This window comes from Puma concolor, chromosome D1 (genome assembly GCF_028749965.1).
Source record: "Puma concolor isolate L17-30 chromosome D1, mPumCon1.1.hap2, whole genome shotgun sequence".
In the NCBI taxonomy this organism is placed as follows: domain Eukaryota; kingdom Metazoa; phylum Chordata; class Mammalia; order Carnivora; family Felidae; genus Puma; species Puma concolor.
The window spans coordinates 73,851,061-73,923,149 of NC_141676.1; the positions used below are offsets into that span (position 1 = coordinate 73,851,061).

The 72,089-nt window shown below is 35.4% G+C and overlaps 1 long non-coding RNA gene across 2 annotated transcripts; it reads left to right on the forward strand.

Annotated features, from left to right (window-relative positions):
* The first annotated feature begins 17,834 nt into the window (after nucleotides 1–17,834).
* On the forward strand, nucleotides 17,835–33,460 carry LOC147576817 (uncharacterized). Of its 2 annotated transcripts, none has more exons than XR_015241464.1 (2): nucleotides 17,835–18,087; nucleotides 31,874–33,460. It is a non-coding gene; the product is annotated as an uncharacterized LOC147576817 (long non-coding RNA). The 2 variants fall into 2 exon arrangements; XR_015241463.1 differs by having other exon boundaries at nucleotides 17,835–17,943.
* The last annotated feature ends 38,629 nt before the right edge of the window (nucleotides 33,461–72,089 follow it).

The window sequence follows — 72,089 nt, forward strand, 5'->3', positions numbered from 1 at the left end:
CTACTGATTCAAATTGTGATCAGTGGATTTCAGCCTAAAAAAAAGCAAGTTTGTACCATACTTCTGGACAGACCCAGATACTCACAGATACATTTTAGAAATCAGTATTTATAGAAATGAGTCATTTGTCATTCAAGGAAGAGAGCACTTTTGATCCTTTGGAGTGACCTTATGTCACTCTATTTGTCTTCAATAGGGCCTGAGACTTTAGGAGCACCCAGAGCTTCCTTCATGTGTCCCTGGTCTCTTCAGTCTACAATATTCAACTCCACCCTATGCCCGCCCCCCAACTTCTGTCTCCCTCCATCTCCCACACCATTTTATCTCCTACCTCAAACAGAAAATGCAACTAACTTCTCTTCCCTTTACTAATCCTCTTATACCCAAGCTTCTGTGCAAACACCCTTTCTTGCTTTCTTCCTTCTAGTCCTATGACTAAAGGACCTCTATTCTTTTTTAAGACTCAGCTAGGGAATTGTTGAATTAACCTCAATATCCTCGGACATGTGACATTAAAAATTTTTTTTTAGGGGCGCCTGGGTGGCGCAGTCGGTTAAGCGTCCAACTTCAGCCAGGTCACGATCTCGCGTTCCGTGAGTTCGAGCCCCGCGTCGGGCTCTGGGCTGATGGCTCAGAGCCTGGAGCCTGTTTCCGATTCTGTGTCTCCCTCTCTCTCTGCCCCTCGCCCATTCATGCTCTGTCTCTCTCTGTCCCAAAAATAAATAAACGTTGAAAAAAAAAAAAATTAAAAAAAAAATTTTTTTTTAATGTGTACTATTTTTGAGAGAGAGAGAGAGAGAGACATAGACAGAGCATGAGTGGGAGAAGGGCAGAGAAAGGGAGACACAGAACCCCAGAATCTGAAGCAGGCTCCAGGCTCTGAGCTATCAGCACCAGAACCCGATAGGGGGCTGGAACTCACGAACAGTGAGATTATGACCTGAGCTGAAGTCAGATGCTTAACCAGCCACCCAGGTGCCCCAGGCATGTGACATTTTAAATCGTTTCCTTCCCTGCGGGATTCTCTTCTTGTTTTCTCAACACTATTCCCACATAGTTTTACTCCCAGTTCTCGGATTGCTCTTTCTAATGAGAAAAGGGGGATCTTTACAGGCATGCCATTCTCCATTTAGATACTGTTTTAACTAAGCGTTCTCAGCTAGGTTCTTTTCAAGTCCCTGTCTGCTAAAATCAGATGCTGCCACACTTTTAATTCCTTTCAGTCCTTTTTGTTTTGAAACTCATATAATCAGCACCCTGTGCATTCAACAAGCAGGATACTAAAACCATCTATCTCTGTGTCTCGATTCCTTTACTAGCTTGCTAAATTAAATCAAGTGTACCTCAATAAACATAAGTATACAAATAAGAAACTTGGAAGTCAGTCCCCATAGCCAAAGGCTTAAGGCCTATCAAACCTGTACTTCTCATTTCTACATTTCTTTTTAATACTCCTCTATCTTCACCTTTCAACCATCCATTTGCAGGGCAGTATATATTCAAAAACTGTGCAAGACACAGTATTGCATTTTTCTGCTATTCTAGACCCGGTTGTCATTATGTCTCATTATTTCTGGCTTCCTATATCATAATCGCTATAAAAATGTCACTCCTGTAATTAATCCTTTGATAAATCTTTGCGCCTACATGTTAAAGTTCTAGCTCAAGTGCAAGATCCTTCTTGATTCATCTCCTCTTTATCGCTGTTGAATCCTCACTAGATTTTCTCCACATGTGCTCTGTTCTCTCAGGCCTTTCTAGCTGCCCATTCTGCTTCCTCTCTTTACAATTATTCCATCCCTCATTTATACCTCATTAAATTCTGTAACAGTTTCAAGGTTAGTCACTTCTCCCTTAGTCTTGGAAAAACTTTCCACATGCATCTGCCAACAACACATTAAACACTTGACTTTTATTAGAACACTTAGCATACAGTCTTGTATCACTTAGTCTATACTTTTTCACTGGACTGTGAATTTCCTCAAAAAAGGGAATGTGTCTGTCATCTCTGTGTCTCCAGTATCTAATTTCTCCAGGCATGCTGCTCCGTATGTTTTTCAGTGTAGAAATGAGAAAAGGTGATTGAAAGTATTTCCTATAGGAAACTTAGCTTAAAGCCACTTTAATTTCCCTACTTAGAACTGATTTTTATGAGTTATTCATTTTGGGGGTCCTCTACCAAATTTATCTATCTATGACCACTCAGGCTTTTAGAGAAAATACTATGGTAGGGGAAGATTTTTTCATTGGTAGAGCACTGAGTACTACCCAATTTAGCAAACGTATGCAACAAAGGAAACACTTAGTTGTAACACCAGCAATCAAAACAAACAAAACAAAAAAACATATCCCTGGTGGTTTGGCTCCAATATTACATAGGATATTCTTAATATATATATAATATATATAACATATATATAATATATATATAACATATATAACATATATGTTATATGTATGTTATACATATATACATATACATATATGTTATACATATATGTTATATATGTATATATATATAATATATATTATATATATAATATATATATATATACAATTATGTGTTGTGTTGATTTTTGTGATCACAACAAAGTTTAGTAAATCCAAGTAATAAAAAAGAACTGTGGAAACTAGCAGAATTCTCTTTTTTCCATCTAAAGAGTATTTTTTTTTTTTGTTTTTTCTTCACAATTGGCTGCTGTTTGGTGGCGGAGAGGGGTTAATATTATGCTATTTTAACAAATTAAATAAAATATTAGAAAATAAGTAATTTTAAAGGGGCTTCCACAACCTGAAGAAATTGAAAGAAAAAAACCTCTAATTCAATCTAATATTTCCAATTTTTGCTATCTTGTTTCTATGGGATCACTAGCTTTAAGATAGTGATTACCTGCACTCAGGGTTATTGTTTATAACATTATTTGGCTATCATCCTCTGTCAATCCCCATAAAATTAAAAATACTCTAAAAAGTCACATTTCAATTACTTCAATATATATTTATTGAGGATGTATTATGCACCAAACTCTTCTAGTTTCTGAGAGCTAAAAAATATGTAATAAAAAAAGTCTATGCTTAAGGTGCTCTTGGATGCAAATCTGGGCGAAGGGAGCAGTTGGCCAAGAACCAGTAAGGAGAATACAGTGGGATTTCTATCATTATGGAACTAGCATAGGATTTTATCAGAGCCAAGATGGAGGAGCTAGTGAGATAAAGAAAGGAAATACAATTATCAAGGTAATTTAGGCTCTTAAACCACACTTTCAATTACAATGAACTGAAGCACTCCATAATTGGTTCATTCTCTATTGTGTGTTGCATACATAGCCCTAATTTTGAAGCATCATTATCCTTTCTTTTGGAGGCCAAATATGCAGATGCTAGTGTAAGCCCCAGACTGTGACATCCTTAGACCCCCACCCCCACCCTACGCCATTGCACAAAGCCAGGACGCACAGAAGGGTGGCAGCAGTGCTTTTCTTTCCCTTAGCCCAGATATTATGGCACATCAGCAAAGTGGGTACAAAACTGGCATCCAGGTGTTGAGAAAAAAAGAGAAACAAAATTACACTGAATGGGCAGGCTCAACTGAAATTGTGCTGTCCAGAAACCATTCTTGTTCCACCTGCCCTTGAGACTGTCTGGAAGGATCACAACAGAGCAGGGGCAAAGTACAAAGGAAAGTTAAAATAATGCTTTTTAAAAAGAAAAGATTTTTAAAATGCTAGCACAATTAGCTAACTTGGATATAAAGGGAATATGGAGGGTCTTTTAATTAGTATTATAAAAATACGATAACATTTTATAACACTGGAAAGATGGTGATATATATCATAACCATAGTATAATTTTTTTAAAAAATTACAATTTTTGTCCTCCTATTGTCTCCATACATTATACTCATCATGTAATTCCTGGATTGGTTATTTTGCCCTATAGTATTTGCCTGCTTCCCTTTCCTTCTTTTCTTCCTACTATAGTCTCTCCTCCCTCCCATCCTCACCCTCCTTCTTCCTCCCTCCATTCTTTTTTCTCTCTAGTCACCCCCTCTGTTTTCACTCTTAACTTCTTTTTTTTTTTTATTTTTTTTTGTAATGTTTATTTATTTTTGAGAGAGAGACAGACAGAGTTCGAGTTGGGGAGGGGCAGAGAGAGAGGGAGACACAGAATCCGAAGCAGGCTCCAGGCTCTGAGCTGTCAGCACAGAACCCAACGTGGGGCTCAAACCCACAACAGTGAGATTATGACCTGAGCCCAAGTCGGATGCTCAACTGACTGAGCCACCCAGGCTCCCCGACTCCTAGCTTGTTTTTAAGCCTACACAATCTGATATGCCTAGAAGTAACAGTTGCAATCATAGTATAAGTACCATAGACTACTATCATTAAAGCTGCTCAACTTCTGGAGCCTCAATTTCCTCATCTGCATAATGGGTACAGCTTGCTTCCTCAGCTAGCTCTTATGCTAATTACAGGAGATCATATCCTTAATATATTTGACATATAATAGATTCAGTCATTTAAACAACTGTCATTATATAGTTTTCAAGCTTTTTCCTTGCTTTGAATGTTTTTCCTTGAGATAAATTATTATAACAAAGGTTTTAAAATGGGTTAGTGCATTTTTTTAAAGCTTGTTTATTTATTTTGAGACAGAAGCAGTGTGAAAGAGGGAGAGATAGAGAGACGGAGAGAAAGAATCCCAAGCAGGCTCCATGCTGTCAGTGAAGAGCCTGACACAGGGTTCGAACTGACAAACCATGAAATCATGACCTGAGCCCAAACCTAGAGTTGAATGGTTAACAGACTGAGCTATCCAGGTGATCCTGTTTAGTGCATTTTTAAGTATTGTCAAACTGCATTATAAAAGATCCATGTAAATTTGGTTTAACATTTTGATAAAGAATAGAAAAAAAAACAGTCCTATTTCATCCCTTACACTAAAATGCTAATTACACTATTTAAAGAGTAAATGAAATCAAAATGTCTTACAAGAAAACAAAGGCAGTAATTTGCATAGCTTTTAGTATAAAAGAAGCTTCTAAAACCACAGAAATACAGAAAGGAGAAAGCTTGTGATTTCACTGATTTTGCTACAATTAAAACAGCACCAACATCAAAAGAGAAGTCACTCTATATGGAAAACCCAAAAGATCCATCAAAAAACTGCTGGAATTGATCCATGAATTCAGCAAAGTTGCAGGATATAAAATCAATGCACAGAAATCAGTGGCATTCCTATACACCAACAATGAAGCAACAAAAAGAGAAATCAAGGAATCAATCCCATTTACAATAGCACCAAAACCCATAAAATACCTAGGAATAAATCTAACCAAAGAGGTGAAAATTCTATGCACTGAAAACTATAGAAAGCTTATGAAAGAAGTCAAAGGAGATGCCAAAAAATGGAAAAATATTTCATGCTCACAGATACGAAGAAGAAATATTATTAAAATGTCAATACCGGGGCACCTGGGTGGCGCAGTCGGTTGGGCATCCGACTTCAGCCAGGTCACGATCTCGCGGTCCGGGAGTTCGAGCCCCGCGTCAGGCTCTGGGCTGATGGCTCAGAGCCTGGAGCCTGTTTCAGATTCTGTGTCTCCCTCTCTCTCTGCTCCTCCCCCGTTCATGCTCTGTCTCTCTCTGTCCCAAAAATAAATAAACGTTGGAAAAAAAAAATTAAAAAAAAAATGTCAATACTACCCAAGGCAATCTACATATTCAATGCAATCCCTATCAAAGTAACACAAGCATTTTTCACAGAGCTAGAGCAAACATGCATACGGAATGTATGCATACGGAACTAGAAAAGACCCTGAAGAGCCAAAGCAATCTTGAAAAAGAAAACCAAAGTAGGAGGCATCACAATCCCAGACTTCAAGCTACATTACAAAGCTGTAATTATCAAGACAGTATGGTACTAGCACAAAAACAGACACTCAGATCAATTGAACAGAATAGAGAACCCAGAAATGGACCCACAAACATATGACCAACTAACCTTTCACAAAGCAGGAAAGAATATCCAATAGAATAAAGACAGTCTTTTCAGTAAGTGGTGCTGGAAAAACTGGACGGCGACATGCATAAAAATGAACCTGGACCAGTTTCTTACATCATACACAACAATAAACTCAACATGGATGAAAGACCTAAATGTAAGACAGGAAGCCATCAAAATCCTTGAGGAGAAAGCAGACAAAAACCTCTTTGATCTTGGCTGCAACAACTTCTTACTCAACACAGGCAAGGGAAACAAAAGCAAAAATGAACTATTGGGACCTCATCAACATAAAAAGCTTCTGCACAGTGAAGGAAACATTCAGCCAAACTAAAAGGCCACCAATGGAATGGGAGAAGATATTTGCAAATGATATCTAAGATAAAGGGTTAGTATCCAAAATCTATAAAGAACTTACCAAATTCAACAACCCTCCCCCCAAAAAAAAACAAAAAGAAAAAAAACCCCCAAATAATCCAGCGGAGAAATAGGCAAAAGTCATGAATACACACTTCTTCAAAGACGACATCCAGATGGCTAACAGACACATGAAAAAATGCTCAGCATCACTCATCGTCAGGGAAATACAAATCAAAACCACAATGAGATATCACCTCACACCTGTCAGAATGGCTAACATTGACAACTCAGGGAACAACATGTTGGCGATGATGCGGAGACAGAGGATCTCTTTTGCACTGCTGGTGGGAATGCAAACTGGTGCATCCCCTCTCGAAAACAGTATGGAGGTTCTTCAAAAAATTGAAAACAGTAATACCCTACAACCCAGCAATTGCACTCCTAGGTATTTATCCAAGGAATACAGGTATGCTGTTTTGAAGGGGCACATGCACCCCAATGTTTATAGCAGCACCATCAACAATAGCCAAAGTATGGAAAGAGCCCAAATGTCCATCGATGGACGAATGGATAAAGATGATGTGGTAATTATATATGTATGTATGCGCACACACACACAATGGAATATTACTTGGCAATCAAAAAGAATGAAATCTTGCCATTTGTAACTACATGGGTGGAACTAGAGAGTATTATGCTAAGCAGAATTAGACAAAGACAAAAATCATATGACTTCACTCATATGAGGACTTTAAGATATAAAACAGATGAACATAAGGGAAGGGAAGCAAAAATAATATAAAAACATGGAGGGGGGCAAAACATAAGCAACTCTTAAATATGGAGAACAAACAGAGGGTTGCTGGAGGGGTTGTGGGAGGGGGGATGGGCTAAATGGATAAGGGACATTAAGGAATCTACTCCTGAAATCATTGTTGCACTATATGCTAATTTGGATATAAAATAAAAAAATAAATTAAATTAAAAACCAAAAGGAGAAGTCACAAATCAAAATTTAAAAAAAACTAACAAATCTGGGATAACACTGGCAAATATTTTATTGGAAAAGAAAATTCTTGCCCTAATATACAGACTTCTTACAAATCAACAATTATGGATAGAAAAACATAAAAGGGACATGAAAAAGACATCCACAAATGCAGTACCATTGCTAATAATCATTTTTAAGCATACTTAATCTTACTAGCTATAAAATAATTACAACTTAAATATTATATCATTTTCTACATCATATGGCAATTATGTGAATTCTATGTATCCTTATGATAGAATAGTATAAAATCATTCAATTGATTTGGCAGACTAATATTTAATCACAAAGACAAAATACATGAGAATATTGTTAAATACAAAAAAATAAGTTATACTATATCCAAAATTTAAATATATAATATGCATAACCATATGTATATATATACCCACATCATTAATATTAGTCCTATATGTATATGTTGTTTATATACATACATAAATCTACGTATAAATGTGTATGTATGTATATATACTGTATGTACATAGATGTATGTAACACACATATATTTCTTTATATATAAATCTATGTATTTACATATAAACATGCATATTTGTTTGGGGGGAAGTGTCAGAAATGGTATTTATCCCTGAAATTAATTGATGATATTTGGATATTTGTAATATGGCTTAAATTTTATGTTTTTGGTTTCTTCATATATTCTCGATTGCCATCAACAGACATACCTTTTATATTAAGAAAACTAATACAACTATCTTTAAAATAAATGTTTCATTGAAATTAGCAATGAATGAATGTTTTATTGTGGTTGCACTAATGTGATGTGCCTATTAAAGAAGTTTTTTCTCATATTGGTAAAATTAGATAAAAGAAATAATTTATAATGCATTTATTTGATTATTAATGTGGTAGAACTTTTTTACATGTGGTTAATTGCATTTCTTTTCTGTAACTTGAGTGTTAAACTCTTTTTTTCCTTATAGGTACTTCACATTAAAAAATATTGCAAATATGATAGTTACTAATCTTTATCCTATTGGTTACTTGCAGTTTTCTAGCTTTTTGTAATGTTTAACTTTATAATTTTTTTTAAATTTATATATATATTTTTAGCTGTGGTATTATCAAACCTGAAATCATTTTTAGCTCTATACTTTAAGACCTGAATTACTCATTAATATTATCTGGTAAAGCATATAGATTTCATAACACAATACCTTCAGTACATTTGTGGTGATTTTATGCAGCAACCTATCAATTTATCCAGGATCAACAACAAAGCAAAGAGAGCTGGAATCCCACTGAAATGTAGCCTTTTGTACACGTTGGATTTTGTACACATGGATTGAGCTATGCAGATCTCCTGTTCCTGTTCAGATGTCATTTCATCTTTTTTTTTCTTTAATTTATTCCAAAATCTCAGACAATCTCTAGAAAAATCATTATGATGTTTAAAAAAATGACTACAAGGTCTAAAACTCTATTTGGATCATATAACAATGTGCTAACAAGTTGAAAACTGAGCTAAGTAATTACAGATATACAAATGCTAACCACTGAGTTTGGTTTTCTTCTTTTCACTACTTTGACCTGTTATTGGAGTCTCAAAAAAAAAAAAAAAATCAAGTTGTGTTCTATAGAAACAAACATTGATGCATCACAATTTGTAGAAGAGAGCAGTGACAAGTTTTCTGTTGCTAGAGTGAAGAAAGGGGTGTCAAGAGGTCAACGTAAGTGGTAAAATTAAGCTGGGTGCTGAGGATCCTTTCAGAACAGTTAAAAGAGTTGTAGCTTTATCCTAGAGGTAACATGTGCAAGAGTTTCAGGCAAAGGTGTTACAAAGTAAGTTCTTTTATTTAGAACCTTCTAAATGGCAGACATGGCAATGGGTACTGGAGATTCACAGACTGAATAAATTCAACCTGCCTTCACTAACAAGAAACACAAATAATGATGGGGAAAAATGGGTTTTGGATCACAAATGTGGCACTCTAGCTTACTCAAGGAGATGAACATCACTGAGGTAGTCACTAAGTATAAACGATAGGTAATTAATCATTGAAAGCCTTTTTTTTTTTAACACACATAATTTTTTTTTTGTTGTTAAAGTAAATTCTACACCCAACATGGGCTTCAAACTCACAATCCTGAGATCAAGAGTCACATGCTCTACTAACTGAGCCAGACAGGGGCCCCAAAAGCCTTTTTTAAACAAGGATACTTCTTATAAAGACAGGTCCTTTTCTCATTGAATACAAGTATGTATTGTTCAAGTTAAATATGGTAACACATGTAAAATAGCCTAGAACACTAGCATAGGTCTCAAAAAATTAAATCTTTGTACTTATAAGTATTGGACCCAAATGTCATTCTCAGTTTGTTCTTTCTTAAATATTGTCTTGATTAGAATCAGGCCTCATAATCTGAACAGTACACAGGAGAAACACTTTCCTCAGTGGACACTGAAAGCTAGTGTTTTCCTTTATTTCCTTCTCAAATTTCACTATTTAAATGTATCTCTCACATTACTGAAAATCTCCACATCTGACACCAAAAGCACCCAGATGGAGGTGCATCCCCAATCAAAACTGAATATATTCTTGTTTTCTGCACACGGTCTTTCATTAATTTATTCAGTTTTTTTGTAAGAATGAGGCATACATTGTATTTTATCGATGTGACCTAAAAGCAAAATGCACCTTAAATCAAAGAAGAGAGTCCTTTTCAAAAGACAAGTTCTTGTTCTTGTCTAAAATGTTAAGATTTTGTGGTCACAGTCAGACTTGAAGGGAAGTCTCTGAAACTACTCCATATAGAAGTCAATAATAGAGAAGTTTATGGGACTCCTGGGTGGCTCAGTTGGTTGAGTGCCCAACTTTGGCTCAGGTCATGATCCTGCAGATCACGAGTTCAAGCCCTGCATCAGGTTCTGTGCTGACAGCTCAGAACCTGGAGCCTGCTTCGGATTCTGTGTCTCAGTCTCTCTCTGCCCTCCCCTGCTCGTGCTCTCTCTCAAAAATAAAGACATTTTTAAAAAATAATTAAAAAAGAGAAGTTTGATTTATAGAAAAAAGAGGGGCCGTTTCAAATGATTACATTGTGACACTCCTAATGACATGGACTGGAAACTGCTCTTCTAAAATATGTATTTTACATTTGACGTAGAAGGTCATAATTTACAAAGTTTACATATATTTACATCAATTTAACATTACAGTATCCTATGGAGTATGTTAGACAAGTATTAACATTGTTTTGTAAATCACTGAACTAACATCAGTAATCAGCACCATCAGGTACCAGGGAGGCTGTTCAGCAGTTACAACCTTGGGCACTGGAGTGCAACAGACCCAGGTTTAAATTCTGACAGTATTACTGGATGTGTGAGTACTGACTAACTGTAAATTGAATACTGGATAGAGTTTCTTGGGCTATTCTGAGGAGCATTCTGGAGTGTAATACTCTGTGAGATTCTCTGAATACTCTTTCTCCTTGCTTGTTCATTGGATAGTTTAGACAGAGGACTTAGAGAAGGTCCTAGGGCATGACAAGAACCCCCTAGAGAGAGGCAGCCTGCACCCTTCAGTCACCGCTTGGAAGGAGACCTGCCTCACAGCTTCTTGGTATGTGATAGGAGAGAGAAAGGAACTTCTATTGTGCTAAACTCCTAATAATTTAGGATTGTATTCTATAACTGCTCATGTTAATTATCCTCTTCACATACAGATACCTACTTATATGGTTTCTTTTGTCTAGTTTCCTCTTCCTTTATGGATCCCTGATATTGAGCCTCAGTTTCTAACAATGGCGAAGTAATCAAATTTTCCCCTCTTTCTTCATTGCACCCATTTGATCTCACTGACGTTTTCTCACTTACTTTATACTGTATCTGGTTGTCTGTAAATTTCATTCTTTATGTCAGTAATAATGGTTCCATTTTGGTGTTCAGCTTAATGTACTTTTGTTCTTCTAACCCATAGCCAGATATACTCCAACTGCTCTGAGTTTTATCAGATGGTGAGAATCATCACTGTGAGTGTTCAGAGCAAGTAAAGCCATTAACATCCAGAGGAGGACAGATAAACTCCCATGGTCTTAAAGCTCTTTCATTCCATAGCACTGTACTTTAGAAAAAAAAATGCCCCAAGTTCTCAGGAATTTGAATTATCTATGACTGTTGATATTCTCAAAACACATAAATTTCCCTATCTGGGATTGTTTATTGTCCTCAATAAGTTCATCACTTGTTTGGGGGGATTACCTTTGTGGCACTTTCTAGGTAGAAAACCTCATTACTGTAGTGTGTTACACTATAGAATAGTACTAAATAAGGACATCAACTTTGGGGCCATTAACACCTGAATTCTAATCCTATCAGGTACTTAATACATCTGAGAAAACTCCTCAGTTATGATCTTGTTTTCTTCTTTAGGGAGATCACTGCTGGGAAGATTTCTTAAATATACACACCATGCCAATGATTCTGCCCAGCAAAGGCTTCTGAACCTTCACCCTGACCTCAGGTACTTCTGATGGCATTCTAAATATGAATTGAAGAGATGTGACAGCCTAGGAAATCTATACAGACTCAGATATAACTATCTCCACAGAAAAATATCCTAGATTCCCACTGTGACCTAGGATTTACTTGAGACATTCAGATACAATTCGTATTATTCTTCAAATAGGTAAATCCGAGATGCCTGTAGTGCACTCTTTCTCTCTATATATATTTTTTGCCTCAGTTACCATATTATAGTTGGATAACAGCATCTTCTAAAGATTTGACATATAACCCACAAGTCAGATCTGAAAGGACTTAGAATCTCTTGTCTCATGGCAAGCCTACCATGGACTAACTCTGATATATTGTAGATATTTGGATATGATCTGGATGGCTGAATGAGAAAAGGATAGCTGTCAACAAATTACAGTCGGGTACATATGAAATGCCTGCCTTCTATCCAGAAGAGGGTAATGTTGTGATGGATGTGATGATGAAACAATTTTGAATAAGATGGAGAAAATGATGCTTATACAGAGGGAGGAAATGGATGATTACTGCTAAATTGTATTGATGCCCTATAGGGGGAAAATGATAACCAAATGCTGATAATGGCTAAGTAGTAACTAGAGAGTTATGTGGTAAATTATAAAGAAGCCCTCATCAACTATAGTGGAGGATGGATTCAGTTGAGTGGTAGACTGAAAACCTAACTGCCAGGAGTCACAAAGCAGCAAAACCATTTGAATGTTCAGTCAAGGCAGGTCTATTATGCAAAGATGAGGGCCCTGGTAGGAAAAGCTATGATCCTCAAAACTCAGAAAAGGACATATGGTGGATGCCTCTACAACCATATATAGATGTTACAACCATCTACCCTCATCTAGACCTGCTGTGCTTGTGGTAGTAGCCAACACTTCTCTCGGAAGGGTCAGACAGTTTGTTGAACTGGAATATATTTCAGAATCATTTTTTTCAGAAGGTAGTATGTGGCCTATTTAGGGCCATGTCCCTTCACCTTTCCGAGCTCCCAGGCTAAAAATTAGGGTTAAATCCTAGTATAACTCAGTTCTGCCTGCACTGATTCCGATAATTGAGGAAAAAGGCTAGACATGTGTATAATTTTACGAAATTATTGCATTATACCTAAAAGAACTAGAAAAAGAAGAATAAAACCAAAAGTTAGAAGGAAGGAAGGAAATAATAGAGATCAAAAGGAAAAAAAGATGAAATACAGACTAAAAATAATCATAGAAAAGACCAATGAAACTAAGAGCTGGTACTTTGAAAATATAAAATTGATAAACCTTTAGCCAGACTTATCAAGAAAAAAAGAGAGGACTCAAAATCAGAAATGAAAGAAAAGTTACAACCAACACCACAAAAATATAAAGTATTTTGAGACTACTTTAAAAATTATATGCCAACAAATTAGACAATCTATAACAAATGGATAAATTTCTAGGATCATACAGTCTTCCAAAACTAAATCAGGGAGAAATAGAAAATCTGAACAGACCAATTACTTGTAATGAAATTGATAATCAAAACTCCCAATAAACAAAAGCCCAGGACTAGATGTCATCACAGAATAATTCTACTAAACATTTAAAGAAGGGTTAATACCAGTCTTTCTTAAACTATTACTGAAAACAGAATAGAAATAAATGCTTCCAAATTCATTCTATGAGCCAGCATTACCTTGATACCTACACCAGACAAAAACACTGAAAAAAAATACAGACCAATATCCCTGATGAATATGCAAAAATCCTCAAAAACATATTAGTAAACCACATTCAACAATACATTAAAAATATCATTCACCATGATTAGGTGGGATTTAGTTTAAGAATGCAAGGATGGTTCAACATCCCCAAATCAGTCAACATGATAGACTACACCAACAAAATGAAGGATAAAAACTCTTTGATCATATCAATAGATGCAGAAAAAGCATTTGACAAAGTTCAACCTCCAGTCATGATAAAACTTCTCAACAAAGCATGTATAGAGGGGAAAATACCTTAACATAATAAAGGCCACATGTGAAAAACCCACAGCTAACATCATACTCAATGGTGAAAACCTGAAAGTTTTTCCTCTAGGATCAGGAACAAGAGAAGAATGTTTACTCTCACCACTTTTATTCATCATCATACTGGAAGTTATAGCCACAGTAATCAGACAAGCAAAAGAAATAAAAAGCATCCAAACTAAGGAAGAAGTAAAATTTTCACTATTTGTGGACTACATGAGACTATATATAGAAAACTCCAAAGACTCCATCAAAAAACTATGGGAATTAATCATCTCAGTAAAGTTGCAAGATACAAAATATACACAAATATGTTGTATTTCTATATGCTAATAACAAAATAGAAAAGAAAACAATCCCATTTATAATTACATCAAAAAGAATAAAATACATAGGAACAAACTAAACCAAAGAAATGTAGGACCTATACTCTCAAAGTCATTAAGGCATTGACGGAAGAAATTGAAGACAACACAAATCAATGGAAATACATACCATGCTTGTGGATTCGAAGAAATGAAAATGTTAAAATGTCCCAACTGTCCAAAGCAATCTAGAGATTCAACGTAATCCCTATCAAACTGCCAATAGTATTTTTTCATAGAACTAGAGTAATCGTAAAATTTGTATGGAACCACAAGAGACCCCACATAGCCAAAGCAATCTTGAGAAAGAAGAACAAAGCTGAGGGTATCAAATCCCAAATTGTAAACTATACCATGAAACTACAGCAATCAAAACAGTATGATACTGACACAAAAATAGACACATAGATCAATGGAACTCAACAGAGGGCCCAGAAATAAACCCACACTCGTGACCAATTAATATATGGCAACAGATGTAAGAATATACAAAGGTAAAAGGACCATTTTTTCAATAAATGATGAGAAAGCTGGAGAGTTACATGCAAAAGAATAAAACTGGACTTTCTTACACACAAAAATTAACTGAAAATGAATTAAAGACTTGAATGTAAGACTTGAAACCATAAAACTCCTACAACACAAGCAGTATTATTGATACTGTCTTTGCAATATTTTCCCAGAACTGTCTCCCTGAGCAAGTGAAACAAACAAACAACAAACAAAAAACCAATTGGGATTACATTAAACTAAAAAGCTTTGGCACAGTGAAGGAAATCATCAACAAAAAGAAAAGGCAGTCATCCAAATAGGAGAGAAGACATCTCCAAATGATATATCTATAAAGGAGTTAATATGGTTAATATCCAAAATATATAAAGAACTCATACAACTAAGCCTCAAAAATAATAATAATCCAATTGAAAATTGTTAGAGGATCTGAACAGACATTTATCCAAAGAAGACTTACACATGAAAAGATGCTCAATATCACTAATCATCAGAGAAAAGCAAATCAAAACCACAATGAAATATCACCTCACACCAATCAAAATGGTATTTCTCTGTATTTATGAGAATAAACTGGAAGTTACCAGAGGGAGGTGAGTGGTGGGATAGCAAAATAAACTAAGGGAATTAAGAGGTACAAACTTTAATTGATACAATAAAGAAGTCATGGGGATGAGAAGGACAGTTAGGAAATACAATCAATATTGTAATATTTTTGCATGGTAAGAGATGGTAACTTGGTGAGCATTTTGTAACCTTTAAAAAAAAAGCTAGTTTGCATGTAACAGTTGGAGCTAGGGGGAATATTTGTAACATTGGATTTTTAGGATTCTTGATCAACAGGACTAGAGTTTAAGACCGGATACTAAAAACTTTATTGTGCAAGTGATACTTTCCTGAGGTATGGGACTTAACACACTAGCAATGACCTGAAATGACAGGGAAAATTCACTGTGTGTATAGCTCTCATAAGCCTGGGGGAAAAAAAAACAAAAAACAAAACACAAAACAAACAAAAACACCCTATACTCAATATAGTAGAAATATCTAAGTTGTCCTGACACATGGTAGAGGAAGAAATAAAGAGGCTAAGGGACGTAAACATGTTGGGAGATATATATGCCGTAAAGCTAGAAGATCTGCTGGTGAGTTATCTTCCTTAAGAAGGCTCAGGATACCTATCACTGATCAAGGACATTAGGAATACACTGGAGAAATAATGCCAATATTACTAAAAAATTCTGTGATGATTATGCTCTGCAAATCAGAGCTGGCTGTGGAAGGCAGTCACATAGCCTTATCATAAACATACATGGAGATGATGAGGTCCTAAGATAATGGGCCAATTGGTCCCACTTTAAACACAAGATACCAGGAATCTTCATTGTCATAACAACTTACAAAAGAGTGGGGAAGGACATTTTATCTGTGGGCAGTTGAAATGGTTAATGTAGTATGTGTCCATAAAGGTAAAATAGAGAACAAGAATGCCATTCAATACCTCTTACTAAAAAAAAAAATCAAGAACCAAAGAAAGGATGCAGGAAGACATTTGTTTCCAGGGGGAAAGAAGGTTATTATCCCTTGCACAGTTGTAAGACCTGAACTGATTTGCAGATCCAGAATCCACTGATTAAAAAGGGTACTGAGTCCCTTGGAAGAAAACCCTGCAGTACCAAAGGGAAAATACACTGTGAAGATTTCCCAGTCTTTCCCCATGGATACCTATGGCCAATCACTCAAGTGACTGTATCTGAGAAAATGGGGAATGACAAGACATTCTGACAACTGTCGAATATGGGAACTGAATTGAAACCCACAGCTGGAGACCCAAAGGACCATGATGGCCCCATTATAACTGGAGTGTACCAGATTCTGATAATTTTCAAATGGAATCTTGTTAAAATTTAGTTAACAGTAAGTACACTTTGTCCACAAACCCATCCAGTATGCCAGAGTGTGTATGTGTGTGTTTTTTTTCTTCCCGGAGACTCTGAGTGCATTGTTGGAATTCATTCATTTGATGGTTGGAGTAACTCTAATTTCATGTTTTCAGATGTCGGGTTTATGGATTAAGAACTATCATTATAAGGAATGACAAATGAAAAACTCTATATGTCTTTACTCAACATGCACAGACATCACATAGGCCAGAATGGCAGAGATTAATGCTACCATTAAAAGACCTAAAGAAATCATATTTGCTGGAGCCTGTAGTAAATCCATTTAACATGCCATCCTGGCTCTTGGAAACCAGATGGATCCTGGAGAAGGATCATAGACTATCACTGACTTAACCAAATAGAAGCCCTGATCACAACTGTTTTGTTGTGTGTACTGTAATTTTTAGAGCAGATACCGCAGCCCAGGGTATGTGGCTATTAATTTAGTCAATATGCTATTTTCTATTACAATCAAAAAGATGTTCAGAAATGGTTTGCATTCACACAGAATGGAAAATATTCATTTATAGTTTTGTCTCAGGGCTATGTTTGTACCTCTACCCTGTTATTATATAATCTGAAGAGATCTGGATCTTTTCAATCTACTGTGTATGGGATCAAAGAAACCACACTTATCTATTACATTGACAACAGTGTGCAGATTGAAAAGAGAAATCAAGGTGGCTAGAACAATGGAAGACTTAGTAAGACTTATAGAGTGGGAGAGAAATCCTATCAAGATTCATGAACAGGCCATCAATTTTTATGGGTGCAGTGGTCACAATACCCTCTTCAAAGTAAAGACCAATTACTATATCTTGCATTCCTCATTAGGGAGAAATAACATGTTGTATGGTAGCTTCCTTTGTATTCTGGAGGCAATGCAATCCTAGGAATATTGGCACAGAAGGCTTCCAGCTTTGAGTGGAGCTTGGAGAAAGGCACTATAGTAGGTTAGGGCACAATGCAATCAGCCCTTCTGGAGATATTATTCACAGAACCTAGAATGTTAGAAAGGTCAGTGGTAGATAGGGATGCAATATGGAACTCATAGAAAGTTCTAGAGGGTGGTGTAGTCACAATGTAGAATCCTGGGACTTCAGATAAGTCTATGCTCTCTGTACCAGGGTGTTTTACAGTCTTCCATAAACAGACCTTGTGTTACCAGATCATAGCAAAGAAAGAACACTTGGCCATGGGACACCAGGGTGAGTAGGCACCAAGTGAGCTATCTATGAATAGCTCAATTTTGTCATACTTGTCAAGTGATAAAATCAGATGTTCTCAGCAGTCCACAGTAAAACGGAGATGGTACATCTGAGACAGATTTCAAGCAGGACCAGTGAGTTCAGGTAAGTTCTGTGTGCAGTAGCCAAGACACCTCAATTAACAGTTAGATTTTGATGCTGAAAGTTGCTAAATTTGTCTTCATCTTTGCTTCCCAGTGTCATTGTAAACTCAAAATATTGGTAACACCAGTATATTAAAATATTTTTCATAGATCAACATTTATAAAGTATCGTCTTTATTTCAATAATTTCCCTTCCAACCTTTTTCCTTTTGACCATTTTCAGGACTACTTCTGTTAGTAACTCATTCCTTTATGTGCAAATTATGTATGAATAAAAATTGATAACAATGAATATAAATTCCCATGAAATTCTGTGTAAAATCATCATGGATAATTTTTACAAAATAAAGATCAATTTTTAAGTCAAGTTTTTTTTTTTTTCAATGTTTATTTATTTTTGGGACAGAGAGAGACAGAGCATGAACGGGGGAGGGGCAGAGAGAGAGGGAGACAGAGAATCGGAAACAGGCTCCAGGCTCTGAGCCATCAGCCCAGAGCCTGACGCGGGGCTCGAACTCACGGACCGCGAGATCGTGACCTGGCTGAAGTCGGACGCTTAACCGACTGCGCCACCCAGGCGCCCCTTAAGTCAAGTTTTAAAGAATTCAAGTAATGTTTACATCAGGATACAGAAAAATAAGAGAGAAATAGGTGAATAATGTATAATGTATTTGTATAATTGACATCCATGGTGAAAGCAAAATTTTAAATCAAAGCACATCTAAACCAAATTCCATTTTTATCTAATTTTCAAATAAATGACTAGGAAATTCAGTTGGCTGAACCCTCACATCTGGGTTAAATCACTGGAATCTTTAGGTGTCTTATACAATATCACTAACGCAGCTCAATTAAATAATAAAATTCAGAAACACAGCAGCACAGTCTATGCCACATGGATGGAAAACACATGAAGACACATGCATTTTTCTGAGCATTATCAATTCAACACCCCTCATCCCTCATGGTCTGCATCCTGTATTTGCTAAGAAATAAAAGTAAACCCTGAATTAAACAACTGCTTTCAATTGTGTACTTTTATAACTTCTATAAGCTACTGTCAAGTATCTCAGTATCTCTTCTGGTCCAGACACTGAGTGTGCTTCAAAGGTATTATTTGCTATCTTCTTAGGTTTACAGAGAAAATGCTAAAAGCAGACAATGACATGTTTTGAAGTTAAAACTCTCATGCAAATGAAGGTTCTGACTTCTTAGCTAAATAGGTAAAGGGAACATTAAAGGCTGGATTCTGAAGATGCAGCCTGCCTCTACAGAGTCTAATTAGCAGGAAACCTTCAGGAAGGTTGGACAAAAGTATGGGAGATTTTGCCTAGTGTACATTAATGGGATACATTAGATATACTCAGGAGTCCAATCATATGCCAAGTGGTTGCCATAATTGATTATGTTATTGATAGTCAGCCTTGGTTCATCTTTCTTTCAACAACTGAAGAAAACTGAAATTACTGGGAGAAAAATGTGCCAAAGGATCACAATTGTAGTGTTTTTCATTGACACAGTAGTCCTCTATTGCCTAGTAGATAATTGATTCACATTCGAATTTGGTGAGCCTCTGTGAACACTCTTGGCCACTGATGTTACTCATGATCATAAATGCAGGCAATTCCTCTTCAAATTTTGCCACACACTCTTTCGCAGTTACCTTATATATCAGACCACTTGTACTGCTTTTTTGTTCATTAAAAATTTACACTTTCCTAGGGATCTCTAGTTAATCTTAGTTCTTTTATTTTAAGAGATCACAGAATCAGGAATTACTATGTTCTCAGTATCATAGATAACATTTCAAAAGATAAAATATTTATGTTATGAAATGTGTGTGTTTAGAGGTATAGGTAACTATGAAAAAAGAGGAGGATTATTTTTCATTAAGTATAGGTGCAGTTAATCATTGGACCTTAACTCTGGTTTTTGACAATACTAGTATTTAAATAGAAGTCTCAGTGGACTATTTACTTTTATATTAATTTATGCCTAAATCAAAATGGTAGATGTAGTTTGCTAAACATAACATGTTTCCATCATTGTACTTTATCACTTCATGGTGACATCTTTCTTGAGTTCTGATAATACAATTAACATTTCAAAAATAAATCAATAGAAGCAGTACCCAAAGATTTTTAACTGAGTTCTTAAAAATAAATATATTTTGTTCTATTATGTTCTTTCTACATAAAAGAACTTATATGGGTGTATCATAAAAATTAATTTTAAGGCAAATTATGTTATTAAGGATAAGTCATTTCATAGTTAAAAACTGAAATTCAATAAATGGTATAATAATTCAAATGTTTATCTAATATCTTAGCATATAAATACATCAAGCAAAAAACAGCAAGTCATACATAAAAATATGGTCAAATCCTTAATATATTTGGAGAGTTTAAAATCTGTTTCTCATTTCGAGGAGCTAGGAGGTGGGGTAATTTGGTAAACACTTTAAGAGTACAAACTTGGAACTGGATATGGAAGTAGTGGAAATCTAATAGATAAAATAGAAATAATAGTCAATACTTTATTATAAACTTTAAAGTTCCTAAGACACTAGATCTCAATAGAGGTGTTAGCTAACACTAAAGTGGTACTCCTACTGCAATATATAAATGTATCATATGAATAATTTATATACCTTAAACTTGCAAAAGGTGATATGTCAATTATGTCTCAAGTAAAAAAGAAAATGTAGACCAAATCTATAGGGAAATAGACAATATCAATAGTATTTAGTCATTAGATGATAGATGGTTAAAGAATAACTATAAAACTCTAAATTACACATTCTCTTAAAGTATAAATAGCACATTTTAAAAATGGACTATAACCTTGGTTTAAAGCAAATTTCAACAAATGTGAAATGATTGATATGGTCAGATTATTTTATCTGACCACAATACTACTAAAATACAAATCCACAACAAAACTATAGGTAGAAATACCTGATATTTTTACAACTTACAAAAAAAAAATTCTAATTCAAGGCTCAATTATGCAACCACATGGAAATCATGAAATAGTTTGAATAAAGTTATTTACACAATAGAATTATATACAACAATTAAAAAAAAAAACTGGAGAGACAACACATGAATAATCTCCCAGACATAATGTTGAATGAAATAAGCCTGGTTAAAAAAATCTATATTATTTCACTTATATGAATTTCAAAATTCATCAAAACTAATCTATAAAGATGGAAATTTGATGGGCATCACTCACTTCTGAAGGGGCCCTAGAAAACCCATTGGTGTACCACATTTTCTTTTTTTTTTTTTAATTTCAAAAAAAGCATTTGCTTTTTATCTTGATCAGGTGGTAATTATATGGACATGCACATAAATAAAAATTCATCATGTATACTTTTGTGTACCTTATAAAATATAGAACTCAAAAAATAAGAAAATATTCACATATTTATGTCAACAAATTTGAAAATGTACATATTCCTAGCAAAATATAGCTCAACAAAACGGATTCCAGAAGAAACTAACATCCCATTATCTATCTTGTAACCACTAAATAACTGCAATATCAAATACACCTCCCTCCCACCACACGTGCACCTGCACACTTATGCACACACAACCACAGCACCAAAACAAATGGTATTGGTAAGTTCTATTAGAACCCACAGTAAGGTAATTGGTAAAGAGCCAAATGATGACAAAAGGGAAATGGAGGAGCTAACAAAATTGAGACAGATTGAAAAATAAAATAAAGGACCACTAAAAATCACTGGTGTTGAACACCCCAAGTGGTATAAGAATTTGTCCCACTAACATCATTTGTTACATATTTGTCTCTAAAATCTTCCATAATGCATACTAGTTTATGAATATTTTCTTTAAATTATGCCATAAGGATATACTGTATACATAATGTTTAGAAGGAGATAAATTTGACCTCTAGTGTTAATATCCGCAATTCTAGGAAGTCAACAGTGTAAGTCCTAAGAAATGTTCAGGGGGCTTTAAAGGTTCTTGTTTTCTGCCATTTATACTTCTGTGTGGGGGGTGGGGAGGGGAGCGTGTAGATGAAGGGAGAAGCAGGAGGGCTCATTTACTTAAGATAGACAGCGGCTAAGAACAACCAGATGACATCCGAGCACCACAATGATAGACATTCTTTCAGCTTCATAATGCAAATGACAGTTGTGTGTAAATAAGCACATGTAAAAAGAGGTGAGGGTCCATCACAGATGGGAAAATAGACTAAAGAATTAATTATGTCATTATCTCCTTTTTATGTATCATAAGCAAGTCTACTAGGCTATGAGTTCCACATGGGTAGGGAATGTGTTGGTCACATTTGCATATGTTCATCCTTAGGGATCTATTATAATACAAACATTCCATTTTTGCATTGCATTTGGATGAGGCCATAGAAATTAGAAATCTCCATTGAAACACATTTATGTTGTTGTCATGACTAAAAAATGTGCATGAAATTCAATGTGATGTGGTTATGTTACACTTATTTTTATATATTTTGAATTCAGAATAGGTAATGCTTAGTTCTGAAACCATATTTCCAGAAATTTTATTGGGTATTTTTTAGCCATTAGAGTCTTAACAATCTCCTCTAGTGGGTCCTAGGAATACTTCAGAGTTCTGACTCAGACTATTCTAAAGATATTAGCCATGTTTAAACAACTTTTGTTGTATTAATTTTATGAAATTATATCATGTTTGAATGGCTCTCTTGAAGGGAAGATTTTGTAATTATTTGTCACTAACTCTAGGACTACTCAGTGTGGTTAAGATCTGGAGATTGCTGTAGGTTTAGTAGTTAAGCCATGTAGCTGGGCTTTCTTTAAATCAGTGCATTTTAAGTATGAGGCATATGATCTTTAATTCCAAAACAGCCAATACAATAATAGGGCTTTAATCAAACTGGATGAGAGAAGGGAGAGCTGTTGATTAAGGCATAATTCAATTCTAGTGGCTCTGGGATATTGATTGTTTTTATGAGCTCTGCTTTTATAGTGATGCTGGACTAGATATGTGTATTTGTATTCTTATCACCTAAGCCTTTGGCTTCACACTTTATTCTTTCTTCCTTTTCAATTATATTTTCCTATTTTGCCTTGGCTATGAGTTCCATATAAGGTGCAATTTTCTTGACATATTTGAGTAAACTCCAACCCTCCCTTCTCTTCATTTCATCACAGATCTTTTCATGTATCATTCCAGAGATCCACTCAGTGTATTATAGAGTAATTTGGGGTGGAAAGCTGATGATTATTTTAGGAAGCTGTGAAAAAAACAAAGGCTGTCATAAAGTAACAATTTCCGGAGCTCAGATATCAGAGTTCCTAAGGCATACTTAATTGAGAGAGGAATTTTCAGGTTTGTTCCTGAAATACCTGTCTTCCACTGCCTTTCCACCTTTTCTTTCAGGAAAGAAAGGGAAGAAATATATTAAAGACTAGTTTACATGGTTGTATTCTGGGTTGGGACCAGGTAATCCTGTCCTCAAAGGAAACAGGATCAATTCTCTCTTTCCAGAATTCTCCAGAGCCAGAAAGAAAGAACTTCTTACGCTCAAATGCTCTTTCTCCCAACTCATTTTTTCCTTCCCCTGACTCTAAACTCTCTTTATAAGACTTAAATGGAAAAATAGGTACCTTTAAATAGGTATTAAAAGACTGTATAATTTGAAATCTCTGGAATAGATCACTGAAATGCACTTTCTCAAATCAATAGCTTGGCCATGATTCCAAATTTTATTTTGGAATGTCAACAGCTAAGTATTATTTCTCTCTTTTCATTACTTCTGCAACAAAATTTAATCCACACTTCAGGAAGAGGCAGTATATATCAACTGAAACATAGGTCATGTACTCAGGATGGATAAAAATAGAAGTGCTTATTATTAGCTTATTTAAAAATTGTCTCCATTTCACTAAGACTGGAAATGAAACAGCCCATGAAGCTTGTCTATTTTATAATCCACCAATATGTTCACACTACAGTGTAAGCCAAATATGCATATCTTTTGAAACATGCTGAATTTGTCCAATGAAAACATAGCCCAAGAAAGGTATCTTGAGACTCTTTTTTTTACTGCATATTCATGGATCGAAAACTTAAAAATGGATTCACCAAGCTGTACTTCATTGGCAGTCAGTGTAATGGACTTATATAGCTACATAAGTAACAACTTGTATATAGCTCCTGCATTTATAGTTAAAACAAACATCTCAAATATCTCTGAAATAACAGTGGCTTAGACTCAAATTTTTCAAGACTTTCCCTAGGGCTTTTATTGTATATTTGTCAATAAAGGCCTTTTGCTACTGGATATATAAAATTAATGTATATAAATTAGCAAGACTTTTCTATAAAAATTCACAAAATACAAAAATATATTTGATATTTCTGAGTCAAGACTCAATAAAAAAAACAGATTTGGAAACATCCTCATGTTTCTTCTTAATACTGAATCTATTATAAATGACTTTACATACATCTGCCTACGTTTGCATTTTTCTTATAATCTACCCTTAATGTCAGACAAATGTGTAGTTATTCAAGTAAAGCAGGATGTGCAAATTTCATGCCTATGTACTATATTCAAGAATATATACATATATGTTGTATACGTAATCCACAGTGAGGAGGGTGCAACTTTTATTATTTTTGCCACATGTATCTGAATACTTTGGGAATTATAAATATGTCTTGTACGTTACAGGAAATTTAAGAAATCTATGTAGGAGGCAAAGAGGAAGCAGATGAGGGAAGGAAAGAACAAGAAAAAGGATGTGATTTATACATTAAAAGAAGAAGAGAGAAAAAGAAAAGGGATATAAGAAATATTCAGAGAAGATGTCACTCCTTTTGAGCATTGGCCTATATGGAAATTGAATCTATGCCTTGGGCTTAATTAGCTGAAGCAATTCAGCAAATATTCCTCAAGCAATTCAGTAAATGTGCACTTACACTGTATGAATTAAACAGAAGGTGTACTTAGAGTGAGGTACTCTAGATGCTGAACTTGAGATGTTGAACCGTATGTATATAAATATGCATACCTAAAATATTTTTCTTGATTAAAAGTATTCTGTGAATTTTTAAAAGTTTCTTAGAGAAAATTCACATAGTTTCATAATTCATGAAAAAGAATTGATGAAAAAGCAATATGTCAAGCAAGATGGCTGAAGATGTCTTTCAACATACCCCCTACTCAACAATGACAAGTAAATGTGGCATCCTTCCATGGACAAAAGTGCTTTTGTGGGAGCTGTGGGAACCAGCACCATACACCAAGGGACACAGAAAGCATCTTGCCCATCCATGCAATGAATAATAGAGCTTGGTACCAGCTGCAGACTGTGAGGTGGCCTATGAACCCGCTCCACTCCTCCTGTCTATAGTCTGGAAGCCCCTTGAGAACAGGGATTTAGACAATCACTCATGTACAAGAGAACCTTTGTAGAAGTCCAGGATCTGGTGAAGGTCCAAGACACCAATGAAACAAAAAGATCTGAGATTGGATGCATTTGAGAGAGTAAGATCAACAGTCTGACTTTAACTTTATCAACCCTCCCCAAATACAGCACAAGAGCAATAGGGAATGAAGGAGTGAGCATATGTAGGTCTGAGTGCTACGCTTTCCTACATGTTTGGCATGCTGCCAAAGAGGCCAATTTCCCTCTCCCCATCCAGAGTACTGAATTGTAAGTTACCTGAAGGTGGTGAAGGTTGAGGAGTGGGGATGTGAATGGTGGGGAGAATAGCAGTGCCCTGGAATGCATCAAAGGGATGCAGATTTTACTAAGTGTATTGTAAACTCCATCAGGAGACCCACACACTAGCCACAAGGGTGCCCTGCCCACTGATTCCCCAAACTGGCCTCCATCCAGTGCTTGAGATGCCTAATCCACATACCTTTCTACCCCATGGCTGGCTCCTCGTGCAGACTCCTGACTGCAACGAGAGTGAACTTTGGCAGACAGTGAGCATGTTTAGAAAACCTGCTTGAATCTGTGAACCAGTAAGAACCACAAACTTAAACTTTAGCACAGCCCTTGGGAAAGCAAAGGGGAAGCTGTCAGCAAATGGGTCTGGAAGCAAAACATCAAAACCTATAGGACGCTGAACAAGCAGTTTTAAGGAGAAAGTGTATAGCAGTAAAAGCCTACATCAAGAAAAAAAAAACAAAAAAAATGTTTATTATTTTTGAGAGAGAGAGAGAAAGAGAGAGAGAGAATATGAATGAATGAATGAATATTGGAGAGAAGCAGATGGAAAGGGAGACACAGAATCTGAAGCAGGCTCCAGGCTCTGAGCTGTCAGCACAGAGTCCAACGGGCCAACCGCAGGATCATGACCTGAGACAAAGTTGGAGGCTTAACCAACTAAGCCACGCAGGTGCCCCAAAACAAAAATCTTAAGTAAACCACTAACTTTATATCTCAAAGAACTTTATACACACACACACACACACACACACACACATATATATGTATATATACACACACATACATATATACACATGTATATACATACATATATGTATATATGTACATATATATATACAAATATATCTATATATGTGTATATGTATCTATATATGTGTGTGTGTGTATATATGTAAAAGCCCAATGTTAGCAGAAGGAAGGAAAAAACAATGACTGTAATGGAAATAAATGAAACAGAAAAGACAAAAGATCAGCTTTTGTTGTTTTTTTTTGAAAAGATAAAATTGACAAATCTTTAATGAGACTAAGAAAAAGACTAAAATCAGAAATGAAAGGCTACCTTACAGCTGATGCCACAGAAACCAAAGATCATAGAAGACTAATATGAACAACTAAGTATCAACTAATCAAGAAATAAACTGCTAGAAATATATATCTTACCAACACTGAATCATGAAGAAAAAGAAAATCTGAAGAGACCAATAATAAGTAATGAGACAGAATCAGGAATCAAAAGCCTTCCACCAAAGAAAAGCCCAGGATCAGATGATTTCACTGGTGAATCCTATCAAAGGAAAAAGTGATGCCAATTTTTAAACACTTCCAAAAAAAAAACTAAAGAGGAGTACTCCCGAACTCATTTTTAAGACCAGCATTACCTTGATACCAAAGCAAGATAGGGACACTACAGGAAAACTACGGGCCAATATCACTGATGAGCACAGATGAAAAATTCTGACATTAGCAAAACAAATACAATAGCATATTAAAAGAATAATATATTAGCATCAAGAGCAATGTATCCCTGGGATGTGATGAAGGTTCAACATATGCAAATCAGTAAATGTGATACATCAAAGTAATAGAATGATAAAAATCATAGTTATTTTGATAAATGCAATATATAATTTGACAGCATATAAATCCTTTCATGATAAAAAAAAAAAAAACTTTTAATAAAGTGGGTAAAGAATGTACCTGAATATAATAAAGGCCATATATGATAAGCTCTCAACTAACAACATAGTAAAAGCTAAAAAACTAAAAGTTTTTTTTTTCTCTAAAATTAGGAACAGATCAAGGATGTCCATTCTCACCATTCTTATTCAATGTAGTAATGGAAATCCTAGCCAGAGAAATCAGTCAAGAAAAATAAAGACTTCCAAAATAATTAACAAATTAAGTAAAGTTGAAGAATGCAGGTCAATATACACTAATTAGTTTTGTTTCTATACACTAAAAATGGAGTATCTGAAAAAGAAATAAGAAAACAGTCCTATTTGCAATAGCATCAAAAAAAAAATAAAATGGTTTGGAATAAATCCAACCAGGAAGTGAAAGATCTATACACTGAAAACTCTAAAATGTTACTGAAATAAATGGAAGAATACACAAATAAATGGAAATCTTATATAGGCATCCTGAAAAATTATTATTATTACAATGATTATACCCACAGCCATCTACAGATGCAACAAAACTCCTGTCAAAATTCCAAAGTCATTTTTTCAAAGATATAGAAAACACAATCTTAAAATTCATATTGAACCACAAAAGATCTTAAATAGTAAATGAAGTGCTGAGAAAGAAAAACAAAGCCAGAGATATCACACTTTTTGATATTAAACTATGTTGCAAAGCTACAGTAATCAAAATAGTACAGTACTAGCTTTAAAAACAGGCATGTATACCAAAGGAACTGAATCTAGAGACCAGAAGTGAACTCCTATATACACCATCTAGTAATGTTTGACAGAGGAGTGAAGAGTACTCAATGGGGAAATAAATTCTCTTCAATAATGGTGCTGGCGAAACCAGATACACATATACAAAAAATGAAATGTTACAACACTCATAAAAATTAAATGAAAATTAATTAAAGACTTAAACCTAATACTTGAAACCATAAAACAAAGAAAAACAGAAGAAATAGTCTTTTGGACATTAAACTTGGCCATGATTTTTTGGATATGACACCAAAGCATAAGCAGCAAAAGCAAAAATTAACATGTAAGACTATATCCAACTAAAAAGTATCTGCACAGCAAAGGAAACCATCAACAAACTGAAAGGGCAACCAAGAGAAGGGGAGAAAATATCTGCAAACTATGTGATATGGGGTTAACCTCCAATATGTAGAAACAAGTCCTAAACCTCAATACCAAACCAAACCAAACAAACACAATCAGTAATTAAATAATGGACAGAGGACCTGAATAGATATTTTTTTTCCAAAAGAAGGCATACAAATGGGTAACAGTTATATTAAAAGATGGTGAATATCACTAATCATCAGGAAAATGCAAATTAAAGCCACAATGTGATATTATCTCTCATCTGTTAGAATGGCTATTATAAAAAAAATAAGAGCTAAAAAGTTTTGGCAAGAATGTAGAACAATAGGAACGCTTGCGCATTTTTGGTCGGAATGTAAATGGGTGTATATATAAAAGTGAAATCAGGTTCTCAAAGAGATGGAAACATCTTAAATGTCCACCTATAAACAGATGAAAATATAGATGTAGATATATAGATATAGCAAATGAGATAATCAGCCACAAGTAAAAAAGAAAATCCTGACATTTGTGACAAACAAGGACTGACCTTGAAGGTGTTATGTTAAATGAAGTAAGTCAGAGGGAAAAACACAAATACTGTAAGATCTTCTTTATATGTGGACTCTAACAGAGCTGAACTCCTAGAAACAGAGTAGAATGGTGGTTGCCAGGGGTAGAGTGTGGGGGAAATGGGGAGATGTTAGTCAAAAGGTACAAACTTCCCATTATAAGATGAAAAAGTTCTGGGTATCTAATGCACAGCATGGTGATTATAGTTAACAATATCGTAGTATATACTTGAAAGTTACTAAGTGAGATCTTAAACGCCCTCACCACACACACAATGATAATTATATGAGACGATGGGTGTGCTAATTTTGCGATCTTTAAGTGTATCAAATCAACACGTTGTACACCTTATATTTACACAATGTTATATGTCAATTGTATCCCAATAATGCCTGGAGGGGAGAAATATATAGTAAAGACCTCAAACAGTTGAAGGAAAGAGAATGACCTTTTACACATATAAGATAAAACATATCCTCGACCTAAATTTGACCAAGTTCTTAAAAAGAAAGTTTTTGTCAAGGAATACACTCTTAAAACATGATTGGAAATCTAAGATATAACTTCCCCCTTAGTTCACTGAAAAAGATACTATTCTTCAGTGAGTCCAGAATTGAGACAGCTATTTTAACATCATTCACAATATAAAAACTATCTACTGTCATTGTTAAATAATTTAGTCAGTGAACTGGATTTTTAGTTTTGCTTGTATTTAGTGCAGAGAGTCATGGTCAGTGGGTTGGAAAGCAAATTACGATTTATAGATTGTTAAGTACTCTAAACTCAAATAAAATGGGGGGAGGGGGATGTTCCTGGAACAAAAAGGGAGTGCTCTGGTGAGACAGTAAGGCTTTAAATGAGATGAAGATTCATTGATTACACTGTTCTATCAGTTTGTATCTACAGTCAAATGTAGTGGAAGCAGAGTTCATTGAGTATCACCCCTGAGTATAATTATTCAGATAAGAGGCTGCCAGCCCCAGGCTAATCAAACAAGGGGTCCAGGCTTGTCGTCCTCCTTCCTCCCTTTGTTCAGCAGTTCCCTCATCCATCAGCGCTCACACTACATGATTGATTCTCTCCCTCCCAAGCCCCTTTACTTAATCCTCTATGATCTGCTATACAAAGAAATTACCGTAAAACCACCACATATTTGTTTCATCTGGATAACCCCAGGTTACCTAAAATTTTAGGACTAACTTCAGTGCACCATTTGGTTCATTCCTAAAAGCTCTGGAGATTGATCCGTCTTCTCCTTCCTCCTTAATTTTATAGACATATTTCTACTTCCAACAGTCTGTGTTCTCAAGATTGGTTACAGGTGTGAATATAAAAAATATATATAATTATTCCAGAAATTTTTCAAAATGTTTATTATTTATACTTTCATCCCTTTAATATAAATGGAATGCATTTTAAATATAATTCCAGGTATTGTAGCAGGCAATTCATACACACACAGGTACATACGTGTGTGTGTGTGTGTGTGTGTGTGTGTGTGTGTGTGTATGTGTGTGTTTGTGTGTGTGTGTGTGTGTATATATATATATAAATAATTTGTTTTAAAAATTAATTATCTCCAATCTTAATTAGTTGCTGCTCTGCTTAAATTGCATATAAAGAGAAAGTTCTAAAAATGGAAAAAGTCAAAGTGCATTGGGCTTCAGTAAAGGCAACTCATCTACTGAAAACATCTATAAAAGCTGAGATTGTATAGATATGTTTGAAGGCACTGAAAAATTATAGCACTGAGATAAAAGAGATAAACATGTAGACGTGTTACTTTTGGGACATATTGTATCATATTGTCCCTAAGGTATCTATCTGTGCACTCCAGGAAAGCACCTATGAACCAAAGAAGAGGAGAAATGTTAACTGTCTTCTATGTCTAACAGGACAAAAATTAGAGTTGAAGGATATTCATTCAGACAATACCATGGGAAATCACAAGCACTTTGGACAGAAGCATCAAATGGATACATTATACAATTAAGAAAGAGACACAAATAGAACTACCCTCAAGGATTGAAGGCAAAAATATACATTACCTTATTCTCTAATATTGTATGATCCAAATGGCTAGTATCTCTAGCCATCTGCCAGAAGCAAATATAAATTTTCCCTGAAGGAAAATTACATTATACTTGGCCTCCAGGCTCCCTCCCCCCAGTATAGTTAAAAAAATGCAAAGTTTATTACTCAAACAACAATCACCAGGCACATAAGGGTAAGAAATGAGACCAAATCCAAGTAAATAGAAAATAAAAATCATTAACATCTTGAGATAAAGAATTATTAGAGAGACTTTAAAATAACTGAACATGTTAATAGAAATAAAAGTGTCAAAATCTTTGTCAGAGGATGGGAAACGTGTTTTTTGAAAATGAAATTTCTAGAACAGAAAAAGTACAACAAAAAGGAAGAATTTAAGGGGTTTAATAGTTGTTAGATAAGGAAGGCACTGAAAGATGGGTAATAAGAAAATATTGGGAATGAAGCACAGAGAGACAAAATGGTTTAAAAAAAGTATGTGAAAGGAAGTGGAGATACTAGGGATACAGATTTTAAAAAGTCTGTGATACATATAACTGAAGTTCTAGAATATGACCTTGTATATGGAAAAGGGAGAGAAGGAGAAGAGGGAGAGAAAGGAAGAGAAAGAAAAAGAATAAAGCAGAGCAATACCTGATGTGATAATGGCTGATTTTTTTTTTCAGAAGGATGAAAGATATCAAGCTGCAGATTCAAGAAGTTTTATGAAGCACGTTACACAGAGTGCACTGGCAACTGGCAGATAAGAAGGGAAGAAGACTTATTACATAAGTTATTTATGGACTCTCTCAATCATATTACTTATAGGATAAGGATGATTCAGAAAGTAGTCTGGGAAATAGGATAGCCATAAACTTCAATAGGCTACTTACTGTATTATCTCATCTAACTCAACAGTAGTGTAGACATTATAGTATTTTTTCTTCTAAGTTCCAAATGAGAAAGAATGAGTAATGTTTATTTTCTCAAGTTCACACAGTTGCATGGACTCCAAATGCAATCCATGTTTGTTTGACATAACAGCCCTAACTCTAAACTATTCCATTCTGCAACATTTCAATCATGCGAACATATAAATTTATTTTTAGTCCCCCAAAATGATGGCTTTCAAGATCTATCATTTCACAAATATTATTATGTATCCACATAAGTACTATATTTTTTTAAATTCATTCACATATCCATTAATTCAGCATACATTTAGTACCTTCAATGACCTATATACTTTCAGGCATTTGAGTTACATTAGCGGCAACAACCGTAAGGGGTCTTAGATTTTTCCCTACATGGAAGCTCATCAGTTAACCTGCCATGATTTCATAGAGAAGGTTAAGAAACAAATCCTGGACCAAAGATAAAGAAAGGTTTTATTCACAGCACAGCAGGCAATATAAATGTGTGTTGGCACCAGTTTCCCTTACCCCGTCAGCCATACAGAGCGGGAATGACTTCAGAGGATTCTCTGCACACAGTGGATTTGCATCACTCCTGAAAAGCTAAATATTAGTAACATCCAATATTTTATGATAGGATGCCAGCAAACATGGCCAGGCCAACTTATGACCTGCAGAGAGAGACTATATTTATTATACACAAAAACTTGCCCCTCCACTTTCAAGGGAGATACTGTGATTTCTTCCACGAGTGTTTGCCATACAAAAATCCTTGCAAAGATAATCCATATTAAAAGGCTATAGTACCTGTGCTTAAAAGAAGTGCAAAAAAGAAAATGACCTGTTGAGAACTCAATAATTAATGGACAAAAGTTCTTTCTTGCGAAGCTTACGCTCTAAGACAAAAAAGCAAATATAATAAGTTTTTCGATTAAATGTGAATGCCAGAGGGAAAAAAGAGTAGATAAAGGAGACTGGGAGATTTAGGGAGTGCAATGTAAATTTTGGTTGATCAGAGTAGGCCCAGATGAGAATGCATGATGGACAAAGAATTAAAGCCTTGAAGGAAAAATTTTTCATGAATACAGCATTTTCACTTGCTTTTATATTAATTTTGCTGTTCTTGGGAAAAATGAATTCACCTAAAATAAAACATGTTCATAATTTTGTTGATTGTAGGTAAAGACCTCACAGGAGAATGATTAAGAATTTAGAAGAGGAGACCTCTCTTAACCAGCATTTTCATATATGAAGTTTACTAGAGATAGGATTATATACATATATTTGGGGTTTGATTAACAGTTACATTCAAGTCCCCCAAACATTGCTCTGGTAAAGCAATTTTGAATTCCCAAAGTACTTCGGCCTATTTTATAATCCTTTTGGTACCCTTTTTCTTGTAAATGAGAAACCAATTTTCTCAAGAGAAGCAAACAAACAAAACCTCATTTCAAGTCCCCAGAGGTTCAAGTTGACTTTGCAGGCCAAGGCCCATGAGGTGAAAGTGTTTCTAATCTTGGCACTGTACATTTTCCTTGCCTGTGATATCCTCTTCTGGTCATTACCCATGGTACTCTCTCAACTCACAGTTAATTCATCCAAACTGGCTTATCCTCTGGGACACAACAGGGAAGTTTGAGCCTACTTATGGCTGCAGGAAATGCTATTCTGTGTATTTAAAGAGAACAGGAAAATGATAGTTTGGATACTGTAAAATCCTGCAATCCCTTGAGGACAGTATACTTCACATAAGACATGATGATAAAAAGATACAACAGATTTTTACACTGATCACCAAAGCGAATTCAGAGGCATAATATCATTATAGGAAATTTACACTACCATGTGATAGGACAGCATATATACAAGCTTATATAAATATCTGAATTAGGTTTAAGGATTTGGTGAAAATTAATGTGCTTCATATAACTTACTAAAATAAATTTCCTGCTGACTCAGCACCTGGAAGATTACTTGCCTGACAGAGAGTGTAAGAAATATAGTTCTGGGTATAGAAATATCTTTTTATCACTTATTTTTCAAAATAAAGTTATATTTATAGCCAGGAGTTTTACAAACTCTATAGATTTTGTAGCTGCTCACTCCTAAAATGATAGCCTAAGAGAGCAATATTTCTGAAGTGTAAATTAGGCTTTTGGTTTCTGTCAAAAGTTGCATCAGTATTTTCTTACACATATGGACAAACTGATGTGCATTCTCAGAAAAATGCACCCACCACTTATCACAGAGAAACATGGAAACCTAGTTTCATCTTCAAGTCATGAGAATGACATAATGGTGGATGTTGTCAAATAAAGGCATATAAAGTTAATTTGCATCCCAGCTTGCTTCACGGTTTTACCTTTTGTGGAACAGAATCTCGGCAATTGCATTATATTCTACTACAGTAGAATTTGGGCATTTAGGAATTAGTTTTGAAAAATCAAATAAACCTACTTTTTAAAGAACACAGTTTTCAAATTTTTGAATATGCTTGCAATGACATCATGTCTCAACAAACTGAAATAATCCACTGGAATACAGTTTGCATTCATAAACATGAGAAACTGGAAAAGGATGCAGTATTAGAGAAGATTTAATATATCTGGGATATTAGAAGACAACTCTACTTCAAGAATGATAACTTTTAAAAAACTTTGCCTGACCCCTGAATTGGGGCCCTGAAACTTTTCAGATATTATAATCTGAGGAAAATATAGGAAAAAAGAACCCGCCCAGGAATTGTACAGGGCAGCCCAAGGATGCAGTGCCTGAGAGAAGGGGAACTCATGGAGTAAAACTCATGACCATTCTTGTCTTCTGTCTGCAGAATATTTCCAAATGGCTATTGCGAGCTGGAGTCCAAGTACAGCATGGTAATCTGGCTGAGCTGAAGAATCAGAAATCAGAATTTGTAGGTACTAAAGGCGATGGAATTGGTAGAGCACAGAACTGGAGAGTGAATAAAAGTTCTCTCTTAGGTTTACATGCACAGAGTGAGACTACACAAGGCTTACCAGAAAACAGTTGCTACGGGGTTAAAAATTCAACAGAGGAGAGACCTGCCCCACTCAGGATGGAAGAATTCCTTAACGCTTAGAAAAACTGAGACACAAAAAAGGCTTACCCTTAGGAATAAGAATGCTATCAGGAGCATGGGCTACTCTAGGCCCACCCTAATAAGTCTTCAAGGCAAACTCAGAGGACCTAAGGAAAGACCAAGTCTGGAGTTTGAGTCCTGACTGTTACAGTGAAAATTTATCCTGACAAAGGCTGGAACCAACATTACACAATGTAAGCTAATCAGCAAGTTACTGAACTGCCTAATACAACAAAACTCAGAAACTTTCAGAGGAAGACAATGGGTATAGTGTCTCTAAATCAAGTCATAAATAATGTCTGGTAAACATAAAATTAGACATGGAAAGAAACAGAAAAATCCAATCCATAGTGAAAGGATTTCACTAACAGGAGGAAAAAAACACAACCCTATAAAAAGTATAAATGAACTCTTATCAAAAAACAAAATACATTTATAATATATTTTCAATAAGCATATCCATCATCGTTATAGAAGAAATACAAATTAAAGCCACAATTAATTACACTTTACACTAAAATAAAAATACAATAATGCTGATTGGCAAAGATGTAGTACAACAGGAAAACTCATGCTTTGCTGGGGATTATGTAAAATACTATAATGAGGTGCAAAATAGTTTGGTAGTTTCTTATACACTTACTGTATTATTCACCAATTTCACTCACTGATAAGTTCTTTCCTTTAGGATAACCTATGTCCACAGAGAAGGCTGTGATAAAAGCAACAATCAGCGATCAGAAAACAGATCATCAGTATTTGGAGGACAGAGTCCTTTTTGCCCACCCTTGCTCCTTTAAAAGCTATGTTTTCAAGCAGCTCCAAGAACATGTGCACAGCTGCCTGCCCTGTGGCTGGTGGTAGGGTATTGGTAGCTGTTAACCATAATTTGCCTCTAAGTCTTTTCTGTAAGTCATAAGCTTCAACAGACTACAGACTTCCAAAATTATTGTAACATATTCTGCCAGTGTAATTGTTGTCTAGGTGGGAAGATAGTTCCCTAGTGTTTCCCATTCTGCCATCTTCCCATAATCCTGTTCCCTACATTGGTTTGGGAATATTAAAAAAAATCCTTTTATTTCAGGAATAAACAATGTAGCTGGGATGTATTATCCTTTTTACTATACTCCTTCAATTTGATTTGTTAGTACTTAATTTAGAATTCATGAGATAATTTCCTTTCTTGTAATACCTTTATAAGTTTCCTGAAAGCTTCAATAAATGAGTTTTAAGGTGTTCTCTCTTTTTTCTATTTTCTTTTTTATTAAAAACAATTTTTTTTAATGTTTTATTTATTTTTGAGACAGAGAGAGACAGAGCATGAGCGGGCGAAGGTCAGAGAGAGAGGGAGACACAGAATCTGAAGCAGGCTCCAGGCTCTGAGCTGTCAGCACAGAGCCCGACGTGGGGCTCGAACTCAGGACCGAGAGATCATGACCTGAGCCGAAGTCAGACGCTTAACCAACTGAGCCACCCAGGCGCCCCCCTTTTTTCTATTTTCTAAAATACTTTTGTAAGACTGATGTTACTCTTTAAAAGTTTGAAAGAATTTATTTATGAAGCCATCTAGGCTTGGAGATCTCTTTTGTGGTAAGTTTACAAGTATAGATTCAATTGCTATAATAGATATTTAGATCTCTTAATTGTTCTTAACCTTTATTTTTTTTATTTTTTAATATGAAATATATTGTCAAATTGGTTTCCATACAATGCCCAGTGCTCATCCCAACAGGTGCCCTCCTCAGTGCCCATCACCCACCCTGCCTTCCCTCCCACCCCCCATCAACCCTCAGTTTATTCTCATTTTTTAAGAGCGTTCTTGACCATTTTTGACAGTCTGTGTTTTTCTAGCCATTCATCAATTTCATCCAAATTTAAATATTTGCCAAATTAAAGTTTTAAAGTATTACTCTACTTAACCTCTTCAAAGGCTTTGGAATCTCTAGTGAAGTCACCATTTTCTTCCTGTTATCCTCTTCTACTTTTTTATCTGTGAACAACCTGATGAGAGGTTACAAGTCTTTTTAAACAAATAACTTTTGTATTTGTTGACATTCTCTATTATAGGTTTGTTTTCTGTATCACTGGTTTCTTAATTCCCTTTCCTCATAAAGGTTAGGTGATTAAAGTGATTTTTTTCCCAGATTCTTGAGGTAATACACTTTCAGTCTTTCTTTTATATGGCTACAGATTTCTCTTTAAACATGACTTCAGTTCAAACCCACAAGCTTTTAGATATTTTTATTTTCATTCAGATCAAAATATAATTTCAATTAGAGTTTTTCTTTGACTCCTGTAGCATCTAGGTACATATTGTTCAATTTCAAGATATTTGAGGATTTTCTTGTTATGTTTGATTATTGGAGTATTGGATTGTATTTTACTCTATCAGAAAACAATCTATATATTTTACTCATTAAAAAATTGTTGAGATTGTTTTATGACATGGCTTGTCATCAATTTAATAATCACTCAAAGACCATTTAAAAATATCCTCAGTTGTTTGTAGTTCTTTTTTAAAAATTTTTTAAGTTTTTAAAGTTTTTAACTAAATTGTGAGAGAGAGGGAGAGAGGCAGAGGCAGAGAGAGAGACAGAGGCAGAGGCAGAGGCAGAGGCAGAGGCAGAGGCAGAGAGAGAGGGAGGAGGAGAATCCCAAGCAGGCTCCATGCTGTCAGCACAGAGCCCGATGCAGGACTTAAACCTACAAACTACAAGATCATGACCTGAGCTGAAATAAAAAGTCAGATGCTTAACTGAATGAACCACCCAGGTACCCCTAGAACTTTCTGTAAGTAAATTAAATGTATTAATTCTCTTCAAATTTTCTGTAGGTCTTTGACTTTCCATCTGCTTGAGCTATCCAAAAATGAAATATATATGTTAAAATCTCCTACTCTGTAAGTTTTTCTAACTCTCCCCTTTTCTGTTAATTTTCTTTTATATGATTAAATGTTATAAAGGCACATAATATTTAGAACTTTTTTTTAACTGTCTATTGTATAGATCCTGAAATATTATGAAATGCAGCCTGCTTTATTTCTAGTAATATCTATTAACATATATTTCCACTTGTAGTATATTGCAATAGAGTTTTTTGGTTAATATTAGTGGTGTGTGTGTGTGTGTATGTATATATACATACATATATATATGTATATATGTATATATATATACACGTATATATGTATATATATACGTGTATATATACATATATACGTGTATATACGTGTATATATATATATACGTGTATACATATATATATACACGTATATATATACACACGTATATATATATATACACGTATATACACGTATATACACGTGTATATACGTGTATATACGTGTATATATATATATATACGTGTGTATATATATATATATATATACGTGTGTATATATATATATATCACCATCCTTTTGCTTCCAATCCTTGTATGTCCTTATACTTCAAATACGCAATATGGAGGCACCTGGGTGGCTCAGTCAGTTAAGCATCAGATTTCAGTTCAGGTCATGATCTCTGGGTCCCTGGGATAGAGACCCATGTCAGGCATTGCACTGAGAGGGTGGAGTCTGCTTGGGATTCTCAATCTCTCTCTCACTCTCTCTCACTCTCTCTCTGCCCCCCACCCTCTAAATAAATAAATAAGCTTAAAAATAAAAAATAAATTATGCAATATGTAGTTTACATATAATATACATGCAATAAATATATAGTTTAGGATTTTTATAATCCAACCTGACCATCTTACTCTGTTAAATGAATATAGCCCAATTAAATAATAACAGGTAATTACAATGTTAGGTTTTAATCCTTCTTCTTACTATTTGCATTTTACTCCCCTTTTCTCCTTTTTTCTCTGTGCTTTATATACATACACAAGTATTTTTAATATAATTTTTATTTTGCTATCTTGCAAGTTATGCATTCATTAATAATCTTTTTTAAATAATTTATTTATTTTTAAATTAATATCCAAGTTAATTAGCATATAGTGTAAGGATTTCAGGAGTAGATTCCCTAATGCCCCTTACCCACTTAGCCCATCCACCCTCCCACAACCCCACCAGCAACCCTGTTTGTTCTCCATATTTAAGAACCACTTATGTTTTGTTCTCCTCCCTGTTTTTATATTTTTGCTTCCCTTCCCTTATGTTCATCTGTTTTGTCTCTTAAAGTCCTCATATGGGTGAAGTCATATGATTTTTATCTTTCTCTGACTAATTTCACTTACCATAATACCCTCTAGTTCCATCCATGTAGTTGCAAATGACAAGATTTCATTCTTTTTGATTGCTGACTAATACTTCATTGTGTATATAAAACACATCTTCTTTATCCATTCGTCCATCGATGGATACTTGGGCTCTTTCCATATTTTGGCTATTGTTGTCAGTGCTGCTATAAACATTGGGGTGCATGTGCCCCTTCAAAACAGCATATCTGTATCCCTTGGAAAAATAACTAGTAGTACAATTGCCAGTTCATAACATAGTTCTATTTTTAATATTTTGAGGAACCTCCATATTGTTTTCCAGAGCGGCTGCACCAGTTTGCATTCCCATCAGCATTACAAAAGAGATCCTCTTTCTCTGCATCCTCGCCAACATCTGTTGTTGCCTGAGTTGTTAATGTTAGCCATTCTGACAGGTGCGAGGTAGTATCTCATTGTGTTTTGATTTATATTTCCCTGATGATGAGTGATGATGAGCATTTTTTCATGCGTCTGTTAGCCATCTGGATATCTTCTTTAGAGAGGTGTATATTCATGACTTTTGCCCATTTCTTCACTGGATTATTTGTTTTTTGGGGTGTTGAGTTTGATAAGTTCTCTATAGATTTTGGATACTACCCCTTCACCTGATACGTCATTTGCAAATATCTTCTCCCATTCTGTTGGTTGCCTTTTAGTTTTGCTGATTATTTCCTTCGCTGTGCAGAAGCTTTTTGTTTTGATAAGGTCCCAGGAGTTCATTTTTGCTTTTGTTTCCCTTGTCTCTGGAGACATGTTGAGTAAGAAGTTGCTGTGGCCAAGATCAAAGCAGTTTTTGCCTGCTTTCTCCTCGAGGATTTTGATGACTTCCGGTCCTATGTTTAGGTCTTTCATCCATTTTATTTTTGTGTATGGTGGAAGAAAGTGGTCCTCGTTCATTTTTCTGTAATGTGCTGTCCAATTTTCCCAGCACCACTTGCTGAAGAGACTGTCTTTATTTCATTGGATATTCTTTCTACTTTGTCAAAGATTAGTTGGACATACGTTTATGGGTCAATTTCTGGGTTCTCTATACTGTTCCATTGATCTGAGTGTCTGTTTTTATGCCCAGAAACTCTCCAACTGTACAGGCAACATAATGGAAATAAATTCCTATCAATGGATTCAATGGTCCAATCAAAAGACATAGGGTAACAGAATGGATAAAAAAACAAGATCCATCCATATGCTGTTTACAAGAGCCCCACTTTAGACCTCAAACACCTTCAGATTGAAAGTAAGGGGACAGAGAACCATCTACCATGCTAATGGTTGCCAAAAGAAAGCCAGAGTAGCCATACTTATATCAGACAATCTACACTTTAAAATAAAGACCGTAACAAGAGATGAAGAATGCATTGTATATAATTAAGAGTTCTAACCACCAAGAAGGCCTAACAATTATAAACTTTTTGCTCCAATTGTGGAAGCACCAAATATAAATCAATCACAAACATAAAGAAACTCGTTGATAATAATACCATAATAGTAGGGGACTTCAACATCCCACTTACAGCAATCAATAGAAAATTAACATGGAAACAATGGCTTTGAATGACACACTGGCTCAGATGGACTTAACAGATATATACAGAACATTTCATCCTAAAGGAGAATACACATTCTTCTCCAGTACACATGGAATGTTCTTCAGAATAGATCACATACTGACTGGGACACAAATCAGCCCTCAACAAGTACAAAAAGATGGAGGTCATACTGTGCATATTTTCAGACCACACTATGAAACTTGAAATCAACCACAAGAAAAAATGTGGAAAGGTAACAAATACTTGGAGACTAAAGACCATCCTACTAAAGAATGAATGGGCTAACCAAGAAGTTAGAGAAAATTAAAAAGTACATGGAAGCCAATGAAAATGATAACACCACAGCCCAAAACCTCTGGGACGCAGCAAAGGCAGTCATAAGAGGGAAGTATATAGCAATTCAGGCCTTTCTAATGAAGGAAGAAAGGTCTCAGATATACAACCTAACCACACACCTTAAAGAGCTGGAAAAAGAACAGGAAATTAAAACCCAAAACCAGCAGAAGACAGGAAATAATAAAAATTAGAGCAGAAATCAATGCTATCGAAACCAAAAAACAAAAAACAAAAAACTGTAGAACAGAGCAACAAAACAAGAAGCTTGTTCCTTGAAAGAATTAACAAAATTGATAAACCACTAGCCAGTTCATTCAAAAAGAAAAGACCCAAATACATAAAAAAAGAATGAAAGAGGAGAGATCACAACCAACACAGCAGAAATAAAAACAATCATGAGAATATTATCAGCAATTATACGCCAATAAAATGGGCAATCTGGAAGAAATGGACAAATTTTAGAAACATAAACTACGAAAACTGAAACAGGAAGAAATAGAAAATTTGAACAGACCCATAACCAGTAAATAAATCGAACTATTAATCAAAAATCTCCCAAAAACAAGCGTCCAGGGCCAGATGGCTTTCCAGGGGAATTCTACCAAACATTTAAAGAATATTCTTATAGTCATTACCCTAATGGGCCAATTTCTTAGCCGTTGTCTCCTAGTTCCAAAGTTATTAATTTATACTCAGTTCTCTTATGCTGGGGCTGGTATGATACAAGGTTGCACTTCTGTTTTCAGATGGCTCTCAAGTTTTTCCCTAGAGTGTGACTGAGAGGAAGAAGTAGGAGAGGACAGTTTTCCCCTACTACTTTTCTTGCTGTTACAGTGAACATTTCTCCAAAAATGGTATCAGCCTTTGGTTCCAGTCTCAAGATTCTTGAAATATTACCAAATCCAGCTTCAGCATGATGCTCATACAAACCATTACCAGACAAAGCCCACACATTAGAAATCAGAGTTCCTGCTACTTGAGGCCTCAATCTTAGTTGACTCATCTTCAAATACATTTATCATAATCTTAATGCATAGGTTTAAATAATTTAAGGATATAAAACACTTGGAATTGTACTATGAACATTTTAAGTTCTATATAATATGATTTGGTATTGATATATATAGCAATATACATCAATATCTAATATACATGATGTGTGTACATATGTATGTATGCATACCCATCCCTTGACCTTGAAAGATATATTCTTTAAAAATGGATAATTACATTTTTTTGGAAAAAGCCTAAATAAATTTAAAATAATCATATTATCAATAGACATGGTATAAGCAGACTCTATCATTTTTGGAATCCTCAAGAATTTGTCATTATTACGGGATCTGTAAAGTTATATACAAGAAAAACACTATATATCTTTATAGGTTCACACATTAATAGGTAAAATAAATTAGATTTTCATTTAAAATTCATCAATTAGGACGTAAAAATGTGGGTAGGTTTGAATACTACATATGGTTTTTCAAATGAATATTTAAAACAGTGCCTATTCCCATGCAGAGATCACTCATATTAAGCCTTGATTTCAAAGGCCAATTTGTATTCAAAGAAAACGTTATTCATAGCAAGCATTTTAAATTATACTGTGAAAAAATGTTGCTTCAGTTATAAAACAAATTATACTAGCTGTTGAGAGAATGGTAGAGATTTCAAGGAACATAATCTATAGAATTAGATAAATTATTTAAGGTTAGTTCCTAATTAGGTTTAATAACATCAATAATTAACAACTCCCAAACTCAACAAAAGTGCTTTATTCTTTTCAAAGAGCTTTCTTTTTATTTCCTTATTAGATGCTCACATCAATTCCCCAAGGTTACTTGGCAAAATGTTACCCTCATTTATTGGATAGGAAAATTGAATCTTGGAGATGTCTTCAGACAGCTTGTTTATCATAGGAGTACTATCATCTGTCATTACAGAATTACAATGAAATTAATGTTACATTGTTGTCTCAGTACCTACCTCATAATCTATGAAATACGCTAACATTTCACTTCACGCACCTTACTTTTTTCTGGATCCATACACCCTGTAATAGTTTATGAAACCAAGTTTTAAATGTATCACAATATAAACAGATAAAACAAGAACAGAATAACAAAAACATAACTATCATGTTACGTTCCCCACGTGGTGGAGAATCATAAGGGAGAAAATTTGTCAATCATTTTAAGAGAAACAGAAGCAAAGCATGCTCTGAATTGAAAATAAGCCATATCCCTGGCCCATAGAGAGGGGGAGAGAACAGGAAAGAAAGGAAATTACAGATTTCCAGGAAGGGAAAGGAAATGAAGGTACTTTCCAGTGTGTGTGTGTGGGGGGGGGGGGGATGAATATCCATTGCTCCCTTTGAAATCAGATACAGAGCACATAAAACAGGTATTGGACAGCCAGGAAACTAGCCACGGCCTTTTAAAAAATTAAACACACACACACACACACACACACACACACACACACACACACACACACACAACAACCACCTCAAAATGGGTAGAAAACTACCTGAAGGGATGAGCACAAAGGAAGTTTCAACAGAGAAATACTGCTTATCTTTCATCATCCCCATGTTCATCAACTTGGCTAACATTTTGAATGTTCTAGGTTTAATGTCAAGTGTTCTAAAAACACTGTGTACTTTGCTCCTCAATGCAGTTTCATTAGGTAATTTATTGTTTTGCATTCTATAGTTAAGCAAACTGATGATTTAAGAGGTTGAGTAATTTGCCTAAGGTTAAAGAGTTAAATGGAATACAGTTTGAGTACGCTTTAGCAAAAATTTCCTATTTCTACCTCCAAAACAAACTTCCTCTCATAACCTAGCTTTCAAACACTCAGAAATATGATGGCACACTTCACATAACAGCAACTTCAAGTTATCCCTGGAAAGCAGAGTTTTTGGAAGATTTTATTTTTAAGTAATCTTTACACCCAATGTGAGCTCAAACTCACAGTCCCTGAGATCAAGAATTGCATGCCCTTCTGATTGAACCATCCAGGTGCCCCCAGATCATCTTTATATGAGACGTCCCGTGAATCACATTGGAATTTCCCTCAGAACAATGATATCCCAGTATGAGATAAGGATTGTAAATGCTACCTTAAATTTATTGAAGTCAATATTTGAATCGTATTTCTTGACTCTTAGTATGGACTGAAAATCCCTCTAAAATTCATACTTGAATTCTAACCCTCAAAGTGACAGTGATCACCACTTTTCAGAGGTGATTAGATTATAAAGATGGAGTATCCATGAATGAATTAGTGCCCCCTATAAAAAAAAAAAAAAAAAAAAAAAAAAAAAAAAGCCTCCAAAGAGCTTTTTCAACCCTTTTTGCCCTATGGGTATATATGCGAGGAGAAAGACATCCATGAACCACAAAGTGAATTCTCACCTGACGCCAATCTACCAGTGTCTTGATCTTGGACTTCTCAGCCTTCAGAACCATGAGAAATTAATATTGGTCGTTTATATGCCACATAGTCTATGGTATTCTGATCTAGCATGCTAAATTGACTAAGTGAGGAATTTAGAACTTTTACTTGTCCACCCACTTCAGAATCTTTAAGAAACTTTGAAATCAGAAACACTCATTACTACCACATTATATATCTTATAATTTCTGACTTTTTATTAAATCTGTAGCCTTATTAACAGTAACTATCCAGGATTAACCCTGTGTTTTGCTATTACTGACAATTCTATATACTCTTTGCCTATATTAAGATTGTGTATCTCTCAACTAATTAGAAGAAAATTCAAACATTTTCAGTATTTTAATATTTTTAATTTATATAATTTATACATAAAATTTATGTATAGATTATACTTGTTTGAGCCTTCTCATTATTTGAGATGTGTTTTAATTGCCTTAAAATTTTTCCAAATCTTACCTACCTCTGTTTCATCTTTGACTATAGTCTTTGTAGCTGTCATCTTTACATCTAAGTCTATGTACTATGACTACATGACCTTATTTCAGAGAAGTCACATTTTTTATATACTAATTAGGATGCCAAGCCATTTTATAACATCTTTGAAAAAAATTTTTTTAATGTTAATTTATTTTTGAGAGAGAGAGAGAGAGAGAGAGCGAGCATGAGCAGGGGTGGGAGGGGCAGAGAGACTGGAAGACACACAATCTGCAGCAGGCTCTAGACACTGAGCGTCAGCACAGAGCCCGAAACGGGGCTCCAACCCACAGACTGTGAGATCATGACCTGAGCTGAAGTCAGATGCTTAACCAACTGAGCCAGTCAGGCTCCCCTATAACATCTTTTTAAATAGAACTTTTGAGCACTTAATGTGCCAGGACCCATATAAGGTTCTAATGATAGAAGGGCAAACAAGACTTGAATCCTACTTTCAGGGAATAAGCAGTAAAAAAAACCAAAAACAAAAACAAAACACTAGGGCACTCAATCCAGTCAGGTTGCTTGCCCTTGTTTTGTTATTTTTATTTTGCTTTATCTTTTCACAGGCACTGCGATGGTGAATTTTATGTGGCGATTTGACTTGGACCATTGGGTGCCCAGATATGTGGTCAAATATTCTATGCTGACAACGAATATGTTTATGCATGTGTTCTTGGATGAAATTAACATTTAAATTGGTAAGCTGAGTAAAGCAGAATGCTCAGTGTCAGGTTGATGGCATGCAAGTGCATTGCTGCATTGGTCCCATATACACATGGCAGTGGGGTCAGTGGGAGGGACTGAAGGTAGCATATTGTACCCATGCAGATGCAGAGGCCTGGGTGCTCATGGGGGGAAAGGGACACACAACAGGGAGGGATTCAGATGGCTGGTTTCAGCAAATGTGAATGCCCTTGGGACAAAAGTTGGTAAAATCTATAGGGGTTCCATGGTAGCTGCTGGCCATTGAAGTGGCAAAATTTGCCCAGCTGGCTGCAGAGCATGTCACTGTGAAACTCCATAGCTCCCACTATATGACCACTATTGGTAGTCCCTGCTTTTCTTCCTCGGGCCTAGCCATCTCTACCATTCTCAGCTTTTCCTAAACTAAACTGAACAGACCTTCATGTGGTACCCTGAACGTCTGGGAAGCTGATCACTTACTTCAGTCTTCCTTTCCTAGTGAGGGCAGCTCTTTATAGCTGGGAAATTTCTGCTTAGCACTGTGCAGTGCCATCTTGGAGGATGGGATGATTGCAGGCCAATGAAATGGCCTTCCCTATCTTCTTAGGAGTATCTTCTTACTAGTTTTTCTCAGATTTTTCTTGTTGCACTGTGTTGCTCAAGTTTAAGTGGACTCTGGAGCTTTTCCATAGCTGTTTCTTCTTTCTTCTTTCTCCTCTTTGTCCTCCTCCTTCTCCTCCTTCTCCTTCTTCTCCTTGGATAGTTGTCTGTTAATCTTTGTGGGAAGATGGAGGCAGGGGCCTCCTAAGTTGCCATTTTGGTGACATGACTCCATAAATCTCTTTCTTTCTCTTACACACACACACACACACACACACACACACACTTGATTCTGCAGTAATAAAGAACGCTAATACAGGTACAATGTTTTTGCTTTTTCCTTTTATACATTAGATAAGGGAGAAATCTGTCCAGCTCTTGGTTTTTCATAGATCGATTGTGGCTTGTCATTGGCAGCACTTATTACCTACTTTGGTGTGTCAGATCAAATACATTTCCTGGTCATATAAACCTGATGTTTATATGGTACCTATAATAATTGTGTTTTATGGAAAGATAAGTTGACATTCAGAATATGACTTGAGAGCTTATATAAGTCTACCTAGAGTGAAAAAAAATGGGCTGATCATGAGGGGTGCAAATGTTGTTGTTCCTATGACAGTTCTATTTCTCAGTGAATTAATCATTCGCCATTCTGAATTTGTAAGTGTCTTAAGAGCTTACTTAATGTGTTTCTACCTCCAAGATATTAATGGACTCTTAGTATGCTGATAAAATCAATGTGCTGAGCCAGCAAAACAAAGGGCTATATCTGAAGCTTAATAAATTCATCAAGATAATGAATTTAATCCCTGGAGTCTTCCTAGCAGTATTCTAGTGCACATTTACCAGCCGGAGATATAAAGGAATCAACATTCCTCTTTCTCTAAATATGGGAAATAAGCATTTGTTTTTCTTTTAAAATTTCTAGCAATGGATGTAGAATGCAAAAGAAAAAAAATCAAAGAAAATCGGTGTTTCAATAGTATTGATAACTTAATGTATAATTTGTTTAATTAAATGCAATTTAATGTAAAAATACCTCGATACTGATCTGTGTAATTATATAGTGTATAATTGCATAATTAGCACTAGAATATCAGATCTCCAAGGACAGTGATGGTAATTCAATTTTGTATCCCCAGAGCCTACCGTAGTATCTGCCACATAGTAGATGCTTAATAAATATTGTTGAAGCGATAAACATTTTAATGAGAGTGAACTATTAAAAGATGACTGATAAACACATTACTTAACTGATTAACTACTTTAATTTATGATCTGTCTTGGGCATTGTCCCTCGTTATTCTTCCCTTTTCCCCTGGTAATAACGTATCTAGATTTTAGCTGGGTCCATGGTTATCAAGAATATGGATTCCATTTCATAGTTTCTCTTCTAAGCAGATGTCTCCAGTAACAATGTGATAACCAATGGCTTAAGACAGAAATGTTCTGTAATAAATTCAAGAAATTATTACTATATTCTTTTTTGGCCTTTCTGTGCTTATATCCTTGAAATAGAAACAAGATGGGAGGAACTGTAGCTGCCAAAATGGGAGCTTTGTAAGTCTTACAAAGATACTGTAGATAATCTCTTTATCCAACGTTATGCTTCCTTACCAAATAATGTTTCAACCAACAAAATGAAAGAGAATCTACCTTCAAGTGAGGAATAGATTTGTAATTAGATATGTCCCTAAACAGAGAGGACTCCAATCCACAAAGCTTGGTGTTTGTCTGCCTTTTGTCTTTTTTTTCCCCAAGGAGAAGTGACTTATCTGATTGTTGGAACTAGTTCATTCTCAGGGTTGACACATTTTCTCCTCTCATATTTTGTCTATCCTGGAATGCTCAAAAGAGGGTTGAGATGAATTTGCTCACTTCAATAAGAAATATTAGGAAGATAAACTCTGATATTAAGTCAAGCTGCAATCTTTCATTCAGCTTTATTAGCAATATTATAATCTCTAACTCTCTGACTCGATTGGCTCAGAACACAAAGGAAGAAGAATGGTCAAATCTGTTATCACTCAAAGCCTAATATATCAGCTCATCATTTTGCTATAGGGGAAATAGTTTTTAAAATGTGAAGCACCCCTCTCCAACCCCTGCCCTTCAAAAAGTTGCCTAGTCATACCCTTCCCTATCCCCCATCACTGACATTCACAAAGACCATCCCCTGATAGTACTCACCCAACTTGAGGTTGTTCAGTACTACCAGTGCACTTAGGATTAAAAAAAATTCTCCAGGTGCCTGGGTGACTCAGTAGGTTAAGCATGTGACTTAGGCTCAGGCCAGGATCTCATGGTTGGTGAGTTTGAGCCCTGCAATTGGCTCTCTGCTATACTGCAGAGCCTGCCTGGGATTTTCTATCTCCCTCTCTCTCTCTGTCCTTCCCTTGTGCTTTCTCTCTCTCTCTCTCTCTCAAAAACAAACATATTGGAAAAAAAAATCACATAAGGCCTAAAACTTTTATGGGTAATATCTGAATGTTTCAAAATATTATTTTATATAAAGAAAAATAAGCAGTAGTAAAATCCTTGGACTGATTTTAATGGTCTCCTGAAACTTGGGTCTAACTATTTAAAACAAAACAATAAAAAAATAATTCAAATGATGAATCACACTTATTTTGATCATGGTTGAAAACAATATGGTGATCATTTTTTAAACACCATTTTGATTTAAAGTATCATTTTAGCCCATTGGCTGAAATCCATGTTAAAAATTGTTTTTAAAGGAAACACTTTTTTTTATCCTGTTTCCTGGGCAGTTTTTACTTCCATCTTCAAAAAAAAAAGTGTCAAAATCATTTTTTAAAACTCATTCTAAACAAATTTTTATGGTTTCAGGTAGATATTTCTAATTGTTTGCTGTTCAAGATTATAATTTCTGAGAATTTACGACCAGTGAATAATTTTTCAATTATATGTGAAAAATATAATCGGTTCAAATATATTTCAATATATTCAATATACTCAAATATATTTCAAATATATAATTTCAAATTGAAATTATAATTTCAATTATATTTCACTCATATTTCATGGACTAAGTTTGCACAAATCAGATTTCCAAGATTACTGAAATGTTTTAAAAATAACTATTAAGGGGCAGGTGGCTCAGTTGGTTAAGTGTCGGACTTTCGCTCAGGTCATGATCTCGCTGTTTGTCATTTCAAGCCCCTCATCAGGCTCTGGGCTGACAGCTCAGAGCCTGGAGCCTGTTTCAGATTCTGTGTCTCCCTCTCTCTCTCTGTTCCTCCCCTGCTCACACTCTCTCTCAAAAATAAAGGTGAAAAAAATTAAAAATAAAAATAACTATTAAAAATAAAAATAAAAACAAAAGTAATTATACCCATGAGTTGTTCATGGTTGACAACAATTACAAACCGGATTAAAATAACTTTGTGAGAACAAGTTTTATACTATTTTTACCACAAATTTAAAAAGTCTATTATGATTTAAAATATTTGGAGATTTTTGAAAAAGGTATAATGCAACAGTTGATTTCCTATTAAAATATAAATAGCCAAAACTATTCCAAGAATAGAAACTAGAATAAACTAATAACTTTAGAAGATATTTGAAAGGGATTTTTTTTTTTTTTTGCTTTACAAATATTATTATAAAAGAAGGCACCAGGACCAGATAGTTTGACAAAGCAGTATATATAATGTCTAGGAAACACATTTTCTGTTAGATCTCTTGATCTCTCTCTCTGCCACTCAAATCTTTATTTTTTATACAGATTTTTGTTACTCTGTATTTCTGCCATTTTGTGTTTTGGGAGAATACTTTCACTCAATTTCTTCCAGGAGACTATTTCAGAAATAGCCACTTAAGTTTTCTTATGTCTTTAAAAAATTTTTTCAAAAGTATGTATTTATTTGTTTTTATTCATGAGTTCACTCTTTAGTTGCAATATTATTTTAGCAGGAACCATCTACTATGGACTAAGAGAAATCTTAAAAATTTACAAATCTTATGTCTAAAAATGGAAGTTCAGAATACATAACATTTTTCAAAATTATATAAGATAAACCAGTTTTTAAAATAGGAAATTAGAATTGATACCTCACCAAATATTATACATTATTAGACACATAAAACTAATAGTAAAACCACAGTGAGATACCACCAGTATATATCTATGAGAATGGCTAAAATTAAAAGCACTGTTCATATTACTAATTGCTGACAATAATGTGGAGGAACTGCCCCTTTAAGAACATCTGGTAGAAATGTAAAATAGTGCACCCACTTTGAAAAAGGATAGCATATTAAAAGAAATTTAAACATAAACAGCATAAGATAAGCCATCCTGTTCCTAGTTATTTAACCAAGAGGAATAAAGACGTTTATTCTTACAAAAACATACACAAATATTATAGCAGTATTATTTTCAATAACCAAAAGCTATAAACAAACCAAATGTCCATCAACAGGTGAAAGGATAAACTGTGGTATATTCATATAATAGAATACTATTCAGCAATAAAAAAATGAAGTATTGATACATGATTTTTGAAAACCACTGACAAAATTAAAATATCTTTAATAAATATTTAACACTAAAATATTTAACACTTTAAAATACTCAATAAAAAAATAAACATGAATATTAAACTTATGATTGAATGTAAAAGAAACTAAACAGGTGGATTAATCACTAAAGATGGCATGAAAGTTAAAAGTCAGAAATAGTAAAATCAACTAAATCTACAATAATTAGTTAAGTGATACACTAAATAAAAATATGTAAAGTATGATGTTAAAACCACAAAATGCATGTGTATGTGGGTAAAAATGTAGCATGCTTTTAGACTTAAAGACCACCAATTTAAAATAGACTTTTATATACACAGGTTGTTATATATGAACCTCATAGCAACCAAAAACCTAGAATAGATACACAATCTATATAGAGAAAATAATTCTAACATAACACTAAAATTAATTATATCAAAAAGGAAAAGAGCAAGAGAAAAATAAATATAACTGTAAAAACAACCAGAAAACAATTGACAAAATGTCAATAAATACAAACCTATCTGTAATTACTTTAAATGTAAATGGACTAAATGTTCTAATCAAGACATAGAGTAGAATAGATTTAAAGAAAGACTGCCCTACATGCTGCCAAAAGAAACTCACTTCAGATCTAAAGACACATACACAGTGGAAATGGAAGAATGGAAAAAGAGATTCCATGTAAATAGGAATGAAAATAAAGATGAAGTAACAATATTTATATCAGATAAAACAGACTTTAAAACAAAGGTTGTAACAAGACACAAAGAAGGGCATTTTATAATAAGACAAATCCAACAAGAAGATAAAACACTTGTATTTATTCACTAAACATAAAGTACGTAAACACAGAAGACAAATATTAACACACACAAAGACAGAAAATGACAGCAATACAATAATGCTACAGGATTTTAACACCTCACTTACATCAATGGATAGATCATCTAGACAGAAAATCAGTAGGTAAACAGTGGCTCTGAACAAGATTTTAGACTATATAGACTTAGTTGATATATACAGAACATTCCACCCAGAAACAGCAGTATAAACATTATTGTCAAATACACATGGAATATTTTCCAGAAGAGGTCACATGTTAGGCCACAAAACAAGCCAAGGTAAATTTAAAAAGGTTGAAATCATATCAAGCATCTTTTCCAATCATTATGGTAAGAAACTAGAAAACAACAACAAGAAAACCAGAAAAAATACAAACGTGGAGACTAAACAATAACCACTGGATCAATGAAGAAATCAAAGAGGAAATAAAAATACCTTAGGACAAATGTAAATGAAAATAACTCCAAAATTAATGGGACACAGAAAAAAAGTTATAAAGTTTATAGTAATACAGGCCCACGTCAGCAAACATGAAAAATCACAAGCAATCTCACCTTACATCTAAAGGAACAAGAAAAATAAGAACAAATCCCAGTTAGTAGAAGAAAATAATAAATTCAGAGTGAAAGTATGTACAATATAAACCAAAAAAAAAAAGAAGAAGAAAAAAATGAAAAAAAAAGGATTAATGAACTAGTTGTTGGTTCTTTGAAAGAATAATTGAAACAGGTATACTTCTACTAAGATTCAAGCAAAAGGCCAAAATAAATGAAATAAAGGATGAAAAAAAAAGAAGTTGCAACTGATTCTACAGAAATATAAAGGATATATACAAGAGGTTGCTAAGAACACTTAGATGCCAACAATTATACAACCTAGAAGAAATGGATAAATATCTAGAAACATAAAATCTTCCAATCTCAATCAGGAAGAAATAAAAAATATGAACAGAGCAATTACTAGTAATAAAATATAATCAGTAATCAAAAAACTCCCAACAAACAAAAATCCAGGACCAGACTTCACAGGTGAATTATACCTAATATTTAAAGAAGAGTAAATACTTATCCTTCTCAGACTATTTCAAAAAATTAAAGAAGAAAAAATGCTTCCAAGTTCATTCTACAAGGCCAGCATTATCCTGATACCTAAACCAAACATACTACACACACACACACACACACACACACACACACACACACACACACACCCCACAAACTACAGGCCAATATCCTTGGTGAAATTAGATGCAAAAATCCTCAAGAAAATATTAGTAAACCAAATTCAACATTACATTAACAAGATTATACACCATGTCAAGTGGAATTTATTCCAGGGATTGCAAGGATGGTTCAATGTTCGCAAACCAATCAATGCAATATAGCACATTAACAAAATTAAGGATGAAAATCATACAATCATCTCAATAGATGGAGAAAAAGAATTTGAAAACTTCAACATCCATTCATGACAAAAACTCTCAAAAAGTGGGCTTAGAGGGAACATACCTCAACACAAAGTTTGTATGTGACAAACCCAAAGAAAGCTTTTTCTCTAAGATCAGAAACAAGACATGGATACACTGTCTCCACTTTTATTCAACATACTATTGAAAGTCCAGCCACAGTAATTAGACAAGGCAAAAACAAACAAAAAACCAAACCAAAAAAAAAAAAAAAACAAAAACAAAAACAAAAACAAAAACTATCCCAATTGGAAAGTAAGAAGTAAAACTATCACAATTTGCAGATGATATACTATGTACAGAAAACCTAAAGCCTCTACCAACAACTACTACAACTAATAAATGAATTAAGTAGCAAGATCTAAAATTCAATCTATAGAAATGTTATATTTCTATACACTAATAACCAATTATTAAAAATTTTCTTTTTCTTTTTCTAAATTCAAGTATAATGAACATGGTGTTATATTAGTTTCAGTCATACAATATGATTTAACAATTCTATACATTTCTCAGTGCTCATCAAAATAAGTGCAGTCTTAATCCACTTTATCTATTTCACTCATCCCCTCAACAGCTGCCCTCTGGCAACCACCTTTTTATTCTCTGTATTTAAGAGTTTAGTTTTTCATTTCCTAATATCCAAATGAGTGAAATAATATAGTACTTGTCTTTTTCTGACAGACATTTAATTTAGCATTATACCCTCTAGGTCCATCCACGTTGTTGCAAATGGCAATGTTTCATTCCTTTTTATGCCCAAGTAATATTCCATTATGTATATATGTATACCAACATCATTTTTTTGTTGATTCATATGACAAAAGAGGCAAAAACATCCAATGGGTAAAGGCTGCAATGTCTACCTTCTAACTATTTATTGAATCTGTTTTAGTTGTTTCAAATTGAGTTCCTGTTAGAAAGTCTGCAATTTTAAAAATTCCACATATAACTTCACCAAAAAGAATAAAATACCCAGAGATACATTTAATCAAGGAGGTGAAAGACATACTTTGAAAACGGTAAAGCACTGTTGAAATAAATTGAAGATGACACCAACTAATGGCAAGATATACCATTGTCATGGATTTGAAAAATGATATTGTTAAAATGTCCTCATTACCCAAAGAAATCTACAAGTTCAATGCAATCCTTATCAAACTATCAATAGCATTTTTCATGAAACTAGAACAATTAATCCTAAAATTTGTATGGAACCACAAAAGACCCTAAATAGCCAAAGCAAACTTGAGAAATAAAAGCAAACAAACTAGAGGTATCACGCTTCCAGATTTCAAACTATGCTACAAAGTAATTAAAACAGAATAGAGAGCCCAGATTAAACCCATGTTTAGATGGTCATTTAATCTATGACAAAGGAAGAATATGCAATGGGAAAAAGACAGTTTCTTCAATAAATGGTGATGGGAAAACTGGACAGGCAAAATATTGAAACTGGACCACTTTATTATACCATATATCAAACACAAAATGTATTAAAGACTTAAATAGAAGACTTGAAACTATAAACCTCCTTGAAGAAAACACAGGCAGTAAGCCCATGGACATTGGTCTCAGTAATGCTTTTTGTGGATCTGTCTCCTTAGGGAAGGGCAATAAATAACCAAAAGTAAAATAGGACTACATTAAACTAAACAGCTTTCTTTTCTGCACAGTGAAGAAAACCATCAACAAAATGAAAAGGCAACCTATTGAAAGAGAAGATATTCACAAATAATGTATTTGTTAAAGAGCTAACTTCTAAAATACATCAACTCCTACAACTCAATCTCAAAAAACAATATGATTAAAACTGGGCAGAAGCCTGTATAGGCATTTTTCCAAAGAAGACATACAGATGGTCAACAGGCACGTGAAAAGATGCTCAACATCACTAATCATCAGATAAATGCAAATCAAAACCACAGGAAGAGTATGACTTCATACTGGTCAGAATGGCTATTTTAAAACAAACAAACAAACAAACAAACAAAATAACAAGTGTTGGTGAGGATGAGGAATAAAGGAAACACTTGTGCATTGTTATTGGGAATATGGGAATATAAACTGGTACAGCCACCATGGGACAACAATATGGAGGTTCCTCAAAAAATTAAAAATCAAACTCCTATATGATTCAGCAATTCCACCTGTAGGTATTCAACCAAAGAAAATGAAAACACTAATTCAAAATAAATATAGGCATCCCTATGTTCAACGAAGCATTATTTAAAATAGCCAAGATATAAAAGCAACCTAAATGTCTATTAATAAATTAATAGATAAACTGGTGTGAGAATATATACAAAACAGTATCACAGACATGAAAAAGAATGAAATCTTGCCATTTGTGGAAACATCGACAGACCTACAGGGTCTTAAGCTAAGTGAAAAAAGTCAGACAAAGAAAAATATTGCATGACTTCACTTCCATGAGCAAATGAAAAAACAAAATAGAAACAGGCTCACAGACACAGACAATAAACTGATGGTTGCAAGAAAGGAGGGATGTAGGGGTGATGGACAAAATAGGTGAAGAAAATTAAGAGGTATAATCTTCAGTTATAAAATAATACATATGTATGTAATATGCAGCATAAAGAATATAGTCAATACGGACTGTGTTCCGACAGCAAGTGCGACTTAGCGTCTGGGAGGTCATAAGTTAACAGCTCTGCTCAGAAAGTGGGAAGGCTGGAGGACAAAGGGAAGGAGAGCTGCTGAGCCCCTGGACAACAGAGCTCAGTTTGGTGGGGAACAAAGGCACTTGCCAGCGCCAACTCCCCCACCCATCCCCCAGCCAAAATCCCAAAGAGAACCAGTTCCTGCCAGGGAACTTGCTCGCTCCGTGCGCAAACACCGAACTCTGCGCTTCTGCGGAGCCAAACCTCCGGCAGCGGATCTGACTCCCTCCTGCTGCCACAGGGCCCCTCCTGAAGTGGATCACCTAAGGAGAAGCAAGCTAAGCCTGCCCCTCCTGCCCCTGTGCACCTTGCCTACCCACCCCAGCTAAGACGCCAGATCCCCAGCACCACAAGCCTGGCAGTGTGCAAGTAGCCCAGACAGGCCACCCCACCCCACAGTGAATCCCGCCCCTAGGAGAGGGGAAGAGAAGGCACGCACCAGTCTGACTGTGGCCCCAGCGGTGGGCTGGGGGCAGACATCAGGTCTGACTGCGGCTCCGCCCACCAACTCCAGTTATACACCACAGCACAGGGGAAGTGCCCTGCAGGTCCTCGCCACGCCAGGGACTATCCAAAATGACCAAGCGGAAGAATTCCCCTCAGAAGAATCTCCAGGAAATAACAACAGCTAATGAGCTGATCAAAAAGGATTTAAATAATATAACAGAAAGTGAATTTAGAATAATAGTCATAAAATTAATCGCTGGGCTTGAAAACAGTATAGCTGACAGCAGAGAATCTCTTGCTACAGAGATCAAGGGACTAAGGAACAGTCACGAGGAGCTGAAAAACGCTTTAAACGAAATGCATAACAAAATGGAAACCACCACGGCTCGGATTGAAGAGGCAGAGGAGAGAATAGGTGAACTAGAAGATAAAGTTATGGAAAAAGAGGAAGCTGAGAAAAAGAGAGATAAAAAAAATCCAGGAGTATGAGGGGAAAATTAGAGAACTAAGTGATACACTAAAAAGAAATAATATACGCATAATAGGTATCCCAGAGGAGGAAGAGAGAGGGAAAGGTGCTGAAGGTGTACTTGAAGAAATAATAGCTGAGAACTTCCCGGATCTGGGGAAGGAAAAAGGCATTGAAATCCAAGAGGCACAGAGAACTCCCTTCAGACGTAACTTGAATCGATCTTCTGCACGACATATCATAGTGAAACTGGCAAAATACAAGGATCAAGAGAAAATTCTGAAAGCAGCAAGGGGTAAACGTGCCCTCACATATAAAGGGAGACCTATAAGACTCGTGACTGATCTCTCTTTTGAAACTTGGCAGGCCAGAAAGAATTGGCACGAGATTTTCAGTGTGCTAGACAGAAAAAATATGCAGCCGAGAATCCTTTATCCAGCAAGTCTGTCATTTAGAATAGAAGGAGAGATAAAGGTCTTCCCAAACAAACAAAAACTGAAGGAATTTGTCACCACTAAACCAGCCCTACAAGAGATCCTAGGGGGGACCCTGTGAGACAAAGTACCAGAGACATCACTACAAGCATGAAACCTACAGACATCACAATGACTCTAAACCCATATCTTTCTATAATAACACTGAATGTAAATGGATTAAATGCGCCAACCAAAAGACATAGGGTATCAGAATGGATAAAAAAACAAGACCCATCTATTTGCTGTCTACAAGAGACTCATTTTAGACCCGAGGACACCTTTAGATTGAGAGTGAGGGGATGGAGAACTATTTATCATGCTACTGGAAGCCAAAAGAAAGCTGGAGTAGCCATACTTATATCAGACAAACTAGACTTTAAATTAAAGGCTGTAACAAGAGATGAAGAAGGACATTATATAATAGTGACAGGGTCTATCCATCAGGAAGAGCTAACAATTATAAATGTCTATGCGCCGAATACCGGAGCGCCCAAATATATAAAACAATTACTCATAAAAATAAGCAACCTTATTGAGAAGAATGTGGTAATTGCAGGGGACTTTAACACCCCACTTACAGAAATGGATAGATCATCTAGACACACGGTCAATAAAGAAACAAGGGCCCTGAATGAGACATTGGCGCAGATGGACTTGACAGATATATTTAGAACTCTGCATCCCAAAGCAACAGAATATACTTTCTTCTCGAGTGCACATGGAACATTCTCCAAGACAGATCATATACTGGGACACAAAACAGCCCTTCATAAGTTTACAAGAATTGAAATCATACCATGCATACTTTCAGACCACAATGCTATGAAGCTTGAAATCAACCACAGAAAAAAGTCTGGAAAACCTCCAAAAGCGTGGAGGTTAAAGAACACCCTACTAACGAATGAGTGGGTCAACCAGGCAATTAGAGAAGAAATTAAAAAATATATGGAAACAAACGAAAATGAAAATACAACAATCCAAACGCTTTGGGATGCAGCGAAGGCAGTCCTGAGAGGAAAATACATTGCAATCCAGGCCTATCTCAAGAAACAAGAAAAATCCCAAATACAAAATCTAACAGCACACCTAAAGGAAATAGAAGCAGAACAGCAAAGGCAGCCTAAACCCAGCAGAAGAAGAGAAATAATAAAGATCAGAGCAGAAATAAACAATATAGAATCTAAAAAAACTGTAGAGCAGATCAACGAAACCAAGAGTTGGTTTTTTGAAAAAATAAACAAAATTGACAAACCTCTAGTCAGGCTTCTCAAGAAGAAAAGGGAGATGACCCAAATAGATAAAATCATGAATGAAAATGCAATTATTACAACCAATCCCTCAGAGATACAAACAATTATCAGGGAATACTATGAAAAATTATATGCCAACAAATTGGACAACCTGGAAGAAATGGACAAATTCCTGAACACCCACACTCTTCCAAAACTCAATCAGGAGGAAATAGAAAGCTTGAACAGACCCATAACCAGCGAAGAAATTGAATCGGCTATCAAAAAACTCCCAACAAATAAGAGTCCAGGACCAGATGGCTTCCCAGGGGAGTTCTACCAGACGTTTAAAGCAGAGATAATACCTATCCTTCTCAAGCTATTCCAAGAAATAGAAAGGGAAGGAAAACTTTCAGACTCATTTTATGAAGCCTGTATTACTTTGATTCCTAAACCAGACAGAGACCCAGTAAAAAAAGAGAACTACAGGCCAATATCCCTGATGAATATGGATGCAAAAATTCTCAATAAGATACTAGCAACTCGAATTCAACGGCATATAAAAAGAATTATTCACCATGATCAAGTGGGATTCATTCCTGGGATGCAGGGCTGGTTCAACATTCGCAAATCAATCAACGTGATACATCACATTAACAAAAAAAAAGAGAAAAACCATATGATCTTGTCAATCGATGCAGAAAAGGCCTTTGACAAAATCCAGCACCCTTTCTTAATAAAAACCCTTGAGAAAGTCGGGATAGAAGGAACATACTTAAAGATCATAAAAGCCATTTATGAAAAGCCCACAGCTAACATCATCCTCAACGGGGAAAAACTGAGAGCTTTTTCCCTGAGATCAGGAACACGACAGGGATGCCCACTCTCACCGCTGTTGTTTAACATAGTGCTGGAAGTTCTAGCATCAGCAATCAGACAACAAAAGGAAATCAAAGGCATCAAAATTGGCAAAGAGGAAGTCAAGCTTTCGCTTTTTGCAGATGACATGATATTATACATGGAAAATCCGATAGACTCCACCAAAAGTCTGCTAGAACTGATACATGAATTCAGCAAAGTTGCAGGATACAAAATCAATGTACAGAAATCAGTTGCATTCTTATACACTAACAATGAAGCAACAGAAAGACAAATAAAGAAACTGATCCCATTCACAATTGCACCAAGAAGCATAAAATACCTAGGAATAAATCTAACCAAAGATGTAAAGGATCTGTATGCTGAAAACTACAGAAAGCTTATGAAGGTAATTGAAGAAGATTTAAAGAAATGGAAAGACATTCCCTGCTCATGGATTGGAAGAATAAATATTGTCAAAATGTCAATACTACCCAAAGCTATCTACACATTCAATGCAATCCCAATCAAAATTGCACCAGCATTCTTCTCGAAACTAGAACAAGCAATCCTAAAATTCATATGGAACCGCAAAAGGCCCCGAATAGCCAAAGTAATTTTGAAGAAGAAGACCAAAGCAGGAGGCATCACAATCCCAGACTTTAGCCTCTACTACAAAGCTGTCATCATCAAGACAGCATGGTATTGGCACAAAAACAGACACATAGACCAATGGAATAGAATAGAAACCCCAGAACTAGACCCACAAACGTATGGCCAACTAATCTTTGACAAAGCGGGAAAGAACATCCAATGGAAAAAAGACAGTCTCTTTAACAAATGGTGCTGGGAGAACTGGACAGCAACATGCAGAAGGTTGAAACTAGACCACTTTCTCACACCATTCACAAAAATAAACTCAAAATGGATAAAGGACTTGAATGTGAGACAGGAAACCATCAAAACCTTAGAGGAGAAAGCAGGAAAAGACCTCTCTGACCTCAGCCGTAGCAATCTCTTACTCGACACATCCCCAAAGGAAAGGGAATTAAAAGCAAAAGTGAATTCCTGGGACCTTATGAAGATAAAAAGCTTCTGCACAGCAAAGGAAACAACCAACAAAACTAAAAGGCAACCAACGGAATGGGAAAAGATATTTGCAAATGACATATCGGACAAAGGGCTAGTATCCAAAATCTATAAAGAGCTCACCAAACTCCACACCCGAAAAGCAAATAACCCAGTGAAGAAATGGGCAGAAAACATGAATAGACACTTCTCTAAAGAAGACATCCGGATGGCCAACAGGCACATGAAAAGATGTTCAGCGTCGCTCCTTATCAGGGAAATACAAATCAAAACCACACTCAGGTATCACCTCACGCCAGTCAGAGTGGCCAAAATGAACAAATCAGGAGACAATAGATGCTGGAGAGGATGTGGAGAAACGGGAACCCTCTTGCACTGTTGGTGGGAAAGCAAATTGGTGCAGCCGCTCTGGAAAGCAGTGTGGAGGTTCCTCAGAAAATTAAAAATAGACCTACCCTATGACCCAGCAATAGCACTGCTAGGAATTTATCCAAGGGACACAGGAGTACTGATGCATAGGGGCACTTGTACCCCAATGTTCATAGCAGCACTCTCAACAATAGCCAAATTATGGAAAGAGCCTAAATGTCCATCAACTGATGAATGGATAAAGAAATTGTGGTTTATATACACTATGGAATACTACGTGGCAATGAGAAAAAATGAAATATGGCCTTTTGTAGCAACGTGGATGGAACTGGAGAGTGTGATGCTAAGTGAAATAAGCCATACAGAGAAAGACAGATACCATATGGTTTCGCTCTTATGTGGATCCTGAGAAACTTAACAGGAACCCATGGGGGAGGGGAAGGAAAAAAAAAAAAAAAAAGAGGTTAGAGTGGGAGAGAGCCAAAGCATAAGAGACTGTTGAGAACTGAGAACAAACTAAGGGTTGATGGGGGGTGGGAGGGAGGAGAGGGTGGGTGATGGGTATTGAGGAGGGCACCTTTTGGGATGAGCACTGGGTGTTGTATGGAAACCAATTTGACAATAAATTTCATAAAAAAAAAAAAAAAAGAATATAGTCAATAATGTAACAACTTTGTATGATGGCAGAGGAAACTAGACTTTGGTGATCACTTCATAATTTATATAAATATCAAATTGTTGTACATGGGAAACAGAAAACTTGGTAACATATTTGCAACAAAATTTGTAGAAACCTTTCAGAACAGAATAATGTAATTAAAATGGGGATATGAAGTTGAGACGTAATTATGAAAATTGCTCTGAGTAAAATATACTATTAAAAATAATATATAATATACACAAAAAGTACATAAATTATTCCATTTATATAAAATTGTGAAAAATTCAAACTATTTCCAGATTCAGAAAGCAGATCAGTATTGTGATGAGGAGGAGATACAGGAGGAAAAGGATTAGAAAGGGGCATGAGGAAACGAATAAGTGATTGACATGTTCATTATCTCAACTGTAGTGATGTTTCTATGGTAGAAACATATCAAAAACTATGAACATTTTTTTATTTTTTTTATTATCCTACATGGACACTCAAAGATACCTTCATATTTTCTTTAAAAATTTTTTCAATGTTTATTTATTTTTGAGAGAGATACAGTACGAGTTGGGGAGAGGCAGAGAGAGAGGGAGAAACAGAATCCTAAGCAGGCTCCAGGCTCTGGGCTGTCAGCACAGAGCCCGATGTATGGCTCGAACCCACTAACTGTGAGATCATGACCTGAATTGAACTCTGACACTTAACCAAGTGAGCCCCCCAGGCACCCCTCCTCTTCTATTTTTGAGACAGACAGAGCTTGAGTGGGGGAGGGGCAGAGAGAGAGACACACACAGAATCCAAAGCAGGCTCCAGACTCTGAGCTGTCAGCACAGAGCCCAACACAGGGCTCCAACCCCCAAACTGTGAGATCATGACCTGAGCCAAAGTCGGACGCTTAACCTACTGAGCCACCCAACATGCACCTCCATTTTCACAATTTTGCCTCTTCTAGATCTTTTATATTTTTTTTCTAAATTTTAGTATCAGCTTGTCAGTTTTTAGAAAACAACCAGCTAGGATCTGAGTAGGAATTGAGATCAATCTACATACTAGTTTGGAATAACTGTCATCTTAATTTTGAAGGCTTGTGCCATGAACAGAACACATATATAAATTCATTTATTTTCTCTCAATGGTATTTTATTATTTTCAGCATATACATCTAGTTTCTTAGATTAAGAATTTATCAAATTAATTTATTGTTCACTGGAAGTACAGAGAAATACAACAGATTTTTATACATTCATCTTGAATCCTGTAACCTCATTAAATGCTCTTAGTACTACCTACAGTAGCTTTTGTGTAAATTCTTTCGATTTTATATAATCATGTCTCCTGGAAGTAAGGCAAAATTTATTTCTTCCTTTCCTATCAGCCTTTTTTTCTCTTTCTCATTGTGCTGGCTCAGATCCCAAATACACTGCTGAGGAGAGGTGGGTAGAGTGCACATCCTTGTTTCTGATCTTAAGAGGAAAGTATGCAATGTTTCTCCATTTAATATAGTAGTAGCTACAGTTTTTTATAGATGCTTCTAATTAGGTTGAGGAACTTTCCTTCTATTCCTAATTTTCTGAGTGTCTTTACTATAGATAAGTTTTTTCCTAGCTTATCAATAATTACAGGAAGTTCAGAAAAATACATGTGCTTATATATAAATATGTGCATGTTGTGTTTGCACATATATCTGTGTGCACAGATATGTACACAGATAAACATATGCATATATGTATACATAGATATTTAAATCACAGCACTGCTATGGAAACCCATCAATCAGGCAGCTAGAACAAGCTGGCTGTAGCAACAGTGAACCAATTAAGTTCATCTGAGGTAAAGCCTTTATAGTCTCCAAGCAGGAACCAGAATCTGAAAGTCAATACTGCTTTTCAATGTGAACATCAAAGCAAAATTTTCTGGCCACAAAGGCTCCTCCTCTCCTAGCCACACTCACAACTGCGCAAAAATGATATTCTAATATTAAAGGGATGGCGAAAGATAGTATAGATCCCCATTCCAAATTTTAAAAGGCACACATTGAAATTAAACAGCATAATCATGGACAAATTATCAGTCAGTAATGTGAGTAAAATCCATTTTGCAAGCATTAGTAGAAATAGGACACTGAAGAGATACATGTCTCTTATTACTTATGTGATATATTAATCCAAGGTCAGAACTCTTAAGAGCCACAAACTGAAGCAGACAGCAAATGATGAACATCAGTACTGGTTGCTGGAACAGAGCTCCAATTAGATCTCTGGGTAACATTCATTACATGCTCTAAAATGACTTTCAGAATACATCACTAAAACACAATGCCAGGCCAAATTTCTTTTTTAAGTAGAAAAAGGTTTTTTTTCCAGTTTATTTCAAAGATAGTTCATTTTATCAAATCCAGCTCCTTATTTACAAAACTAATTTTGAAGAGTTAATGTTTACGAGGGAAAAATACCATGTGTAAAGACGTCCTTGGAAAGTTATCCTAACATTTCTTTTGATAAGCCATCACAGTTTTAAATAATCTTTGTGCCTGGGATATCTACCTTGGTCTTTTACATAAACCTGAGATCCCAAAGTTTTCGCCAGAATCTCTCTCTTCTATCCTTTCAGATAAAAAAAAATTAGTAAGTTCTACATAAAGACTCTTAATGTTCCCAAAACAAACAAACAAAAACAGTTTCTATCTTTGTCCAATACATCCTTCTTTCATTTTCTTTGGACCATGGAAGATAAAAAGCACAAGGTTCACTGGGTGATCTCAACAACAATTTTAGCTTTGTCCTACAGTATCTATTTAATTCTCATTATTGTGGCTGGATCTCACTCTCAGGCCAGGCCCTTTCATTTATTTGAAAATAATAACTGCTAAGCTTTGAGGGCATTCCAGTGCCTCTGCTACTGCCATTTCCTTCTACCTGCCCCACTAAAGTGTACTTTAGCACTAAAGGCTCTTGGTGCAATGCAGTATGTGAAGAGAAATAGCATGTGTCACCAGACAGGACACTAATCTAGGGCAAAACCTTAATGAAACATGTTTCTCTGCTGCAACATGTGTGTGTATGTGTGTGCGTGTAATATGAATATCCTCACTACACATCCCTTTTATCGCTTTGCTTTTGGGGATATTCTTTTAATGCACATTCATCTTCCAGTCTTATGCTTAAAATGTTTTTAATCCAATCAAAAAATTTCAACACTATGACTTTTTTAAACCTTTGCTTTTGGATAGTTTGCCCCTAGCACTTTAATCCTATTTGAATCTTTCACAAATCATGAAGTCCTCAGCATACAAAAAAGAGCTACAAACCTGCACAGCTCATTTTCATTTAGCAAATCATTGAGTAAGTTGCTAGCTTCTGGGGAAACACTGATGACAAAACATATGTAGCCCCCCAGTATACTTCATTTTATTCTTGTCTGGCTCTATAATCCCAAATACAGTTCCATCATATAATCATTGGACCTGCATTTGGACTTGCCTTCTCCAGAGTTTGAATACCAGATTTTCAAATACAAATTGACTCCGGTTGTCCCCATGGCATGTGATACTCTGGTAGTCTCTGGGAATAAGTCTACATTCTAGTTTTCCACTCCTCAGCCCCCAGCACCATGGCCAACCTTCTACCTTAATCAGATTTGATTCCTCCCAACATATATCCAATAATCCTTTTAAAATAGTCCCCTCTGTATATACATATACACCTATGCACACAAAGGGCTTATTTGGAAAGCCTGGATAATTTTCAAAAAAATTTTTTTTTTTAACATTTATTTATTTTTGAGACAGAGAGAGACAGAGCATGAACGGGGGAGGGTAAGAGAGAGAGGGAGACACAGAATCTGAAACAGGCTCCAGGCTCTAAGCAGTCAGCACAGAGCCTGACGTGGGGCTCGAACCCACGGACAGTGAGATCGTGACCTGAGCCGAAGTCGGAGGCTTAACCGACTGAGCCACCCAGGCGCCCCAGCCTGGATAATTTTCAAGTCTACACATTTTAAGAACTGCTTTGCTCTCCTTATCCTACTAATCACCTTGTTTCTTTTCACTTACTTCCCTTTTTTTGCTTTAATCCTAGACCCTAATAATTAACGCTTTTATATTATTAATCTGAAAATATCTTGGTTCCGTGAACTTCAAGACCTCAAACCTATATTTTTCTGTAATTTTCTTTCTTGACTTTCTTTTTGTTATTTAATGTTTAATGTCTTATAGTCACCTAGAGACCAAGGCAATGGGTGCATTTTTATAAAATTAAAAATTAAATTAATAAATTATACACAGATGTGTCATTTCCTGTATATCTGCTCAGAGACTGAGGAAATGACTACATTTTCAGAGCCAGAATATAAATAAACGAGCATTTCAAAATATGGGTAAAGAATGCCATTATGTGGGCTAAATTCTTTATTTCATTTCACATTTTAAAAATATCACTTTCCACATCCAACAGACAACAGCAGTGCTACATAAAAAAAAGATATAAAAATGGCCAGTGTCCTTTCATTACTCACACTTATTATAATCACTTCTGGGACGCAAGTCTTTGGTCTCATTTTCTCTGTGAAGGAGGCACTGGAATTTTAATGTCTGATACCCAGCATGGAGAACGGTGTGAAAGCCTCCTAAAAGAACTATGACCTGGGGCGCCTGGGTGGCGCAGTCGGTTAAGCGTCCGACTTCAGCCAGGTCACGATCTCACGGTCTGTGAGTTCGAGCCCCGCGTCGGGCTCTGGGCTGATGGCTCAGAGCCTGGAGCCTGTTTCCAATTCTGTGTCTCCCTCTCTCTCTGCCCCTCCCCCATTCATGCTCTGTCTCTCTCTGTCCCAAAAATAAATAAACGTTGAAAAAAAAAAAAATTTTAAAAAAAAAAAAAAAAAGAACTATGACCTTAGTGTGCAAGCTCTCACTCAAGTGGTTGTAGCAGAGACTACTACATGGGATTCATCAAAAAAGCTTCTCCTAAAGGACAAAGCACAGTGGTCTCCTTTCCCCTAAACATTAGCAACTGCATGTTTTACTGTATGGGCGAAGATTCTAATGAGATGTGGCACATCCTAAATACATCCTTATAAGAATGATGGCAAGGAGAATTGAAAACATCGTTATCTCTTGATGATGGCAACACTATGGGTCTTCCCCAGAGCTCTTCCTGCCCCTACATAATAGTTACAGCTTTCTTTTCATTTTCCATTCATTATTGCTCACCAAAGTGCGCACTGTAATTCTTATATTCCTCACCCTTCCCATTTTTACTGGAGTTCTATGTTCATAGGTGACATCTTTCTGAGGTGGTGCTGAATAACAAGGCAAACAAAAATAATGATGAACATTGTACAGTATAAACCTTAATCATTCAGTTAAGACAAAAAAAACGTTTAAAAATTGGTTTCTTTGTCTGTGTTATTTCACATAATCCTGATGCTTTGGGGAGAGAAAAAAAAAACATTCCCTGAGGTTTTTTGCTACAGCTATCTTATAAATGATTCTCTTTGATCAAAATCTAGTGCAAGTTCTCTTTTTTTTTTTAAGAGTCATAGAGGCAATGATTTCATATTACAGTATTTCAACTCTTGACAGCTCAGTGGGAGTGAGGAAAAGGAGGAGGGGAATTATCTAAAGGAGAAGAAGAGATGGGGAGAAAAATTCAAAGTCAGACCAAAGATGACAGGCAAGGCATGGAGCAGCTGTACAAACTGTCACTTGATCTCTTCCAGAGATTGGTGCGCTGGGGTGAATGACAACTTCTAATTAAAATGGTGGCTGATTATCATGTAAGAAGTGACACAATTTGTCTAAGACCTGGAGTAGAAGATGAATCACTTTTATTTGTAGAAAATTCTAATTTAAAGTAATGCATTTTTAGATGAACATCTGTGGTGTGTTTTTGATGGGAGACATGTGGTAATTAAATCCTTTTTATTTTGTGGCTGAAACGTTCATATTGTATTTTTGTCATGTATCAATTTTTATATTTCTATAAACAAGAATAAAGCAAGTCCTCAATGCTTACATGCAAAATTTAAAAAGTTTAGATAATGTAGAGTTTTTAAGTGCTGAAATTAGATCTCCAGATTATGATTGCAATTTCATATCTCCCCATGAAATCTACTGGAGTATTTTCAAAGCTAAATGACCTCTTTAATGGACTTCTATCTATTAAAGCTGATTCACAAGTTTCCTTCGGTGAAAATGGACAAGACTATCCTAGGAATACTTGCTGCCAGTTTTTAACTTTTTGGGAGCTTCAAAATACATAGCCTTAGTTTTGTTCTCTTTGGTGAATACTTTTTACAGTTAAGAGAAATATTTTCCAATCATATGTATACAGAAACTGATTTTACACTTCCATAGGAAAAACACACCTCTCTGATTCCAAATAGTTGTCTATGGTTTGCCAAAATTTGTGTGATTAAGAATGCCGTATGTGTGGGGGCCTAGGTGGCTCAGTCAGTTAAGTGTCCAACTTCTAGTTTCAGTTCAGGTCATAATCTCACCATTTGTGAGTTCGAGCCCCACACTGGGCTCTGTGCTGATAGTGTGGAGTCTGCTTGGGATTCTGTCTCTCCCTCTTTCTCTGCCCCTCCCCACTTGCCCTGTCTCTGTCTCTCAAAAACAAACTTAAAAAAAAATTAAAAAAAAAAAAAAAAGAATGCCATATGTGGATGGGCAAATATCTCCAGAAGATAAATAATGCTAAATAAGCAGACATGAACATACATATATCAGATATAATACATAATATATTAATATATAATATGATGTATAATATATACATTCATACAAACACACACATACACATATATGTGTAATATACAAATATATACCATAGATACACTTATGTAATTACATATACACATTATATACCTAGGTTATATCACATGTTCGTTCATATGCTATATGTATATATACATCTATCATAGATGCACAGGTATATCACATATATTAGTATATATGTATATATTTTTTTTTTTATTTTTTTTTTATTAAAATTTTTTTTTTCAACGTTTATTTATTTTTGGGACAGAGAGAGACAGAGCATGAACGGGGGAGGGGCAGAGAGAGAGGGAGACACAGAATCGGAAACAGGCTCCAGGCTCTGAGCCATCAGCCCAGAGCCCGACGCGGGGCTCGAACTCACGGACCGCGAGGTCGTGATCTGGCTGAAGTCGGTCGCTTAACCGACTGCGCCACCCAGGCGCCTCAGTATATATGTATATATTACATATATATGTATATATCCTATATCTCCGATGTATATATAGATATATATATATACATATAAATATATACACATATATATATCCATGTACACAGTGTATAGAGGATATATACACACATATATATAGTAAGTTATGTGTATGTGTGTGTACACACACATACCATTTGTCATATAAATGATGCTGTGTGTGTGTGTGTGTGTGTGTGTGTGTGTGTATGCACACAGAAATTTTGAACTATGGCTTTAGGAACCAAGTAATTGTTCCATTTGCTTTTCCCATTGGCTTCCTCTAATTTTGGTTTTTGCCTATTGGCTGCTTTTGCTAGTTTAAGTATATATAGCAATATCAGGCATGACCAAAATTCAGTTGGCCTCATTTATCATAAGTGATGAATGCTCATGGATGAGGAATAGAAACCACATGTATTTAGATGAACAGTCCTACTGAGAGCCAAGGCAACTGTATATGTTGTTCTCATGAGATTTGGTTTCTCTATCACATTGTATTTTATGGGGTCAGTATGCACAGCGAAGAAAGGAAGAATACTTACTATATTTGTATTATCATTTTATAGTTTTATGTTAATAATCACTGGCAATCCATGGAATTATCCTTTGGAGGAAATACTGGCACACCGATTTCAGAGTGAGGGAGTAAATGCAAAAACAGGTTACACGTATTGGAAAACTGGTAAGACTTGCAGCCTAAACTCAAACTCTGTTGCTCTGACTCCAAAGGTTCTTTATATTTTACCGTGCTCATTTTCTCAGTTTCAGATTCACGACTTGTGGAACTGTTCATCTGTCACTGCCCTTGCAGAGTTCAGAAGGAGACTGGTTGACAATAACTTATGAGCTCAAGTCTTTTTTGATGCTCCCTTTGCATTTGCTTAAAATACAAGTTAGTTTAGTCCCACAGAGGAAGAGGATTTATTGGGTGCAGCAGTTATAGAAGGATCATGATGGTAGATGTATGTTTTTTGATCTCTACTTCCTCCAGTGATGAGTGATTTTATATCATGTAAATAAAGCAAACAAGCTTCCATTTAATCTACAGGAAGATAGGGGCGCCTGGGTAGCTCAGTCAGTTGAGCGTCCAACTTCAGCTCAGGTCATGGTCTTGCAGTTCCTAAGTTTGAGCCCCGTATCGGGCTCTGTGCTAACAAACAGCTCAGAGCCTGGAGCCTGCTTTGGATTCTGTATCTCTCTCTCTCTCCCCCCCTCCCCTACTCATGCCCTGCCTCTCTCTGTCTCTCAAAAATAAATAAAGTTAAAAAAAATTTAATCTACAGGAAGATAGCAAGCAGCATATGCATTTGAGAGAGGTAATTTCTCAACAAACATGCTAATTATCAATGGTTATAAAGATGACTTTGACAAATGAACTTTATACAGGGTTCAAAAGAGACTCAAGTTAATTTGAAGTCACATCTGCAGTGAAGAAGTTCCATCTCCTTTTCCCCGTGTGTACCACAGTCACAGACCTAACTGCCCATATTGACTCAAATCAAAGAATGCCAGGGACAGTATAAAACCATCCTGTTTCAGGTAAGCTGATGGTAAAAGCAAAGCTGAATATGAGACCTAGAACTCAGTGATCCCATACACTTTCTTAAAATCACAGTATCCTCTGAGAGTTAAAAATAAAAGTAAAAAATAAGTAAGTTTCCACTCTCCATTCTATCTCCCTTAGGGATCCCTATCCCTTTCCAAAAAGGTTTATAAACCACAAAGTATTCCATATTCTCTAAGTTCTTGCAGCTAGGAAGCTTTTGATCTAACTTCCATCTCCTAACACATTGTCATTATCTTTTCACGGTTTCATAAGAAAACTAACCTCTTTTTAAATTATTTCCCTAGCAGCGTGAGTATGAGTATGTTTGAATATACGTTGGGTGATGGGGAAGGAGAGGTGATAAAGACAGAAAAACTTTTTAAAAGTTGGTTGATGTAATAACAAGAAAACACTAGATATTTCACACTGACCACTTTTCATCATAGATTTCAGCTCTCTGGCCAAGTAACAAACTATCTGAATGACTGATGTGTGCTCCCTTATGACTGAATTACTCAATGGTTACCTTTAAAGTCCCAGATCATTAAGGAATTGATGTCGAGAAAAGTGGCTTAAGGAAAACTGTTTTTCCAAATTTCTTAAAACCTTAGAGACAACTGAGATATAATATGAGGTAGAAAATGCTATTTCCAGTTATTTACCACTTAGATTGCAAAATCTCACTGATTAGCCGCCAGATCCAGGAGGGCAAGGGTCATGTCCGCAGTACTATGTATGATCAGTGCTTAACAGTCTGCAACAGATTCACATATATTTACTGGATGAAAAGAGAACTGTTTTTAGTTTAGCATTTTGTTTTATATTATCTTTCTGTGCCATTTTTGTGTTTCTGCCTCTAGTCTAATGTCGATATTTTTACTTCCCAAGAAGTTTGTGTCTTTCTGTTAATTGTACATACAGTTTAGCTTTACTATCCAATGATGAGTACATTAGATGTGTCAGGACTGTGTGGAGGAAGTCAGTAAAGTTCACCCATTCAGGGAAGATGCTGGAGCAACAAATCAAACAGAAATTTAAGGCTAGTGGTTTGGGAAACACAGATTGCCCCCTCTCCCCCAAAAAAGGGGGTGGGGTGGGTGGCTAGAAAATTAAAACTAATCATGTTTACATTTTCTTATAGGAATTGTACTAGATGTTTGATAGAAATTATCTGATTTAATCTTCAATGCAATAGTTTGACATATTCATTATCTTTTCTATTTTTTAGAGAAAATTTTAAGTGGAAAGAAATTATCTAATTTTTGCAATGTCACAAAAAAAAGGGAAAATCTAACTCCAACTCAGATTACTTAGTTTTCAAAAACCTATATTCATTTCCATAAAGCACTGCCTTCGAAGTAATAAATAAAATAAAGGTTTTGACATATTTAAAACCTCTTCAACATCTATGTTTGCTCTAATAGTAATGCATCTTGTGACTCATTGGATTGGCAATGGTGAAGGATATAATAAGGTATACTTTTTAAAATATGTATTAAATAACTAAGAGTTGGATCCCTAACTCCCACTATATACAATAATTAACTCAGAATTAATTAAAAATTTAAATGTAGGAGCTCAAACTATGAAACTCTAAAAAAATGTAGAAATAATTCTTCCTGATGGATTCGGCAGT